The sequence below is a fragment of the Wolffia australiana genome, chromosome 15, assembly GCF_029677425.1.
Source record: "Wolffia australiana isolate 7733 chromosome 15, ASM2967742v1".
NCBI lineage: Eukaryota > Viridiplantae > Streptophyta > Magnoliopsida > Alismatales > Araceae > Wolffia > Wolffia australiana.
Genome location: NC_135849.1, coordinates 9010427 through 9082515, shown reverse-complemented (window position 1 = coordinate 9082515; position 72089 = coordinate 9010427). Strand labels below are relative to the sequence as shown.

The window sequence follows — 72089 nt, the reverse complement described above, 5'->3', positions numbered from 1 at the left end:
CATAAAAAATAGAAAAGTATCAAGATAATATTTATCTAATCAAATTTAAGAATTAATATTATCCAACTAAGTCAAGCACTTTAATATTAAGTTTAAAATTGAATATTTAAGGCCATTGACTTCAAGTAAATTTATGGATTTAGATGAATTTACCTTATGAAGTCTACATGAAATTTGGCCAACCCATGCTACTCAGTCAACCAATCAACATTATATTGTAAAAACCATTTTCAGCCCTTTTTTGGATGAGTTGAAAATTGGAAATGATCTCATATAAGGACACATCACCTATGCTTATACAATGTCATAAAAGAGTGAACTTAGCAAGTAAAATCAATGTATCAGACCAATAAATCCTGAATCCAAATTTGGATGGTGAACTATGTATTTTATGCATAAATGAAAGCCAAATTTCTAGATCAGTTGGAATTGTTTTGGTTAGTCAAAAACATTGACCAATATAGGACTTCTCTTTACAAGTAACCTCGATTGATTTAATACCATGATTTCTACAACAAAATATACATCGAATGAATGCTTTATTTCCAAAAACAAGTTTCTCTAATATAAATGAATAATATAAATATTTAATTACATAACTATAGGGATAGATATGTATAACGTTGAGGTGGATCAAATATCATCAAATTTATGCATCCTGTTTTTTAGTGAACCATACATGAATTAATTATCCTTTTTTTCGTGTTTTAGAAAGATTGGATCAATGGTGGTTGTCAAAGTACAATCTGTGACAATTTTAATAAGATTTTAAGAAATAATTTTTTTCTTAATTTAATGACAAGTAATTGAGAATGTAATTTATGCATGATGACATGCATCACGTACATGCATTTACATATCAAATTCATGCTTTTAAGGCTTAAGTTCAAGGATAATGATGCATGTTTTGATTGTTTTAAGTAATTTCGTCCATGGACATGTCAATCCATAAAATTCTTAATTTTCAAATAATAGTTATATGATTTCATGATAGTTGACTTTTCTTAAGGTCAACTTCTTCTGATACCAACTATTATATTAAGTTAATGATTCTAACAATTTGTTTTATATTTGACTCCAAAATTCTCTGTTTGCCCACCACATTTTCATGCAAATTACAAATTTTTAGAGTCAAATTACAGGAGCTTTTTCTCTACGTGTTTTGCTGCAATCAGCATGTTTTAGTTTTTAATAGAAGAATCTCTTAATTATCTTTCTATTGCGACCCCTTGGTTTATGTAAGAGTTTGACTATCAAATCACTGTTGACTAACACATTCTCATGTGACTTGCGATGATGTCTTGACTCTAAACGGTTATAACATTTTGGTCAAACTTTGGAACTCATTGATTTAAGTGTCATTGGATTCACCTCATTAATATCTTTCCATAAACAGTTAAGCACTGACTTTTCCCTTTTTTGAAGGTTAAAGTGAACATATTTGACTTGGACCATTCAAATCTAAGCAGTCAAACCTGGTTTAAGATGAAATTTTTGTCCGTTGACGAGGTCTTAACTATCTCCTTACATCTCCCTTGAATCAACTCCAAATTTAGAGTAGTTAACAATGTCAACCCTATAAAGTCAAGCATCAAAAGTCAACCCTAGTTCTTTGTGGATTCGACCCCTACTCATCACAATATTTATGTTTTGGATTTAAGTCAGAAATTCAAATTATTGTATCATTAATTGTGATTTTTGATGCATGCACTGGTATCGTGTGAAAAGGATTGCTCACCAACATCAGATAAACATCTACAAGTTGACGGTTGACAACGCTACCTTGTCATTATTTCATATTATTTTAAAATTTTTTTTACTTGGACCATATGATGCCATTTTATGGGGGTTAAAAGTTCTCTAGAAGTTTCAAAAGTATGATTCCATGAAGTTGTGCGGGTAAGATAAGGAAAAGGGCAAGAAAGCTAAGTCTTTTCACTTTAATTCAAAAGTTGTGTGCTTTTAATGCAGCTGTCTACTCTCTCTTAAAGGGGAAGAACATCCCCTTCTTTTTAGCATAATTTTAAAAGTTGAAGGGTCTATGTTCAAGCACTCTCTCTGCTAGAAGATCTCCCAAGGAAGAAAGAGAAGGATGTCAACCTTTTGCTCCCATATGATCATCTCTCATAAGGCAACCAAGGGAAGTTGGAGAAATAAGGATTCATTCTCCCTTCCTGGTATGTCTGTGTTTCTTTTCTCTTTATATACGTATTTCAGTTTGATCAAGAGGAAGCTGTTTGTGGAAACAATAAGATAAATAATGAACATTTAGGGGTAAATAGAATAGGCAAAAATCTGAGGTTTGAATCATCTAAAGGTACACATTTCCATTCTTATGTGTGATGGGTCTTAGAGGAAAGGAAATTTTCATGGACATATAAAGAAAGATAGGTACAATAAAATTTAGAAAAGATAGAACAGATTAAGAAACAAAAAGGTAAAAATAAATAAAAATAAAAATGAGAGGAAGTTAAAGATTGAAGAGATAATATAAAGAAAAGGTATTGAATAATAGAGAGATATATAAACCTGAAATCCTGGGAGCTATATTTCATATGGTCTTCAATAAATATCTTTTTGAGTTTCCTGAAAACTGTGAGATATATTTTATCTTGCATACATATTATCTGTCAAATCCTTGTGTGCAAATACTAAAAGCATTGGTATATATTTGTGAGTTTGGTTGATTACTACTTGAATTTGTAAGAAACTTAGGATTGTGGACATCATCTGAATTAGGTTAAGTGAGTCAAGAAAATAGTAAACTGTGTTGTTTGAGAAGGTGGAGGACTCACACATCTGACAAAGCTGAGGGGCCTAACAACATCCAAATCTTTGCCGAATTTGTTTTATTTTAGGATATCCATTTTACTCCCTTTTACCAAGTGTTTTTTCTTGGGGGGCATTAAACATGGGTCACAGATTTCGAAACCTCCTTTCGAATATGCCTAGTACAGGAGGTAAGGAAATAGCCCTAACCTGTAACAAATGTGTGTGTTGATCTCCTTCAACCATCCTACACTAGATAGTTATAAAGTCATTGAGTTATGAGTAACTTAAACAAGAAAATTGAGAAAGGCATAATTAAACCCCCTTATAACCTAGCCATTATTACTAACAAAAACTATTGTAGATTCATGTGAGTGCATTGACCAAGTCCAATCATTAATTCTGAAGGGATTTTTTACTTTCAGAAAGAAGATAATATATAATTGGTAAAATATTATTTTTAGATTCTATAACTTTTAAATAAGAAGCAAATCAATGGATAGTTCAATGCACTGATTTTGACAAACCAATTGACTTTAGGTGATTTTACTCACAATATATTTTCAGAAAATAAATGACTAATATCATATAATTTAGTAATGCTTTGACATGAGACTAAATTAATATTGATTTTCAAACTCAAGGCTTTGAAAAGGATCCAATGGGTCCATATAGTAAAATTTAAGAAATTGATCAAGCCATTGATGTCAGAATTAAATGAATGAGTTATAGATGGAAATATCATGAACATAGGATTCTGAATTTATAAAAATAATGCAATTTCAAGATTCAATATCCAAGACGGTGGGCAGGCATGGGCACGCGGAGTTAGCTCTACTAGATAAACTTTCAGATTAAAACTAGAAAACAGTTAGCTTCTGTCATTGTGAAGTGTTGGTAGCGCACCAAGAATGCACAACTTTGTGATGTCGAAAGTGAAAAGCATCATCATCACGCCATTGATCATATCAATAGCTTCTTTCATGCCATCATTTCGTGATTGGTGACGAAAGATGTAATAGATGATGTTTGACATTCCCCATCATAAACTTGTCAAACTCTTTTATAAGTCAAGGTAAGTTTTATTGAATTAGTAAAATATAAATGACAATTATTACGCAAAAACAGACTTTATCAGCTGTTTTGTTGGATGGAAAGCTTTTGACAAAGACACCAAGAAACAAACAAGAACATTATTTTAACATGCTAACCTTATTGTCACACAATTCAGGAAAACCTACATATTAGATGGTTAAATAAATAAAAGGGGGGTAACTTAGTTCATTTTTTCCCTCTATTTACATTATTTAATTCTTTTTATGTATTTGTTGTTTATTCACTCCATCCTCATGGTACTCATGCACCATAATTTTTTATACAAAACAAGATATGCATCACCCCCTCCTGGCCAGTTACAAGGGGTTACTTACTCCCTAGAGTCTCTCCTCACCTTGTTAAACCCCCAATAGCAGTTACTATCTACCTAGGTTGATCAAGTCAACGTTTAACATGAACTTCTGATCTGATGCACTCAAACTCTTTGCTAGAAACCTCCCTTTAATGGTATACATTTGTTCCACACAAATATTCCCACTTGACACGTCTGACATGAAATTACTCCTTGAGCTCTATTGGCCGCTCCCTCTCCCTTTGGGTTCACTTTCCTTCCTAAAGTCCTCGAGCTACATCTTTAAGGTTTACAATAAAATCCCCACGAGTTGACTATTCAATCCCCTAGACTTTCCCTATGAAGGGGGACCATCTAGCTTCGAAGATCATGTCCCGACCAGATCGTCGAGTGAGGGATTGAGCCCGCAATCCGGCCTTCATAGCACTTGGCCTAGTTAACGGGCACCGAAGGTTTGCTTTTATTTTTTCACTTATCTTTCTTATTTTGTAGGCCTTGTATGTATGGCCCGTACGTGTCGTGTGTGTTTCTTCGCACGTGTTTGGAGCCCTGTATGTGTCATGTGTGTTTCTTCGCACATGTTTGAAGCCCGGTATGGTCCTACACGTTTGTGCATGTGCGAGCTTGTGTGTGGGCATGTTTGTGGGACTCTCTCTTACTATGGGCACCTAGGACCCTTATTTCAGCCTTCTTCCCTTTATTTCTATGAGGGGGGGAGGGCACCCATCAGAGAAGAAGAATAATTTTGGAAACAATGTCAATTTTGATGGATTTCCCCCTTTCATTTTACGTTATTATTATTTTTAAAGGTTTTCCACATAAGCATGAAAATGCCACTGCAAATTTGAAATCAGAAACACTATCCTGTAGTTGCCGGAAACTGCCGCCACCTTTGCTGGGGCTCCAGCCACAGCTCCTATCAGCCCCCTCACTCGCGAATGCTTCGGCGCCCAGCCAACCATGCCATCGCTAGCTGTAGTTGCTAGCCACCAGCCACCAGCCGCAGACCGCTTGGATGCCAGCCGCGGCTGCAGCCACCAGCCGCTACCTTGGCCACTCCCCCTGCCTTGGAAGCCGCTTTTGCTGCGGCCGCCACCGCAAGTTACATCCAACCTTGCTTCTGCCTCACTACGCCTACCGCCGCGCCCTATGACCGTCGTGCTATGTCATTGCATCCATCGCTGCTTCTGCCATAGCTTCTGTTGTCGCACTTGCCGCTATCGCCCTACCACCATTGCTCCTGCTACTAGCCAGCCTGTTACCACCGCGCTGGTAGTAGCTGGCCTGCCCTCGCACTTGTTTTTGGCGCGATTGCCACTACCACTTGTCAACGCTTGCTGCCACCCGCCAGTGCATGCAGCGGTCGGTCTTCATCGCTTGGCCTTATGCTTGGTCACCCGCTGCTAGTTATTGCTGACACAGATGTCAAGTATGTGACGAGACTGTTACGCTTGCACTTATTCATTTCAGTACCTGTCGAGCGTGTCTCCACCGCCAGGGTTAGGTTAGTGATAGATAGGAATAGGTTTCTATCAGTACAACCTTGGTTGGCGCGTCGAGGGTGCCCGCACTTGCGACAATAGCTGTAATCATATCGTCAACTCTCAACTCGTCGTCTAGGTTATTAGGAGCCTAGTGGCATTCCTAGGTCATGCTTACCATAACCTAGTGGACATTAGTGTGTGTCGACACCAACTTTATACTTCTCATCGATTTAATTGTCACGTAATCATTTGCCTTTTTTCCCTGCATCATCGTCTATGTTGCTTGACATGACTGCCCCCACCCTCCATGTGGTGTAACATGAGCCATTCAATCCGATATCCGTCGGGTTACATCACCCTAGGTCTAGCACCGACTCACTAAGAGTCCAGTCGTAACACTCACTTGTAATACAAGTTGACATACAAAGTGATACAAGTTTTCCTAACTTTACCTCACTTTAAAGATGAACACTATCAATTACAAGGAAAAACTGCAACCTCAATGTTAAATAATACTGAAGGACATACAAATTCATGTCTATTAACTGAATCTTCCCTGTACAAAGTTTTTGACTTTATTGATTTGACTATGACTTTCTGAGGTCGATTTTGACTTTCTGCTTACAATTTGATACTCTAACTGATTTATTTCACTTCAAATGTTTCTGCCTTTGATTTTATAAAATAGTATCCGAAATATTGTAGATGCTGAACCTATTTGATTTTGTACGAAGGACAAATGACATAATTTCCACACTATTAATTTTCTGGTTGATGATATCAACAGAACATGGAAATGTTTTATTAATAATATCTACGATTGAGTTTAATGTATATGAATCATATTTAATATATAGACCAAGAAAAATCAAGATAATTAGTAACATTTACTTATATCTATATGTAGTCACGACAGAAATATATTTATTTGTGACCCAAATGCAAATTGAAAGACAGGATTTTTAAATTTCTAGTCATAATAAAAAATTCCAATAATCAAGAAAGGTCTATTGATTTATATTTATAATTCATGAATTTAAAATAAATAAGTGCTTGAGTGAAATTTCTAGGTATAGGTCTGAGAAACAATACTAAACAAACATACTTAGAAAATGGAATTAGAAATGAGATTCAAGATTTTTGGAGATTCTAATGTATGAAATTAGAAAATCAATATTTTAAAACCAACAAATCATTTAATAAGATTGATGCATACTTTGAAGATGAAATTCAAAATCAGATGCTGGAATAATAAAGAGACACAGAAATTTAATGTATAAAATAAGAAAATCAATATTTTAAAACTAATAAAAGATTTAGTAATAAAGAAACGTACCTAAAAGTTCGACTCAGAAACGGTATTCAATTATTTTATGGCACCAAATATAATGTATCAAATCCAAACATAATGTCGAAAAACTAAAAAAAGATTTAAGTCTAAACAGATGAGATTAGATGAAAAAAATAGCAATGAGATTCAAGGATTTTTGAGAAAGAAATTGAACAGAGATTTGAAATATTGAGAGGATTGAAAACCAGAAATAATGCTTTATAAAATAAAATGCGAGTTTTTGAGAAAGAACAGAGATTTAAAACAATGATATTTGAAATTGAAAATAATAGCAGAAATAACAATTCGCAAAACAATGAAACAGAACAGAGATTTTTCAAGTCACGGAAATCAAAGTTGGAAACAGAAACATAGAATGTTTTGGAAAGCCATTGATGTGATATTATAAAATATAACAGAGGTATAAAAATTGACAGATATAAAAATCAATATGATATAATAAAAAAAAGAAAAAAAAATCAATGATTTGGAAAATAAAAAAACAATATGTAGCAGCGACAGTATTTGAAATAAATAAGGATTTGAAAAAGCCTATAGGCTTAAAAATCAGAAAAAGCTATGTTTTATAAAATCAAAAGCACACTGAAGTTGGATTATTTTCTTTTGAGATGTTAGTTGGACCAATCAACACACAATAAAGGAACAATGAGGAATTCATGAAAGCTGATTGCCAAAAGACAATTTCTTCGCCTGAAATTGCAAAAACATTATTGATTCTGAATTTTCGAATGTGATCCATTGCTTTCTTTATTATGAAATTGCAAACATGAGCTTACACTTTCTTGATTCTGAGTCACCAAATGTGCACCAATGCTTTCTTGATTTTCAATTTTAAATTGTGAATAAATCTCCAAAAGAACATGTATATCTAATTTATTTAAATGACATATGTTTGTTATTAAGTCTTGCAATCCTGCAAGCAAAACTATAAATAAGAAAATTTCTGAAAATAATAAAACTATAAAGTGGAAGTGGATAGATATATTATTCAAGATCCTTTATCGCTGATGCTGTCATATGTCTACTCATACCGTTGGTATCTGCATTTAAAAAGACATACATTTCACAAGTGATTCTCTCTACAAACTATTAGTCATATTTTTAAAAAATGTGCATATGATATTTGATACACATCAATCACCAAACTTTTATATTTTCTCACTCCTAATGTACATTACGGCCCAACATGGTGTTATTTCTTCTTATTTGTCTTCACTAAATCAATGTGTTTATATTTTTTCTCTCCAAATCTGATGCCCTTTGAAATAGTATGATTAAAGAAACTGATAATCAAAGTCCGGGGACAAAATATTATGAGATCATTTAAACATGAGCTAGAAATATTGACCAAGAGTGTTTAAATAATGATTCTGATTTCTCAGACTGATAAACTGTGAATGAATAGACATGCATTGGTGGCCAGATATCATCCTCCCACCTCCTGAAGTTAGTTCGGAATTTTGAGGTGGCTCGCTTTAAGACCATACATTTTCCTTGAATGCAATTGTCCCTATCTTCATGAGCTTGAGGTGCATCCATAATTAATTATCTAATTAGCGTGGTCATGAAATTCCTGGAAAATAAAAAAATGTTTCTAATCTTCCCCTTGATTCTGAATAATCAAGTATTATTATTTTCCAAAAAAAAATCAATAATTAGGATTTAATGTTTATCTTTTCAAATGTCTAAATAATGAATAATATTTAAGGCAAATAAAATAAAAATGATACAAAACATAATAATAAATAATTATCAGCATCGAGTTGATCTCATCAAAGCCTATCAGAACGTTATTTATGACATTATAGAAATACAAAATCATCCAATTAAAGACGAGTTGGTTTATGTCATCATTTTAATTTAGAATTAAAAATATTTATAAGAACTTTTATATTGAATACTCTATAACTAATATAAAAACAGTAATGAGTCAATCCATAGGGAAGCAATAGTTCAATTTCAGACTTTTTTATGCATTGAAATAAATTGAATAGTTTAGAAGTCATAAATATATTTTTAAGACTTTTTGGGAATTCATATAATTTATATTATACAAGCCATGTTCAAAATTACAAAACTATTTCCTTATTCTTTTCCAGAATTCATATAATATTATAGAGGAGGAATACATGCATTTGGATTTTATAAAATGTTTTAGAATTTAATTCAATAAAAAATGATTAATAATATTTTGATATTTTTTGAATTTATTTTAAGCCTAAAAAATTAAATAATACATTTCATTATTTATTTATTTTATTTTATTTTTATTTAATTTTTGGATGGTAAAAAAGAGATTAAATACCTTTCTACTAGTCAGCATTGCAGCGGCAGTGGATGGAAGTTGATAGTGGCAGTTGGCGGGGGGAGGACCCTTAGGAGTGGGTCCCAGGGCACTAGGATTCTCACATCAAAAGGATTATGTGGAACTTAGAGTTGGATACATTTTGGTAAGTTTGGAAAATAGACTTGGATGGGGTACCTAAAAATGGGTTAAATTTGTACACATAACTGGATATAGAAGAAACTGGATGGAAAATGAAAAGTGTAAATAGATGCATTTTTAAAATGAATTTAATATGTAGAAAAAACATAGTTTTATGGCTTAGAAAAAGAACAGTTTGGATTCTAACAAGGTAAAGTGGTAGAAAATGGGCAGCCAAAGAGAGAAAATACCTCGGGCTCTAGTAGAATCAAGGAAAATAGGTGAAACTAATGGGGATGATAGTGACTCCTTACATATATATGTTCCTAAGAACCAATCCTCATTTCCTATGTCCAATATCTATTTATAAACATGGATCCTTATATTTCACTAGGATCATGTGTTTTTTCTCTACAATATGGGTAAAGGATGAAGACTTCCAAACACCAACTTCAATCATGTCAAATGACTAGGATCTTGGGGAGCCTTGTTTTTATAGCTAGACACTGTTAGACCATCTCCATCATAAATGATTCACTATTATTTTAAGATCATTAAAATCAATATTTATCAATTATTATTCTCATGTGATGTTTATAATGAGGTCCTTGGATATGTGTAGTGACTTATTGAATTAATTTGAGATCATAGTTTTAGTGACTACTTTTTTCTAAGCATGTATTTTAAGTACTATTATTTAAATACATTTGAGACGAACATAAAAGTATATTAATTATATTACTATATGATCCAATTATACGATCGTGTGGCCATCATTATGAATCCACCAACACACAACGGGCGCTCTTTTGTGAAAAAGTTCACTGGATTGAGGTGTATCAATTCCCCAATGGTATTTTACATAAAAATCAATCAGGTTGATTCATGCATAAAATCCCTGCCCAGGGTGCTGGAGCTATTGTAGAAGCTCTTCTCCAATTAGCCCTATTGCGCATTCAGTACAAATTGAATAAAGTATTAGATTTTGATGTTCTGAAATTCCCCACGTCCTTTGGGAGTCTTGTGTGGAGAAATGATTATAAATATATGGTATCGATGGTGGTAAAGGTTCCATGGGACAGTTTATTCATTACTTTGTATCTTCAAAATCATGAGGTATATTTTGGCAACCCACGAGCTGGGCTTAATTATTCCTTATTTAAGAAATATATATCTTATTATAGTTAACTAATCATATTATTCAATAAATAATATTAGTTCGTAAAATATATTAATCAGACTGATACAGGACCTAAAGGGTCACATACATACGATCTATGGATAATGGTGGTTGTATTTAAAATTTTAAGGAATTTTATGAAAACTCCTTGAATAAGTGAAAATAGGGAAGCAAACCCATTTTAGGTGCCCATGCTAGCTAAACCTGGGCCTCCTTTCTTCTTTCTCCCCATTCTACTCTCACCACTTTAAGGGCTTCATGTTAAGAACATCAACTAGGTTTGCAAGAAGAGATGAAGAACAACAATATGATATCCATCATTGCATTGATTGTGTGGCTGGACACGTGAATGACTTGAAGAGTCTCTCCCAAAGATTAAGTAGACGAACAGGTTCCAACATGGTGATAAGATCACCATTGAAATTTTTTATTATTCATAATTAAAATTCTTTGATTCCACGGAAAATACATGTTTGTTGTGTCCATCAAGCCAGAAGAAAACCCTAAAATTGCTTTGAGTTTTATCCTCTTTATCAACTATGCCTTTGAAAGCGAAAATTCAAATAGCTCCAATTTATCCCAAGGAAATACCCCTTCAATCACATGGAGTGCCACAACCTATTGATCACCATCCAACTTAATTGATATTCATTATTGATAAATCTACTCGAGATAATGGCCAGAAGTGTTAGTTAAAAATATCTAAATGTCCATAAAGTTGTGTTTAAATAAAATTCATAAAGTCATCCATGTGTCTAGCCAGAGAGAGTTGTGAAAAGCTTCGTGGTAAAGAGAAAAGTCTCTATTCTACCTATTTCCTCTGTTGATGCCATGTTGCTGTAGTTGGAGGAGCCTGATATGATCTGGGTTTGTCCCTCACAAAATTATACAACCATTAGTATACAATTAATGGTTTTGAATAATCACCTCATGCACACTTTGATAACCAATGAACTTGATGTCATGATGGACAAAAGATACAATTATTCTTGTGTCCAGTGATAAGATCAGGAGTCGTTTCATCAAAGTTTGTGCTTCATATAAGATTCACAGACTAATTTTTGATGAAAAATTCAAAATCAACTTTTCATAGAGTGAGAAGAGAGGGGGGGGGGAGAGAGAGAGAGAGAGAGAGAGAGAGAGAATGGCGAATGGAATCAACTAATGGGAGTTTCGCCCTCGATACGCTCCATTCGCAAGTGTTATTTATGCTGGATGGCACGAAGACCGCCTTTGGTGACAAGGTCATAGGTGACGATGGCTCCAAATGGCGCAGATACCCAACAACATGATGTCAAGCAGGGCTGTTGTATCCGCTTCACCCAAGCTAGCATTGGGGCCCTATTTATATTTGTAATTTTTTAATTACTATCATGTTACTTCTTGATAAGCTTCATGCATTATATTTACAACATTAAAACGAATCTTATGCTGGAGCTTTGAACTGTTGAAACTTCTTAAAGAGATGTTCTTCAGTAGAAGTAGGGAAGAGTGTAGAACAAAGAAGAGAGGAAAGATAGAGGCGTAGAAACACCAGGAACAATGATTCCGAACGACAGTTTTACTCTGGGAAGCTTAACTTATTTACACGAGTTTGGGTTCTATTTATATCACGGCTATAGTTCCGGATGGTCACGGACATGGACGAGATGGGACGAATTTCATCCTTTTTGATGTCCGTACTCAGTGCAGGGACGAAGGATGGGACAAATTTTTGTTCGACTGTTAGAAAATCATCCCGTCCAATCCTCCTAGGATGAATTTTGGTCCTGTCCCTCGTCCCGGACAAAAAATTATATTTTTAATAATATTAATATGGATTTTTCTAAGTATTTTAGGGAATTACGGAGGAGAGAGAATGCAGAGGGTCATATATACAATTATTTCTGAGGCCACGTGGCAACGTCCGAGAACTTTGGACGGACGGCTTTTTAGACCCATGGAAAGAAAACCGTCCTGTCCGGTGGTCCCCGAGACAGATTTTTGTCCCTAATTCATCCGTTCTTAGGACGGGATGATTTTTTCATCCGGGGACAAAAAAATCGTCCCGTCTGCGTCCCTGCATTATAAAATTCACAGCCCGATACCGTATTGAGAGGACTTCTAGCCGTTATAATTCAGCCGTTGAACCTGACTATAACGGCTAGATTGAATGAGCGCAGAGTCTTTGTCTTGCTTATCAGGCGTGGGGTACCTGGCCCGTTGTTACCCGTTTGTCTGTTATGTTGGCTGCGATTGATTGTCGTGGTGCTGACTGTACTTTGCTGGATGTGTATTCCTTAACATGAACGCCGTAGGTATGTTGATTTTAATGAAAATAAACCAAAACAAATTGATACCTCCTTCGTGCACGAGGAAGGTCTCGCCATCGTGCACAGTTTGCACCAATTGACCTCTCTCTGCCTACCGCAAGATGCCTTGCCAATTAAGACTTTGATGACGGCAACAGACTATGAAGTAGATTGTATTTTTTCCAACCATAATCTCCAGTAAGTCTATGAATAATCGAAGCCGACGTCCCCTTGCCGCTCTTTCATGATTAAAAAATGAGAAATCGATTGAAAGATTTGACGTGTCAACTTCATGGAAGTCAATTATTGGACGTCGTCTGTGTTGAAGTTTCTTGGCCGTTGCACAAGAAACTTTGATAGAAAGAAATTGATAGAAGAAAGAGAAAAGAGGACGAACACCAAGAGAGGAGAGAATTAAATCGTTGTATTTTCCTCAAAAAAATCTCTTTACATTGGTTGTCGATTTGTATCAGGTTTGTAGATAGTTATGTACGTATATTTCCGTTGGGATAGTTCCAACGGTATTTCAAATGATCTGGTTGTTTTCAATCTTGGCCGTTATAACTCCTTTGGGTGCACCAATCACGTCCGTTGATCGGTGTGTATACCCGGAATGGTTGTTTTCAATCTTGGCCGTTATAACTCCTTCGGGTGCACCGATCTCGTCCGTTTGATCGGTGCCGTGTACCCTATTAAATCACAGCCGTTATAACTCTCTGAGTGCACCGATCCTGTCCGTTGATCGGTGCTATGTATTTTCGATTCGATCTGCCTTTGTTCCTATCTACGTTGTTCCTATTCTATCTTTGATCCTGTTCTATGTTTAATCCTATTCTATATTTAATCCTACGCTATGTTTGAACCTATATTTGATCCTATTTCTAAGTCTCTAATGAGTATATAATATATGATTAATTTTACTATCTAATCTTAATTAAGTCCCTATCTTAATTTTACCAAACGTTGAGTCTTCATAGATTGTCTTGACCATTTGGCGAGTAGAACTCCTCTTCACACCCCCCGCAAGATCATCGCCGTCATAGACGACGTTGAGCTTGGACCTGAGAAATATAAAACGATTTCTTGTAAGAGGTTTTTTGGCTGCCACTTGCTCTCGAACAAAGTGATAATCAATTTCAATGTGTTGCATGCATGAAACACAGGATTAACAGCCAAATAAGTAGCACCAACATTATCACACCATAATGTTGGTGTGGATTCAGTCCTAACTTTGAGTTCATTAAGTAAAGACTGAATCCATATAATTTTAGCCGTTGCATTGGCAACTACTTTGTACTCTGCTTCGGTACTTGATCTAGCCACTATGGATTGTTTTTTTGAAATCCATGACACTAGATTTTTACCAACGTAGATCAAGTAACCTCCTGTAGATTGTCGATCTTCTTTATCACCTGCCCAGTGAGAGTCACTAAATGCATTTATGTTAGTATCAGAATTCCTGTAAACAAGTAATCCATGGAGAATGCTTCCTTTTAGATATCTAAGTAAATGCTTAAGAAATCCCCAATCACTGAATCTGGTGAATGCATCTTTTGACATGCTTTGTTTACAGTAAATGTGATATCTGGCCTAGTCAGTGTAAGATATTGTAGTGCCCCAACTATTTGTCTATATAATGTATCTCGTGATGGATCTCGTTGTTTATCTTCGACTTTTGAAGTTAGAGGTATAGGTGTTGTCATTAGTTTAGAATTCTCCATATTTGATTTTTTAAGTATAGACAAGAGATATCTAGACTGAGTAAGTAGAAAGCCAGCTTTGTGCTTAAGTAATTCTATTCCCAAAAAATATTTTTGCTGTACCCAAATGGCGAATAGCAAATTCTTTATGTAATTTATAGACTACATTAATTTTACCAATATCAGGAGACATACTCAAAATGTCATCAACATAAATCAAAACAAACATCGGATTTTCATCATTTTTGAAAAATAAAGATGTATCTGTTTCAGATCCGATAAATCCAAAGCTCTGAAAGGGATGAGGATAGCTTATGAAACCATGCTCTAGGTGATTGTTTCAGACCATATATTGACTTTTTAAGTAGACACACAGGGTCTGGTTGTGAGATATTCTTGAAACCTATAGGTTGTTCCATGTAAACCCTCTCTTCTAATTCTCCATGAAGAAATGCATTTGACACATCTAGTTGATGTACATTCCAATTCTTACTGATAGCTAATGACAAGAGTAGCCTTACTGTGGTATGTTTGAAGTCAAATCCCTCTTGTTGAGTAAAGCCTTTCGCCACCAACCTGGCTTTGTACCTATCGATACTTCCATCTGGTTTGTATTTCAGTTTGTAAACCCATTTGCATCCTATAACATGAAGATTTTTGTTTCTTGGAACTAAGGTCCACGTTTTGCTTTGAATAAGAGCATCATACTCAACTTTCATCGCTTGCATCCAGTTTATGTCCTTAGATGCGTCGGTGAAATTTGATGGTTCAGAGTATTCTAAACTAGACATTAAACACATTGGAATCGGATGTTTTATCGAGGAAAAGACTAAGTGATTTCTTTCAGTATTGTAAATATCACTTAGTTTCTTTATCTTTAAGGTTTCTCCTGGCACAGGCGTATGATCAAGTGTGCTTGATAATTCATGAATGTCAGAATCCATTGATTCCACATTTGTCATGTCAGATTTATTTGGAACTAATTCTCTTTCATTTAGTTCCAAATTTGTAGTAGATACTTGCTCTAACTTATTATCATTGACTGAATTATGTTCAGTGGTCAAAGATAAGTTATCAACTTGTTTGCTTAGAACAGGTACGATCGATGATATTTCTGAAGTTGTTACTGGAATTTCATTATGTGTTGTATAGTTAGACGAGAAAGGGAAAAACTTTTCTTCAAAAACAACATGTCTTGAAACAAAAAATTTACCTGTTAGGAGTGACAGACACCGGTACCCACTGTGCATAGAACTGTATCCCAGAAAAATGCACCTCTCTGATCGTTGATCAAACTTATTCTGTGCATAAAATTTCAAATATGGATAACAAAGACAGCCAAAAACTTTCAAATAGGAATAATCAGGTTTTTCCTTAAAGAGTAATTCAAAAGGCGATCCCTACTAACCCCCCTAACCTTAATAATGTGGCATCATAGAATGCGTTCTCATCTTTGTTAACCAATTTTAATGCGTAATTAGATTGAATAAGATTAACATTAAAATCCATTTCTGTTGTTTCTGCATTCATCCTATTCCTTCATTCATTCACCCATTTTGCATAAATTAGCAATATATGATCAATCTTGTGTGTTTGACCTTTTTGTAAAGTGAAACCATTGCAAACTAATCATATTTCTTGAGTTCATATTGTTTAAAGGACTGGAGTAAAGTAATTCATGAAAAGTGTTGCAACAGGGAAAGTCATATGCCACTAAATCTTAACCAAAGTGTCTATGGATATCAGGTTTTTATATATTTCTCTCTTATTCGCTACCTTTTTTTCTATTTTCTCTTCAATCTTCAAATTCCTCTCCTTTTTCTGTTAAATTTTTCTCACCTCTTTGCTTCCCAATCTCTTCCGTGTTCTCTAAATTTGATCCTACCCATCTCTCTATTTATACCCACAAAATTTCCCTTTCCTCTAGGACCTATCACATACAAGAATGGAAAGGTGCATCTTTTCATGATTCAAACCTCATAGATTTGCCGCTTCTTTTTCCCTTGAATGTTACCTCTTTATCTTCTACTTTAAACTAGAAGCTTCTGATCGATCAAACTGAAATCAGTACACAAAGAGAAAAGAAACCCAGACATACCAGTAATGGAGAATAGAAAGAAAAGGGACATTCTTCATCCTCCACTCTTGTTTTCTTAATTCTTCTTCATCCCTTGGTTGCCTTGTGAGAGATGATTGCAATGGGAGCAAAAGCTTGAAGGCCTTCTCTATATTTCTTGGGAGATCTTGCTTGCCGAGAGAGTGCTCAAGGAGAGACCTTTCAACTTCAAGAGCTATAGAAAGACGGAGTCTCTCTACCTCTTTAAGAGAGAGTAGGGGGCAGCATTAAATGCATACAGAATTTTAATTAAATTGAGAAGACTAATGTTTCTTGTCCATTTCTTTCTCTTACCAGCACAACTTCATGGAAGGGATATTTGGGATTTCTAGAGAACCTCTTACCTCCATAAAATGACATTACATGGCCCAGGTAAAGAAAGAAAAAATATTATAAAATAAGAACAAGGTACCATGGTCAACCGTCAACTGGTACATGTTCGTCTAATGTGCAAGACCTACATTCTACAATACTTACCAGAAAATTAAAAAATATTATTTATAGAATGATTATTTAAATTTTCACAAATTTTATTATGAAAACCTTGATTCATTTGATATTTTATCAAACAATAAAAATGATATTTGATTGACACAAACGAGATGCATAAACTAATTGATATTTGATTTACCTCAATCTGTGACATATCTAATTCATTGGTTTCTTAATGTCAATCAGTAAATAAAATAATTGGTTTCTTAGTTTATATTAGAGAAAATGCACTCAAAAATCAAAGATTGGTTTGATATATATTTTCATGTAGAAAATATTTAATTTAAATCACTCAAGGTTACATGTACACAAAAATGATATATTTGTTGATGTTTTTTACTAAGAAAATAAATCTCAAATGATCTAGAAATTTGGGATCTTTTCACAAATGAAGTATATAGTTCACATCCAAAATTGGATTCAATATTTGTTAGTCTGATGTATTGATCTTGCTCGCTAAGTTCACTATGCCAGTGCATCCCACAAGCATATGTGATGTGCGCATGTAGGTGATGGTTTTGCATTTATGACTCATCCAGTAACACTCTGGACATGGTTTGAACTGGTTTTGAAAGTAAATATTTCATTGGTTGATAGAGTTTCATGGGTTGATGAAATTCAATGTAGACTTCATAGGGTAATTTCATCAAAATCCATACATTGGCTCGAACTTGATTGTCTTCAATCTTCAGTTTGTATTTCACGGGGTGTTAGGGTGTTTCATCCTTGAGAAAATGTTTTGGTAGCTCAACATATGGTGATATGGATGAGTAACAATGATAAGTTAAATTTAAGAATATTTTTAGTCATGCTAGGTCTGAAATTAACAGATACTTGTATATCATCATATCTAAATTTGTTTATAAAAATATAGGGCATGAAAAAGTGACTTCATAGAGGGGGTAGGAGCTGGTATCTTTATGTCTCTAGGAAAGAATGAAATAGAGGGAGAACAAGATTTGAGTGTAATAAGACAGAGAGAGATGATGAAACATGATCACATCCACTAATAGGATAGAATTGGGAGGCTTTTTCTGCAATTACTAGTGCATTGAGATATAAGAACAGAATGGTTTGATGTAGGGACATACATTCTAAGATGATCCGAAAGTTATTAGAGTATATAAATAGATATTGGTATGAATACTTGTTCTCGTGACCCTCTAGTTGTCTCCTAACCCGTTTTTGAAAATTTCACCCAATCCAGAAAATTTGCAGGATAGACTGAAGGTATGACAAGCATAAAACACTAAAACAAACTTCATTTCAACAGACTGAGCAACCTGGATCCTGTAGAAGAAATAGAGAGATTTCATATGAGAGTATTAATGCATTCGATTAACACTACCTAGAAATTTGTTATCTCCTCTGTTAATTTATCACCAAGTCACTGATAATCGTACAAAAACATGTTGTTTTAATAGTAATTTCATGGATTTTAAATACTTATAGCCATTTAAAATTTTAGGACGCATTATTTTTTTATAAGTTATTTATTTTTTAGAAAGTAGTTTCTAATTTTTCTTGCTCTTATGGTATTTTAAAAGAATTTCTGACAGTAGTTTCGTGAGGAAATAATTATATAAATCATGAAATATAAATTTGGTTTTATAAATATTTTGAAGAGTTTATTATATTTTATAAAAATATGCTTAGAAGTGATCGATGACTTGATATTGGTAGAATGCTACTTCATATTCCCTGTATGTTCAATACAGCCAAATATTCCCCCACTAAGCGGAGTATACCGATTACCATCCTATTGTACAAAATAGTTACCACCTATCATACGTCTTTCAAACTCCACTTCTTTTTGTGGTCGTTCCGCTTTGTCGGATCCATGGTAGTATCAGAGTTTTTAATAATTGGCGCTATATGGAATTCTGAACATTAAATTCATAGAGAAAGTACTTCTATACGTAGACATGTGTAATTCTAAAATCAATTAAATAACATTAAGGATTTAAAATAAATTAAGTTGATAAAATTCACTCCTCCACCAGTCAGAATCTGGTTTATTAGGATTAGAAACAATGATTAGCACCAGAAAATCATTGTTTACAATGCATAACTCAAAAGTGTGTTCCCATATACTTTTTTATTAGTTTTAACCTGGCAAAGAGAATGATTTTTTTAATGTGAAAGGATACACATTACTATGTTATTTAAATATGGAAAAAATCACAATAATTGCACCATTATTCTCTTCTATTGTCTCTTTGTTGAAAACATATTCAGAATGAGATTAGGAGCAGCATTTCGGTACAGAAGTAGCTGCAAATGATTTTCATTTTTGCTGATTTGAAGGAAAAATGTCCAAACTTGATTACAGAATGAATTTTTCTGCCAATAATAGGTATAATTAAGCCAAAAAAGAAATGTTTCAGAAACTTATTAAAGATCATTTGAAGTGTGGACTATGATGCTGAGTTTTTGGGAAATCTGATGATTGTGCATCACACTGGTGACCTATGATAAGTACAGAAAAAATGATCTTTATTGTCCCAAATTTAAATGAAGATATTTGAGATTTCAGAAGAAGCTTAGGGATGAATATTTCAGGGTAGCCTAATTTCTATTTCCTATCTCCATTCACTATCTTGAATCTATAACGAATCCCCCATCCTTTAAAAAGGGCACACTTATATTCTGAATATTTATGATTAACAAAATGATTTAATAATTCAAAGATGTGCCATCATGACTTGTGAAGAGAAAGCACTGATCGGCCCATTGGCTACACCACAATGATATTAATGTGGTTTTCAAACTCACATCTTTATATTTTTTCTTAGATTGTTATTTTCAATATCTGAAAAATTAAAGACAGCAATATAGCCTAAGGGTTTTCTATCACCCATGCCTCCACCAAATCCACCACTTGTAGGCATGTGTCCGCCTCCACTCTACCACCACTGCTTATGGTATAAATCGGCATCACGTGCGCCACTCTACCACTGGCCGATGCATCCATGCAGCCATATTTACCGAAATCCATGACATTAAAACTTATCTCCCCACTTCATTCATGTCACCACAACCAACTGTCATCCAGCAGTCCCAAAGCATTGGTCGAGGTAATTAACTAGAATTAATGAGTATTTTTCATGATAAAATTCTATAAATTCCCAAATTTAAAGTAGATCTGGTAGGATAAGATTTATCTATTGTCTCCGAATTACTTTCAATTTATTCTCACTATTTTGATTTCATTGAAATATATTTAATTTATATAAATATCTTAAAATCCAAAAAAAAAATTAAACTTAAATCACTTTTTAAATAACTGCTCCCCGTGGATTCAACCCTTAGTTTGTACTGATGAAAACAATTATAATTATTGTTCTGTGCAGCTAAAACCTTGGATAACCTACTATAACACTATTTCATGTTTATTAGTCATGAAATACTTGCTTCCCATTAGCTGAAAACTCCTTGGTTGGGTTTCAAATTTGTGAAAATCTTGATTGTTGCTTCCTTAAGATCATTGGACTTCTAGTGAGGTTGCAAAGCGATGACTTACTGTTTGTTGGCCCATAAGAACAACATTTCTTTCCAGATCCATGATCAATTCCCAAGTTAGTTTAGTTTGTTTCCTACACATAGAGTGCTAGAAAATGAGCATTCGTATATGAAATGCTCAATATACGAAGGTTAGTAATGAATCCCTTGGAAATATGTTTGGACTTTGTGAAAGAAACATGGAATGTTTATTAATTAAAATCACATACTTATGAAAAGTATATAAACCTTCTATTTCATAAACTGCATGAATGGTCTAATATGCTGATGTTTTTATCATTTGATATGGAAACAATCATGCGCCACAAAAGTAAAATAAACACATAATTATTATTTCATCTCAAAACTTAACGAGCAGTGGCCCTTGGGGATGACTGTGTTTGGCCCCCTCAGATCTAGATGGATATGATGTGTTAAATTTGAGGTAATTTTAATATTCTTATGGATTATTTTTCATTTAATTTTTAGGAAAGGTTTCTTATAACATGAATCTTGGCATAAAATATGTGAATAAATCTATGTGAATGTAAAATGATGAAGAATTTTTCCCCGAGAGAGGAATGGTATGATTAAACACAAAATATTTATAATATATATGTATATATATAGTATTATCATAAACAATTGAAGAATATCAGAAATGTGGAGAAGATAAGTTTAGATGCTTACTGCACACAAGCATACCATAAACAAATGGATGCTTGAAGCTATATATTTTTGTTGGCTTAATCTTTAACAAGATGGGAATATGTGTTGTGAAGATTTCTGAGATTATATGGAAATTTTGGCTCCTTATTCCTAATATTAATTAAATGGAGAGATAAGTGATGACAAAACTGAAATTGAAGATCAATTTTTTGGGAGCATGAAATTGAGAGAGCATAAAAGAAGAGATATATCAGTGGTCTGGCATCCATATCTCAAAGAACTTTGAAACATGTTTTATTTTTTTCTGGCTAAAAAGGCTGCTTTAGGGACCATTTGCTCGGATGATAGGTTTTAGTCCATTCGCCATTAGTTTCATATATATGGATAAAAGTAGTATGGGAAAAAAATAAATCAAGAGTGGTTGAGGAATAAGTTTTAATGATCTTATTAGTTCATAATGGATTGATGATGAGTAAAGAGAGTAGAAAAATTTCATCAGATAAAAGTTTATCTCAGATTGATATCCATTCTTTGATAACCAATGACTTCGATGACATGTTTGATCAATGATGGAATAAATTTGATCTTAAATGACATGATTGCTGTTGAAAGAAATCCCATGGGACTCTATATTACTATCAGGAAAATGCCCATCCCAACAAGGTCAATGTAATAGGGTATATATAAATTTTACATACCTTTCTACATCACTGACATGATGTCCACATCCTCATTATGCAATGCTGGCTTAATCATGTCTTATGTGGCAAGAGAGAGAGACCCCTCTTTGAACTCCCAAGACAAGTGAGAAATCCCCAAGGAATAATCAAATAAAGAACTAAGGTGAAAGGGATAGAACAATGGGAGGGGGAGTAAAGAGAGAATAATGAAAAAAGAGAGTGAAAGAAACCAATTAGGGAGTTAGTGAACAGGGAATTTTATTTTAGTATGATATAAATAGAAAGATGTTAAAAAGGGGGATATGAGAATTCATAATAATAAGACAGATATTATTTTAATTTCTATGCATATTAATGTAGTAGACAAAGATTTTACGTTTGATAAGAATTTACGATTAAGAGAGATGAAATAATTTATTTATAGTTTTTTTAGGGGACGTTAAGAACTTACAGAGTAGAGAATACTGGATAATAGGGACTAATAGGAGTAAGTAGTGGATGATTAGTTATATTTTAATAAGGTTAGGGTTAGATTATGCTAATGGATTATGGCTTACATTGGTATATATGTTAACAATAATCTTTCATATTTTTTATAAGATAACATTGAGAGGAAAATAGGACAAAATCATGGAAAATACTCTATGCTTGATAAGTGTTTGTCCAAAGCATTGAAGAGGCCGAACATATAAAACTTTCAAGAAATCAGACTCTAAGAATGATTTAAATCAATCCATTAAACTGTGAATGATACAAATCTATAGATGATGGCGAGGACGCCGACACATCACCATCGGACGCGTCGCCACGGTCAACCAAAGTCATTGTCTCCACCACAGATATGCCACCACAGTCAACCGACGTCATCACTCCCGCTACGGACATGCCGCAACCGTCTCCGCCACGCACGTCTCCACGCACGCACGTTCCTTCACGCGTCATGACACGTCGCCAACGGCAGATCAACAACTGCCCCTTGGCGTGACATGAAGCACGACTCGTCTTTAATTTCTCGTCTTAAAGTTGTATTTTCTCTTTCCTCCAAGGCCTATATGTATAGGCCATTGTTTCAAGAAACAATTAGGCAGTCATAATTCAAAAATCAAGTTATTGTTTAAGTCTTCTTGGAGGACTGCCCAAGCCTCCCTATCTCTTCCTCAACCTACCTCTGCCGCCTCCGTCATCTTCGTCGCCACCGCCTCACATCGTCGGTCACCGTCTCCCTCCTCCTCTCCATTCCTCCCCTTCCCTCCTTTGCCCTATTCTCTCTCTTGCTCTTCCCCCCCCCCCCTTCTCGTCCTTCGCCCTTGGCAACCCTAGGTCACCACCCAGACCGCCCACCTCGGGCCACCAAGGACACCCCAGGCTGCCCCATCTAGGGCTCCCCAAGGCCGCCCAAGGTCGCCCCATCAAGGCTGCCCAGGACCCCGCCAGGCCACCCACACAGGGTCGCCCAAGGCTGCCCAAAGCCGCCCCAACAAGGCCCGCCTAGGGCTGCCCCAAGCCGCCCATACAGGGAAGCCCAAGTCTGCCCAAAGCTCCCCGTCAAAGGGTCGCCCAGGCCCGCCCCAGGCAGCCCATGCAAGGCCGCCCAAGGCCGCCCAAGACCGGCCCATCACGGGCCGCCCAGAGCCACCCAGGCAGCCCACGCAAGGCCACCCAAGGCCGCCCAAGGGCCGCCCAGGCTGCCCCTGCCAGGGCCGCCCAAGGCTGCCCCCAGGCTGCCCGCTTGGGGCTGCCCAAAGGCCACCCAGGCCGCCCCAACCAGGGCTGCCAAGGTTGCCCTAGGCCATCCCCCCAGGACTCCTGTCTAGGGCCGCTCAAGGGCCATCCCTAGCTGCCCGCCGAGGGTCACCCTTAGGCTGCCCCACCGCCTGGCCAGGCCTCCTGCCCCGCCTCGCCGTGTCTGCACTCGTTCGTCTCACTCTTCACCAGGGCTATTCAACGCCCGGAACGCCCAGATCCCATCGTCCAGTGGGCCGCCGCTCAACGCCCGAATTCACCCAGCCTCGTCACAATCAAAATTTTCCGCATCCTCTTCATGCACTACGGTGCCGAGGTACGCCTGAACTGTTTGGTGTCAAAAGTGTTCTCTGTCTAGTGTTTTCTCGAGAAGTTTCCACCGACGTCAGAATTAGATTTTGTTTGGATTTTCCACTTCTTCTTTCTCTTTCTCGAGTGTTTCTTCGCGACGCGAATTTGGGTATTGATTTCGGTGCTTAGGCATCGTCGCGGTGGGGGAAGACAGTACTCCCGCCCTCGATAAGGGTCGGAGCTGCACCATTAGATTTTCATCGGTTTTAAAGTCTGAATCCGATCGTGTGATTTCTGTGGCTGTTTTATCCCTCGAGTATCTGATCCATCCCTTGTCGTCCATCAACCCGTAGTCTGTCCCGTCAACTTAGTCGTCCATTCCTTCGTCGTCCATCCCTTCCGTAGCCGTCCTACCTCAATAGATCTACCTATTGGAGTGTAACAGCTCACCTGAATTGTCCTCATTCAGTCAGGTGAAAAATGTGGTTCCCAATTGCTGCCCCTTTCTTTGATATGTGTCTCTCCCCACCTTCCTCCATGTTTTCCTAAGCTACCCCGGCCTGATTGGTCCAAACTAGGGATTGAAGTTGATGATGAATATATCACTCACTAGGTCGTTTGTAACGTTAGTAAGGAATCAATCAACAATTTTATTACCTTACAAATAGTACTTAGTAAGGGTCGATCCCTAAGGGAGCAAGGTAGTTAATTAGGATGAATTTCAATACGAATTTTAAGTTTCAGATTTTATAAGTCTCTTTGATAATGTTTTTAGTTGTTAAGATGGTTTATTTTCAACAAAAAAAGATGAATACTATTTTTGCTAGGTGTAGAAAATTTTCTGTAAAAAGCCTAGACAAGGAATGATTTTTGAGATTTTTTCAGAATTTGTTATCGTCTCCGGAGAGAGATAAAAACTTCTGAAGTTAATTAGACTGTAATTCCCTTATCCGGTTCAGAGTCATTAAACCGGATGAGAGAGAGCTGTCTGAATCGTTACCAAATTGAGTTAACTCAGTTTGTGAACGATATCTGAAAATTTGAATGAAGAGAGAGAATGAGGGTGCAGTCGTGGGCGCTCCGCCGCTAAATGTACAGGCAGGAGTGCCACTTGTGCGCCGAGCTTTGGCGCTCCGCTGCTGGTTGCACCGACAGAGGTGCTCTCACGTGTGGTGGACCAAAACGATGATATTTGGAGTTCCCAAAATTGTTTTGGCACATGTTACGCGTTTGAAAGCTTACGACGTTGGCTATCTGCCTAAGCTTAGGAAAAGTTTCAGAGGAGGTAGAACGAGAAGAAGAAAGGAACCTTTTTTTGTCACACCCAAGGGGCCAAGGTGTTCTCTTCAGCTCCCTACCAACTGGCTTCAAGATCCAAGACACTCCCAGAACACTCCTTTCACCTTCAAGATGAAGGTGGACCCAGACCAAGCTCAACAAATGGAGAAAGTGAAACATAACAACACTCAATTTTTGGATGCCCTCAAGGAGGGTGAGGGGAGACCCTTTTATAGGGGTACATGTGCTTTTTTCAGCCATTGTTGGTGGTTGGATCATGGATGAACATCCAGGATTGAGTTCTTAAGGCCTCAATCCAGGTGATCAGACCCCAACCAATCACATTCTTTCCCTCTTGGTCAAATTTCTGAGGGAAAAGAACAAGTTGGTTTGAGTTAGTTACAAATCATCCCTAGCCCTTGGATTTGAGCAAGAATGGATGGATGGATGGGTTCCACCTCATGAATTCTAGACTGGATCTCGACCCTGGGCTCTCCTCCAAACAATAACTGCCAGCTGGAGTCCTCCTCAGGTGTCTTGATCATCCTGAAAGCCTCCAAGGATCTTCTAGAAGGTTTTCTTCATGCTCCTTCATAGCAAGCCTATCGGTTGAGTCAGCTCCACTTATTTGCATGCATATTTTTCCTCATAGCTCCTTTTGATGTAAAATTTTGTCCCAAGCCTCAAGACTTATGAATTGACTTCCTCATAAAATGTTGTAATTTTATGACCACCGAAAGTCAATCTTTGGCCTGAAAAGTAAACATACTAGGGAAATTGTTAGATTCATATCCCACTTGACTCATTGAGTCTAGTGGGATTTAGAAATATCCCTGAAATCCTCTTAAACATAAATCCCAAACTATGTAACTTGGTAAAATAGATGTCAGAGCATTGATGGATACCTCAATGGAGTAGAAAAAATTAGCTTTTTAATTATTGGAAAAAGTGGAAGGCATGTTCTCATTTATGTAAAATAATAGTTTTTGGTAGTGTTAAACTGAATTTCGGGGTAGTTAGGATGAAGAATGCATGCAAATGACTACCCTTATTTGACCTTAACAGAGCCTCTAGGGAGCTTTCACTGCCCTTAGATGGCCAATAAAACCCAAGGACGTGTTTCCCTCTACCGCTCAAAATTTTCATTTAAGGATGTTGAAATTGGGGTCGAAGAGCTCTTTTAAAGCTTGAGGAAGGACTTTCCTCTGCTATTGATGGCGTGAACCAGCCTTTGGGGTCCCCCCAAGATATTAGATTTGATTTCTTGTGGTGGTCCCCCTCAGCTGGAAACCGATATCTAGCCAAAGGAGGATGATGGCTAGGGGCATAGATGGATGTATATGCCCCTAACCATTGGATCTGTGGTTTGAAAAGTTAATAACTGTGATTAAATTTAAGCTTTAAACCAATTTACTCTTTGGTTTACCCATGCGCCACGATATCAGCCACAATAATGCGCATGCTAATTGGGGTGAGCTTTCTCTTTCTTGATTTGTTCATCAAATGGCTCTCTTCACAATGGTGTGGTTCATGCATTCCACAACACCATGCTGTTGAGAAGTCTTGTTAATCATAAAGAGATGACGAATGTCATGTTATGCGTGAACTGATAAAATTCAGAATTCTAAAACTGACATTGATGTTCCTCCTTGTTTGATTATTCACTCTTATGCACCAAGTCTTAAACTGCAAGAGAACCTCTAAACTTGTGCCTTGTGAAATAAACCCATCCCTTCATTTTAGAATCATCAACAAATATTAGAAAATACCGATCACCTCCTAGGCTATTCACATTGATCGGCCCCCCACCATCAACGTGAACATAATCTATGACAGTGCTAGTGTCACACTTAGCTACCTTGAATGCCACCCTACACTGTTTTTCCATGACATAAAACTTGCAAAATCTAATTTACAAGCTTTCACCTCAGGTACCAGACCACATGCATAGAGTGTCTACATACTCATCTCACTCATATGGCCCAAACGCAAGTGCCACATGAGTGTGTAAATCATCATCAGCTCATGTAGTGCCCCCTTCAAACATGTAAATATGTGATTGTATAAGTACCCCCTTCATCACGATAAGTGTTCCCTTACCAAATTTCACAGCTCTATTTGTAATAATAAAAGCGCACCCATTCACCACCAAATAGCCGAGGGAAAACAATTTTTATCTTAGCTCTAACATATGCCACACATTTCCCAAGACTCTTTTTACTCCATCAAAAATTTGGATCTTCACCATTCAAACAACAACAACCCTTGTAAGGAGTCATATTTCCTATAGAATTACTGTTGAAGCACTCAAATAAGAGTGAAACCAATTAGTGTTAGGTGATAGAACATAAGAGGAACCAAAATCAAGAATGCACGAGTCTACAATTCATCAGCCACAACCAAAGTAAAGTAGACTTTTCATTCACTATTCTGCTAAACCCTTGCAACATTAATTGGGCTTATTGCGCCAATCACCACCTTCACATTCTTCAGCTTTGAAAAATATTTCCTCAAGTGTCCTTTCTTTTGACACTTACGACACATCAAGTTCTTCAACCAACTAGTCTTAGACATTTACCAATGATTATTCTCTCCCAACTTTACCTTCTCCTTCTCCTTTTGCCTTCAATGTTTCTTCACGTTCTTCACCTAAAGTGCCTCACTGTAATAATCTTTAGCTCTACAAGAACAGGTTTTAACAAACTATTTGAGACCAGGTGCTTTGCTTTGAGTATCATCACGCAACAAGGCCATCATGAGGTGGTCGAACAATTCGAGAAGTGACATAAACATAAATATATAATTGTACTCATCAAAGAACATCTCCTCTATCTTCCATCCAATCTGCCATCAACTGATTAAATAAATCATTCAGACATACGTAGCCCAAACAACATTGTCTTTGACATCAACTTGTTATCCTTGTCTTCAACACAAAGTGCTTCCTTAACTTATCCCAAATTTCTATGGGGTCCTTGTCGCCAAGAATATGATAAACAACACGATTGGACAAACATCAAAGCAAAGCACCATGTGCTTTGCTTTGAGTATCCTCACGTAGCAAGGCCATCATGAGGTGGTCGTAAAATTCGAGAAGTGACATAAACATAAATATATAATTGTACTCATCAAGGAATATCTCCTCTATCTTCCATCCAATCTGTCATCAACTGATTAAATAAATCATTCAGACATACGTAGCCCAAACAACATTGTCTTTGACATCAACTTGTTATCCTTGTCTTCAACACAAAGTGCTTCGTTAACTTATCCCAAATTTCTATGGGGTCCTTGTCGCCAAGAATATGATAAACAACACGATTGGACAAACATCAAAGCAAAGCACCATAAGCTTTGCTTTGAGTATCATCACGCAACAAGGCCATCATGAGGTGGTCGAACAATTCGAGAAGTGACATAAACATAAATATATAATTGTACTCATCAAGGAACATCTCCTCTATCTTCCATCCAATCTGTCATCAACTGATTAAATAAATCATTCAGACATAATAGCCCAAAACACACATTGTTCTTTGACATCAACTTGTTATCCTTTGTCAACAACACAAAGTTCTTTAACTTTCTCCCCCCATTATGGGGGTCCTTGCCAAGAAACAGAATATAAACAACAAACATCAACAAAAAGCAAAGCAAAGCTTTGCTTTGCTTGCTTTATCATCAGTATCATCACATCAACAAGGCCACAATTTAAGCGAACAACAATTAAAATATAAATATAAATATATATATATACCTGCATCACTTTAAATAAATCATTCAGACATGCCCAAACAACATTGTCTTTGACATCAACTTGTTATCCTTGTCTTCAACACAAAGTGCTTCGTTAACTTATCCCAAATTTCTATGGGGTCCTTGTCGCCAAGAATATGATAAACAACACAATTGGACAAACATCAAAGCAAAGCACCATAAGCTTTGCTTTGAGTATCATCACGCAACAAGGCCATCATGAGGTGGTCGAACAATTCGAGAAGTGACATAAACATAAATATATAATTGTACTCATCAAGGAACATCTCCTCTATCTTCCTTCCAATCTGTCATCAACTGATTAAATAAATCATTCAGACATCGTAGCCCAAACAACATTGTCTTTGACATCAACTTGTTATCCTTGTCTTCAACACAAAGTGCTTCGTTAACTTATCCCAAATTTCTATGGGGTCCTTGTCGCCAAGAATATGATAAACAACACGATTGGACAAACATCAAAGCAAAGCACCATAAGCTTTGCTTTGAGTATCATCACGCAACAAGGCCATCATGAGGTGGTCGAACAATTCGAGAAGTGACATAAACATAAATATATAATTGTACTCATCAAGGAACATCTCCTCTATCTTCCTTCCAATCTGTCATCAACTGATTAAATAAATCATTCAGACATACGTAGCCCAAACAACATTGTCTTTGACATCAACTTGTTATCCTTGTCTTCAACACAAAGTGCTTCGTTAACTTATCCCAAATTTCTATGGGGTCCTTGTCGCCAAGAATATGATAAACAACACAATTGGACAAACATCAAAGCAAAGCACCATAAGCTTTGCTTTGAGTATCATCACGCAACAAGGCCATCATGAGGTGGTCGAACAATTCGAGAAGTGACATAAACATAAATATATAATTGTACTCATCAAGGAACATCTCCTCTATCTTCCTTCCAATCTGTCATCAACTGATTAAATAAATCATTCAGACATACGTAGCCCAAACAACATTGTCTTTGACATCAACTTGTTATCCTTGTCTTCAACACAAAGTGCTTCGTTAACTTATCCCAAATTTCTATGGGGTCCTTGTCGCCAAGAATATGATAAACAACACAATTGGACAAACATCAAAGCAAAGCACCATAAGCTTTGCTTTGAGTATCATCACGCAACAAGGCCATCATGAGGTGGTCGAACAATTCGAGAAGTGACATAAACATAAATATATAATTGTACTCATCAAGGAACATCTCCTCTATCTTCCTTCCAATCTGTCATCAACTGATTAAATAAATCATTCAGACATACGTAGCCCAAACAACATTGTCTTTGACATCAACTTGTTATCCTTGTCTTCAACACAAAGTGCTTCGTTAACTTATCCCAAATTTCTATGGGGTCCTTGTCGCCAAGAATATGATAAACAACACGATTGGACAAACATCAAAGCAAAGCACCATAAGCTTTGTTTTGAGTATCATCACGCAGCATAGCCATCATGAGGTGGTCGTAAAATTCGAGAAGTGACATAAACATAAATATATAATTGTACTCATCAAGGAACATCTCCTCTATCTTCCTTCCAATCTGTCATCAACTGATTAAATAAATCATTCAGACATACGTAGCCCAAACAACATTGTCTTTGACATCAACTTGTTATGCTTGTCTTCAACACAAAGTGCTTCGTTAACTTATCCCAAATTTCTATGGGGTCCTTGTCGCCAAGAATATGATAAACAACACGATTGGACAAACATCAAAGCAAAGCACCATAAGCTTTGCTTTGAGTATCATCACGTAACAAGGCCATCATGAGGTGGTCGAACAATTCGAGAAGTGACATAAACATAAATATATAATTGTACTCATCAAGGAACATCTCCTCTATCTTCCTTCCAATCTGTCATCAACTGATTAAATAAATCATTCAGACATACGTAGCCCAAACAACATTGTCTTTGACATCAACTTGTTATCCTTGTCTTCAACACAAAGTGCTTCGTTAACTTATCCCAAATTTCTATGGGGTCCTTGTCGCCAAGAATATGATAAACAACACAATTGGACAAACATCAAAGCAAAGCACCATAAGCTTTGCTTTGAGTATCATCACGCAACAAGGCCATCATGAGGTGGTCGAACAATTCGAGAAGTGACATAAACATAAATATATAATTGTACTCATCACGGAACATCTCCTCTATCTTCCATCCAATCTGTCATCAACTGATTAAATAAATCATTCAGACATACGTAGCCCAAACAACATTGTCTTTGACATCAACTTGTTATCCTTGTCTTCAACACAAAGTGCTTCGTTAACTTATCCCAAATTTCTATGGGGTCCTTGTCGCCAAGAATATGATAAACAACACTATTGGGGAAACATGCATGGATAGTGCTCGTGGCATTTTTCTGATAATTGTGCCAAACAGTTGGCGTAACATTATCAGGTCTTCTTCCTTTCAAGGTCAACGTAAAATCATACACTTGATGATGCAACAGGTTGAAGTTTGATGAGCTGTCTAGCGTCTCAACATCAACATGGGATGTTGATAATGCCACGTGAAGTCCAAATAAAGAACCAAAGTTCTAATTCTGACTTCTTGAAAGAAATCTCAGGGTGCTATAGTAATATGCAGAAAATCCAATCCCAACAAGGTCAATATTAAGACTTATAGATAGATACTACAGACATTTGTACGTTATTGGCATCACGCCAATGTTCTCACTCTGCATTGCCGGGGCTATGCTTGTCGTATGCTGCAAAAGAGAGTCCTCCTTGAACTCCCTAGACAAGGGAGTAATCCCCAAGGAATTACCAAATAAAGAACCAAGGAGAAAAGGATAGAAAAAAGGGGGGGAGGGTGCAGAGAAAATAAGGAAGAAATAGAGCGAAAAAATCCAATCTCGTCCTTTTTACCCTTAGGGTTTACATGGATAGAGTGGACCCCGCCTTAGACAAAAAGACAAGAGAGGGAGTGGCGTGCCCCCCTCTCTTAGTTTGACAAATGAAGCCGCCTTTTCTCACATTCGCGCAATTGGTGGGGGGGGAGACTGGTGGTGTGGCTGACACATAATAATCAGCAATTACTGGCAATGTCCTTGCTTCGTCAAAGATAAAATATGTTGTTCGAATTATTTCATTCGTAATTTTGTATTGGGCCCCGCCGTCGAATCGCTTCATCTCTTTCATAATGACGTGGCACCCTAGACCGTATGACTTATTTACTATCAATTGACTTCCATTACGTTGACGCACTAGATGGCTTAATATCATACTGCATGCGCGCATTCTACCTATTCTGATTGTTCGACACTCTCCATTTTCGCTATCAAGGTTGTCATGGTTCATTGCCTTCGATCATTCATTGACTTAGACGTCATGATGTTTGAAAGATCCTTATCGGAGGCCGATGCCGTAATGAAAATCTTATCGTAAACTAGGCCGGGTCGCTGTAGACAGAGGACAATTAGCACCATGAAGTATCGTTTTCCTTTGTTTTTTTTATGAAATCAGGAAATCTATGGCGCGCAAAGCTCCACATAATTTTTTAATGTATGTGATTCTGCGGCGATTGTTTGCGTTCCAGGAAAAGACATGAATATCGTTCATATGATTGGCTAAATTCTACAATGTTATTCGTATCGTAAAGTAATATCGTCGTCCTTCCAAAGGACAATTACCTCTACTTCGCAAGTCGCAACGGAGTACCTGCTCTCTGGGAAATAACGACTTATTATATAGAATTTTGCATCTTATCAACGAATTATTAACGAATATCATTAAAATAATAATCAATGAACGAAAAAAATAGTTTTCGTCCAACGAAACTTCTTAATCTTTGAGCGTGGAGGATAACATGCAATCCGCCTCCCGACTATACTTCTGAACTGTGGTCCTCTTATATGAGGTCTAAGTCTTTGGTCTTTTAGGCTACCGAAAGACTTCGCCTTCCCCGTTTGTATATGAAATTTCATTTCAAAATCGATTATGCACCTTTCAATATAAAATACATTCAATAAAACACCATTAATATCGACTAATGAACATGCGGATTGACTTCGTTTCACCGCCACAAGAATGTAAATTCTCTTCGGTGAGTTTAAGTCAGAAATTTCGATGTATTGTTTATCTAACAAATACGGCACGCAGATTGAATTAACTATGATTTGTCATCAGATTTTTGGGAGATCTGCACATCCAAACTCATTTTTGGATCCACTTTTAATTCTTTAATATAGTTCAGAGGAATTCCCCGGAAATAAGGTGCAATTTTGAACTAAGGTTTATAAACTTGAAATCTTACAAAAAACCTTGCCTAAAGTTTCAAGGCCATTGAAGAAATTTAAATAAAAGCAAAGCCGCTTTTCCATCTATTAATGTATAAACTCGGTTTTGTAAATAAATTACCATATATAAAAGAAACCAAAAATACCTGTTACTATATTTGATTGGATTCAGTAGTTTAAAACATATGTTTGAGCAGCAATTTTTTCTCTATTATTTAGTTAAAAGGATAATATCTCAATCTAAATTATAATTTTAAAAAATACATATCTAAACTGTGATTTATTTGTAAAATTTTCCATTATACAATTATAATAAATAAAAATTTATTTGATTCATAAGATTCAGGTACAGTTTTACACTAGAAATTTGAGTTGTTTGGCTACTGTTTTTCCTTTCCTTAATTTCAGTGCTAAGGCGTTTTCAAATATATATAAATATATACATATATATATTTAATTTCATTAAATTATTTTGCTGTGAGAAAAGTTAAATTACCATTTACCATTATTTCCTGTAATTTTCTCAGTAGATTGAAAACCAAAATTTTATATTTGAATTTCCATCGCATTGAATAACAAGGAGAATGTATTTAGCATTACCTTGTGAATTATATAGATATTATAACCAACTAGTATCTATTAATTGATATCTCAGAGATAAAAAAGAAATTAGGATAAATTAAGAGATTAATAAGAAATATAAAATCCTATACAATCCTTAATATTGACCTATGTAATTCTATTTTATTTCTGTTTTCACATCCATGTATAATTATCATTATCTTTTTATGTTTCTATCTACATCAATTTTATCACATATCTTCCATTCGTCTTATTTAAAATATCGACATATCAATAATGATATACGTAATACGAACTCTTTTTAGATTGAATATTACGATTCCAAAATATAATATTATAACTGTATTATGTATTATAATGTAATATTCATATAGCTTGTAAACTTCCTAATCTAACAATTCTTCAAGTAGCATAATTATAAGGAAAAATTGTTAATAATAAAGTTATTTTAACTAAAAACATATAAATATTCGAGTTTAAATTTAAATTCAAATAACATATTTATAGCATTAAAGTAATATTTTATTTTGATTTCCTTATCTTCATTGCTTAGTTGGTAACTTCCAATTTCATTTGGTTTTGGGAGGGGATACCTTCATTAACTTCTCAACTTAATTGAAGTTGGTTATATTTGTCTCAGATGTCAGATACAATTTAGATGTAGTGACTGATATACCTTTACTCACTTACCTAGTTAGGAGTTCAATGACTTAGTAAATACAGCTTTGAGAAATAGAAAATCAAACCTAGTGATTTGGGTTCATATATGAAGCCCGAGGACAAATAGGTTCTTACCTCCATATGCACCCATAGAGAAGCCATAATATCCCATTCCCGTCCGTCTTGAGGGACGGTGGCCGGAGCGTCGCAGGTGATACGGATCCGGACGGCGCTGGTCCAGTGCGAGACAAGGGGACATCGTCCGGTGGACGCCTCCTTCGCGTCACTGAGGCCCAGTGACAACGCACCCTATACTAAGTTCGAATTCTTTACTAAAAATGGACTTCCATTACGTTGACACATCAAATGGCTTCCTATGGTGCTACATGTGCATCAAGTCTATCCTGATCTTTTGATACACTCTATTTTCGCCATCACAAAGCGGCATGGGGTCGTCGCCTTCGGTCATTCATTGACTTAGATGAGGCGATGTTTAAGACTTTTGCATCAGAGGCTACTGCAGCCATGAAAATATTAATCTTAAAACTTGGTAGGTATCTGTCGACAGAGGTCAATCGGCGTGCACAATAGCAAGAACTTTTTTTGTAGGATGAAGGATTTTTTCCTTTTGCTTTTTATTAAAAAGAAATGCAAATCTATGGCCTCCACGGCTCCACAATATATATATATATATTTATACATATAGGCGGCTCCAAAATTACCACCTCTCTTTCTCGGCGATAACTGTTTGTTTCGCCGGGATATTCATGCGATGGGCTATACTAAAAAGTAATGAAGTAGGAATGAGATAAAAGTGAAATAAGGAAGCTAGGAAAGTTTTTGGCTTCGGTCGAGCGACCTTCTTGATCTTTGAGAGTGGAGGATAACATGATGTGGTCCTCCCGTATGTACTTCTCAAATGAGGTCCATGTTTTTGGTCTTAGGGTATCTAAAGACCTTGTCTCGCCCGTCTAAATATGATATTTAATTTAATCACACCCTTACTTGATTACGAGCCTTTAAATATAAAAAACACGAACAAATAGTTAAAACTTCACTACTCAGAATATGTGTAGATCGAAATACAAGTTTGTTCATTGATTTCGAGTCAGAAAATTTAGTGCATGGTTTATTTAACTGATAATGGTTTGTATTTTGATTTAAACTGGTTAAGTCTACACATGAAATCTTATTTTTCAATACAGTTCTCGTCCCAAGTTTTCCAGAGGGGTCCATTTTTTCCCTACCTTAAAATTTTACCTTAAAGACATTTTTAATTTTTATTTTTCATGAAATTAAATCTTTTGAGAACAGGAAAATTCCGATTTACCCGTATTCTCCTTGAATGCAGGTTTTAAATTTTTAAGTGCTATATGAGTACTATGATCTTTTGAGTGGAAAATTTTATTTCTCAAGTATCCTTTTAAACCAGTTATTTTTAATATTAAGGAAAATAAATGTATAATTACATTGCACGTATAACTATTTTAATCCATCAGAATATAAGAAAATATAATTCTCGATAAAAGTAATAAAAATATAATCCTACATGATTCTTAATCTTACTTTGTAAATCTCTTTTATAAGTACAATTATATCCAAATGTTTAGAGGGTGCTATACAGTATTTTTTAATTATATATTTATCATAGTTGTGTATTCATGTTAACAAATATAATATTTCATTCTGGATGTATATTATAAATTATCTTCTCGCTCCAGGCCCGGTGACGCTGCACCCTAAACCGTATGAGTTATTTACTAACAATTGACTTCCGCTAGTCGAGGTATCACATGGCTTCCTATCGGACTGCATGTGCCTCTTGTGTATACTGATTGTTCGACACTCTCTATTATCGCCATCAAACAAGGGCATGGAATCATTGCCTTTCGATCATTCATTGACTTAGATGAGGTAATGGCTGAAAGATCTGGATCAGAGGCTGTTGCCGTCAGGAAAATCTTAATGTAAGTAGGCAGGTCGCTGTAGACAGAAGTCAATCGGCGTGCACATTAGAGAGACCCTTCCTCTTGGAGGGATGAAATATCGTTTTCTTATGTTTTTTTTTTCCCATAAACATATGGAAGTCTATGAGGTTCACAGGTCTATCATAATATTTGATTTAAAGTTGTAAATATATCTGATTCCAAAATACCACCTCTTTTATTCTGCGACGACAGTTCGCATGGGGGAGGAAAACATGAATATCTTTCATTTGATGGGTTATGTTATAAAATGTTACATGTATCATGGGGTAAGATAATGCTCTTCGAAAGGATAAGTACCCCTACTTCGTAAAACAACCTACTCGACGGCAAAGAACGAAAAATTAAATAGATCTTCCCATGATATGATGCGTAAGATATATTACTGAGCTAGTAATCAAATAAGGGAAATATTAAATTTTCAGTTTTCGTCCAGGGACCTTCTTGATCTATGAGAGTAGATGATAACATGAAATGAACCTCCGTTATGTATCTCTGAATGAGGGATCTGACCCCGAAATATATAATCTTGGACGTAGATATCATTTTAGTGTGCTCCTCGTCTAACCAACGCCGCCTCTTGTCGATAATCGATAAATAACTTCAACTAACTGTCGGAGATATTTTTCTCATGGGAGTAATCCAAACGCACATATTTCCCGCTACGTCTGGATAAGCACTGAAACGTGTGCTGTTCTTGCCTATGGAGTTCCTCTGTCTCTCTTCATTTGACTTGTAAAATAAACCTTTTTCTCGTCAAATTGAATTAATCCCGTGGTTATGTTTCGGTCGCGTTATTTTCTTATCGAAAATCAAGAGTGGCCCTACAATAATGGAGTTCAGTATAGTATAACTTTCTGGTCAATGGAATGATACGTACTTCGAGAAAATTATGCTCGAGTTCTATTGAATATTCCACAACTTACATTATATTTATTATATATATTAAGTGCTGTCCCTCCATTTTCGTATTGTGGTCACGACCGAAATTAATTGAAGGTTGCTGGCAGCCGGTTGAATGTCGCATAGACATTGAACCATCCACTTTGTTTCTTCTAGTTCTACATTTAAATAGGCTAAAGTTCAAAACGTCATTTCAATCCGTTCAATATTGTACTACATCTCGCGTTGAAAACAAATTTTGGCAACGTTCATGCCACGGCTTCTGAAGCCTATAAAGCATCCTCGTCTAGGACACGAATCCCAACGTCAGACTTCTACCATGGCTTTTATTCTCGAAATTCTTTCTTTCTTATCCTTTGTTTTATTTTCCTCAAGCAGTAGAGCTCTCACGATAGAAAACAGTTTCTCCGTCTTACGCATGGAGGACCTCTCAACCCCTGCCAACTGTTCTCGCACAACGGGTAAATACCGCTCAACGATGCTGTCATAGTATTTCTCGATCAACGTCTCTTTATCTTCTCTTTCAAAGTGTGTCCGTGAATTCTTGGGTTGAAACATCTCAAGACAAAGACAACTGTCCCCGTAACATTAACGTTTAATGTAGTGCTTAATGTCATCTTCCTTGCGTACAGTTGACGGGGGACACTCGATGAAGATAGTACACCGTTACGGTCCGTGCTCTGCTTCCAACGAGGCGGAACCTAGCCCTTCAGAAGTTCTTGCTCAGGATGCCCTCAGAGTAGCTTCTCTACAGGCGAGAGCGTCCGGTAAAATTAACCGAAACCAGTCAATAGTAGACGAAAAGAGCGTGACGCTTCCCACCCAGAGCAGCCTCAATATCGGCTACAACAACTACGTCGTGACCATCGGACTGGGTACACCCAGCGGAACTCAAACCGTGGTGATCGACACGGGCAGCGACATTTGCTGGATCCAGTGCAGACCTTGCGTGTCTTGTTATCAACAGCAGGACCCGATCTTTGATCCCGCTGCATCTTCGTCCTATAGTATACTTCCCTGCAGCTCAACGGCGTGCGCGAATCTCTTTTCCCGAAGCTGTTCCGCTGACTCGTGTGTCTACACCGTCCGTTACCTCGACAACTCTTTCACTACGGGGTTTCTCTCTTCCGATAGGCTCGCGCTAAACCCGACCAACGTCATCAACAACTTCACTTTTGGATGCGGTAATAACAACGGAGGCCTCTTCAGAGGCGTTGCAGGATTGTTCGGCCTCGGCCGGGGCTCCTTATCCTTGAATTCACAGTTCGCACCGAGCCTGGGCAATGTTTTCTCCTACTGTCTCCCTTTCCAGGCGGGGTCAACGGGGTTCTTTACCTTAGGCGGAAGCGCGGCGAGTACAGCAGCTTACACTCCAATGCTGTCTAATCCGCGTGCGCCATCTTTCTACTTCATCGACTTGGTGGGGCTCAGTGTCGGTGGCGCGAGGCTACCTGTGACAGCCGCAGTTTTCAGAACGGCAGGAATAATCATAGACTCGGGGACTGTAATCACCCGGCTACCGCCCGCGGCATACTCGGAGCTACGATCGGCTTTCAGGAGCGCAATGACCCGGTACTCTCTATTTCAGGTTTCTAGCTTTCTCGACACCTGCTACGACTTCACCGGCGCGGGAACCGTAACATACCCGAAAATCACTCTTCACTACAACGGTGTCGACGTCACCATTGGCGCGAGCGGGATTTTCTATCCTCTTGGGGACAACAGTTACTGCCTCGCATTCTCTGGGAATTCCGGGCCTACCGATTTGGGCATCATCGGGAACGTTCAACAGAAGACGTTTGAAGTAATACACGATGTCGGGGGTAGAAGAATAGGTTTTGTCGCCGGCGCGTGTGCCTGAGAGAATCAATAATGATACCCGGTTTCCTCGTTGTGTTCAACTCTGGATGTAAGTTGACTTTTCGGAATTGCTGAATCAGTGTAATTTATTTCTGCATTATTGAAGGATCGTGGGCAAAAAATACTGAGATAATTATTCCACATTGGAGCCGGAACTGTATTGGCCAACAGGATATCCTTCTGACATCGCACCTGGTTTGTTTTGTACCCAGTGGTCCATCCTCTCCAATTCCAATGTCGGCACGTTAAGACAAACTTTGATTTTTAAACTTCAATTACCTACTTATCCTTCGCCATTTTTGCCCCGAAACACAGTGAGTATTGGTCTTCTCATCATATGTAATTCTTGTCAATAACCCTCAATTCATGTGTCAGTGTCCGCCAGCAGCAAGCAATGAAGTACACGATAAATTATGATTTCCGACTTCGTCCAAAGCATGATGCCTGAACATTCCTCTATATCAACATTCAAAAACAAATTAGTAGGAGCTGCTATGGTACGTGAACAGCCAAAACGGCGAAAAACCATTTCCGTATACCAGCGTACGAGATCCGTGTCCCTATTCTGATTTTCTTTTTAAACTTGTATACCTTCCGTGACGAAAACTACTTACCCACGCAACACTTCAACGACAAACTAGTTTTCATTTGGAAGCGCAAAATAGGAAAGGTTTGTAAATTTCTCGAGAACTATAGGACATGCATAAAGGCTGCGTTCATTGAACGAAATAAATGAAAACACGTTGTACTGGACCGGACTGTGAAGAGGAGTTCTACTCGCCAAACGGTCAAGACAATCTATGAAGACTCAACGTTTGGCGATCTTCTGATAGGGACTTAATTAAGATTAGATAGTAAAATTAATCATATATTATATACTCATTAGAGACTTAGAAATAGGATCAAATATAGGTTCAAACATAGCGTAGGATTAAATATAGAATAGGATTAAACATAGAACAGGATCAAAGATAGAATAGGAACAACGTAGATAGGAACAAAGGCAGATCGAATCGAAAATACATAGCACCGATCAACGGACAGGATCGGTGCACTCAGAGAGTTATAACGGCTGTGATTTAATAGGGTACACGGCACCGATCAAACGGACGAGATCGGTGCACCCGAAGGAGTTATAACGGCCAAGATTGAAAACAACCATTCCGGGTATACACACCGATCAACGGACGTGATCGGTGCACCCAAAGGAGTTATAACGGCCAAGATTGAAAACAACCAGATCATTTGAAATACCGTTGGAACTATCCCAACGGAAATATACGTACATAACTATCTACAAACATGATACAAATCGACAACCAATGTAAAGAGATTTTTTTGAGGAAAATACAACGATTTAATTCTCTCCTCTCTTGGTGTTCGTCTTTTCTCTTTCTTCTATCAATTTCTTTCTGTCAAAGTTTCTTGTGCAACGGCCAAGAAACTTCAACATGGTATCAGAGCCATTTGGGGCCAAGCAAGAAGAAGCTCCGGCTGCTGTCATCGCCATGAGGAATGCTGTCACCGCAGGACAAGTCCCGGTGAACATTCCCCCAGGAGCCACCGTTCTCGTGAGGCTCAATGATGACAACTACCAGATCTGGAAAAGCTCAATCCTTCCAGTTCTCAACGGGTACGAGTTGATGTTTTTCATTCATAATGATCCACCACTGGTTTCTGTTCAAGATCCACAGGGAAATCTGGTCGAGAATCCAGAATATTGGCAATGGTGGAAGAATGACCAGAAGGTTCTAGGCTTCCTTCACACCACACTTTCAGAATCTGTCATTCCATGCATCAGTGGCGCTAAAACTGCAAAGGAGGCATGGAAACTACTTGAAGATACTTTTTCCATCAGAAACAGAGCAAGAATCATGGACCTACATTGTGAGTTTCACACCATAACGGAAGGTACCATGACCATTGAGGAATATGTTAAAAAATTTCAATCAATTGTTGAATCTCTAGAAGCTGCTGGATCGAATATTGATTTAGATACAAGAAATTATACTTCTTTACGGGGATTAGGAACAGAATATAGCCAGTTTGTGATGGTCATGAATGCCAATCTTCATAATATGAAATTTGAGGATATTGAGACAAACCTCAAATCCCAAGAAATTTATCTCTCATATCAGCAAAAGATGAATGCTATTGTTTTTTATCCTGCGGCTAACAACAGTTAGGTTCCAAGCACTTCTAATCAGTCTTCCCGACGGAACTATTATTCTCCACGAGGGTATAATCAAAACCGTGGGAGAGGAAGAGGAAGACCAAATCGGTTTCTTCCAAGATGTCAGATCTGCTCCAACTTTGGTCATCGAGCAAGGGTGATGCCGGACGTCGTCAAGACATCGTCCGGTCGACACCAAGGGTAATGGCTCGATATCGAAACTGGATCTCAATCGGACGTCGATGACTAGCGTCGTCCGATGATGCTAATGGACAGGTATATATATATGATGATGAAGAATGCAAGAGGTCCTACGTGTCGTACGTGCGTGCACCGAAGAGCGGTGTTTGCCGTTCTAGAGATTGACGGGGTCGTGTCTAGTGAGGTCAAACGGACCTCCCGAACCTTGCCCAAGAGTGTCGAGGGCGAGTGCGTCGCCGAACGGGGACACCCCGCTGATATGCTCACACGCGTCGGGAGAACCCGACTCGTACCGGGCAGGTAAGACTCTTGTAAAATGCGTCATTTTCTCAACCTGTCTCATTCTCACCTATCTAACCCGAGCGCGGAGGAGGCGAATCAAAGATGCACTGAAGAAAGTAAGAGACAAAGAAAGCAGGATAGGGGTACCTTCGTCGCGCTGGCGACTGATATTTTGTGTAAGGAGCTCTGGAGGATCGACTAAATCAGAGGATGGCGTCCTGGGCGCGGACTGGGGTCCCGGCGCAATGCAGGGCAGCGGGGCACGCTAGTGGATACTGTGTGAGGCAGTCGCGGTGCACGAGTGGGCTCAGCGTGCAGGTGGGCGCAGCTCGCTGGCGAGAGCTGCGGGCAGGAAGCTCGATGGGCGACTGACGGTGAGGTGCGGTGACTTGGCGCGTTGGAGGCGCTAGGCGCAGTCGAGCGCGTCACGCGGATGGGACAGCGTGCTGCCGCGCGTTGCAGGCTTGGCGCACGGGCGAACGAGGAGCGCCGGCGGACGCGTCACGCAGGTGGGCGCGGCGTGCGGTCGCGCAGGCGGGTGTGGCGTGCGGCCGCGCGGTGGGAAGCGGCGCTACGGACGGTGAAGTGTCGGTGGGCCGGACCGAGACCTGCTGGCGGCAGCCGAACGGCTTGGCGTCTGCGGGCGGGCGTAGAAGTTGCAGCGGACGCGCGGCCGCGATCACGCGGCGACAGATGAGTGAGCGGTGGCTGAGATCCGGCGGCGTCGGAGGAACAGGCGGTGGTGGAGGAACCGGCAGCGTCATGGGCACGGGAATGACGGTGGGGTGAGCGGCGGCGGAGGGTCCAGCGGCGTCAGGGAACCGGCGGCGGTGGAGGAACGGCGGCGGTGGAGGTACCGGCGGCGTCGGGGATGGCGGCGTTCTCTTCTCTCCTCTCCCTTTCTCTTCTCCTTCTTCTTCTTCTTCTTCTTCTTCTTCATCATCTTCTTCTTCTTCTTCTTCTTCTCCTCCTCCTCCTCTCACGATCTGACTCTTCAACTCCCACGTTATAATTCACTGAAATTTCAAGAGTAGTCTTTGCCCCCCCCCTTATATAGGGAGGATGACATAGGCCCCCCTTTAAGCAAAACAAAACAAAAATAAAAGGCCTGTCAAGGCCCACTAGGGTGCTTGGAGGGGGGGAATCCTCATATGGGTTCCCCCCCTCCTTACAAAGACAAAATGAAGAGATGAAAGACGAAAACGATGGCGAGAAAGAAAGCAATCCGAAGGTGCCGGCGGCGCGTCGTCATGCCGAATATCTGAATTCGGGGTCGCGCGTCGCTGCTGCGGCTCGTCGTGTCGGCTGGACACGTGTCGGTGGTGGGCTCGCTGACGATACTAGCTCCTCTCATGTTGGTGCTGCGGCGTCGGATGGTGCTACGGTGTCGAACGGTGCTGCGCCATCAAAGGGAGTGTCAAGAGTTCACAAGAAATCAGCAGAATACAGGACAAAATAATCAGACATGGCATACTGCACCCCTGGCATTCTTCCTCAACAATTCAGAAAATGGGGCCTGGTTTCCAGACACTGGAGCGACACATCATGTCACGACAGACCCAAACCTGATTTCGAACTCTACAAACTTCCAAGGAAACGAGCAACTACAGATAGGTAACGGGGCAGGTTTGAAAATTCTATCAATAGGTTCTTCAAAAATTTCTACTTTTGAGAAAAAATTATTTCTTAAGAATATACTTCATGTTCCAGAAATAAAGAAAAATTTACTATCTAAACATAAGCTTACCGTAGATAATAATGTTTTTGTGGAGTTTCATTCTTCTTATTGTCTCGTTAAGGACAAGGAAACCAACAAAATCCTGCTCCAGGGAGAACAATTAAAGACTGACTCTACTGCTTGGACACACCACTTCACAAGCCAGTTGCACTTGTTGGAGAGAAAACAACAGCAGAAACGTGGCATTCAAGATTGGGGCATCCACAATTTCGAGTTTTACAGAATATTATACATAAATTTGGACTTTCTTTTTCAAATCTCTCTAAAGAATTCATATGTGATGCATGTAGAATATCAAAATCTCATAAACTCCCGTTTGTCAACAGCCTTCATCACTCGAATAAAACACTTGAAATAATTCATTCTGATTTGTGGGGACCTTCACCTATTATGTCAAATTTTGGTTTTTCATATTATGTTGTTTTTATTGATGATTACAGCAAGTATGCATGGTTATATTTGCTAAAGAAGAAAAGTGAAGTTTTACCCACATTTATTGAATTCCAGAAACGAGTAGAAAAACAATTTTCTACTCAGATCAAATATTTTCAATCAGATTGGGGAGGAGAGTATCAGTCTCTCAACTCAATTTTTAAATCGTAGGGCATTGTTCACAGGGTATCTTGTCCTCATGCCCCTGAACAAAATGGCACTACAGAAAGAAAACATAGACATATCATTGAAACTGCTTAAGCATTGCTTAATCATGCATTAGTACCAAAGAAATTCTGGGATCAGGCAGTAGTTACAGCTACTTATCTTATTAATAGAATGCCAGCTGCTGTTATCAAAATGGAAGGGCATCCCATAGCCACATACCTACACACCAAGAATTATAAAATGATACATCAATGCATTGCATGCTGGTGCACCTCCACTCTACTACACGTGCTAGACATTTCATGCCTTCACTCCCATGCACCAATGTGTGAAGTGTTGCATTCCCAGACACCCCTAGAGTTTGTCTCTTGGAACACAAGATTGGGCCCATGCATGAAAATGAGACTAATGGGCCCAGGAACCTTTTTTATTGGTCCAAGAATATGAGAAACTACCTTGGAAGATGACAAGAATCCAAACTTTAACGACAACATGAAGTGAAGACCCAATGGTCAAAGGATGTTTTCTGCTGTTGACTCTGCAAGAAAATTACATTCTTATGAGTGCATGCAAAAAGAGGAGAAAGGGCATGCTAAGATTTTTCAAATGTTTAACCAACTGGTCCATTTTCTTTCTGATATATTTAAGAGATAAAGGGGGGAACTTTGGGCCTATGTAAGCCTTATGGTGGCCCAATCCTCATTTTGTTTCTCAGTGCTAAAATTTGAAGCATGACTCCATCAGTGGTTGGATAAAGAGAAGATGTTACTCTCAAGTCATTTTGAAGTTGATTTTGATGAATTCCTTTTTTTTTTTTGCTTTCTCTAGTAAGATGTGCAGTTTGGGTGGAATATAAAAATACTAGCAATAAAATTTAATCTATAAGCACCTCCAACTCTATTTCTTCCCAGCTATCAAATATCAAAACTCAAGATTAAACCTCAAGGGAATTTCAATTAAATGCCTTAATATGTGTTTTGATGAATTTTTAAAGTAATGAATTCCTTATCAGGGTTTGTGATCCAGCACAATAGGTTCTCATCAAACTAGTTTACTGGTTGTAGGTGAAGATAAAATAACATCCTTCGTTAATATTAAAAGGTTAATAAGTTTGACTATATGGTGAAAAAGTCAAATCAGTGATTTAGGACTCGAACTTTATATGACATGAAGTTGAACTTATGCTCTAACACAGCTCAATTAGTTGTGTGTGTTTGACTTCATTTGGTTGGTTTAATGACTTCATGGAATGCTCAATTACTACCTTCAGGTTATTTATGGATGAAACTATTGATGAGGTAATGATGATCTAATACGGGAAGATATTAATATCCAATGGAAATATCTTTAGTAAAAATGGTGTAGTAAACATTACCAAAATTGCCAGGTTTTTGTAAATCCAAGGTTGGCGGCACTACGGTTAGTTTTTACCTTTAACAATTGAAAGGTGTTTTGCACAGGTAGTTTTTACTTATTTTCATGCCAAAATAATAAATAAATAAAATAAAATTAAGAGGATTACTCTTTAATATTGTATAACAATAATCAATAAATATGAATTTTGGACTTCTGATAAACTACCTGTGTGCCCTTTCTGATTTGTAACACTATTTTGGGACCTAAATTTCAGATCTCCCTTCCCCTTGTTTTTTGAAAATCATAAATAATTTTCAACCCCTAAAGATCGTCTACACCCCTGTTGTAATTTTCAACAATGCATCAAGAGGATATTTGTTTCTAACATCAATCATAGTTTAGAGGATTGGAATCATGTTATTTAGTGTACGGTGATTCAAGATTCAAAGGAAACAAAGCTGGCCTTCCAATGTCACATGTCCTCAACCCTTGTTATCTTTTATGTTGATTTTAAGATTTTTTGAACGTTTAACTAGTTATTAAAATTCATGCAAATCCATAGATCTTGGGTTGAGTATTGAAAAGTTAATAGGGGTTTGAACTTGCACCCGAAGGAATTGGGTGATTGAGGATTTGGGAATTGGGTTAAATCCTTTGAAGGTGGAAATATTTATTAGAGTTTGATTAAATTTCATGTTGAATATTTAGTTACATATAGCATCTGTTGTTATTAATTGTGTTAAAAATCCATATGAACTAGATTCATATCATTTCATGGAAGAACTACAATGATATTTTAGTTTTAAGCACCAGAGATCAAATGCAAAGTGATAAATGTCATCCAAAGACAAACATGGAAGAGAAGAGGACTAGAGGAATGAACGACCACAAACAGAGAGGTATTGCTGCAGAAAAGTTTTAAGCACATTTATTATTTGTTATCTCTTCATTAAAAAGTTTATGATCTGAAAGGATATTCCTGTTGAAATACATGAAACTACACATTATCTTCGATACTACTTAATGCAACAGATTATATATTAGGTGTTGCTGACGAGAAATCCATGTTGTTCAAAAGTATATTATTCGTGTGAGATCTTTGAGGTCATTCAGGTTAAGAATTTAGGGGTCATAAGAAGAAGATTTTGGGGCCCAAAGTAGAGAAATCTTCAGAGGCCAAGTTGAAGTAGGTCTAGTAACTTTGCTATGTGGAAGACTTTTGGGGTTCGAAGTGCTTTCCTTGTTCAGCCCTATTTCCAAGTGCTTAGTTTGGGGGAGTTGACACAAATACAATTAGGGAAAATCAACACCTTGGTATGGATACCACCGAACAACATTAAGGATTAGCCTAAGTTGTCTAAAAAAATATTTTTGTCTCACATTTCCTTTACCTCATTTCCTAGTTAAACAAATCCTTGGTTACTTATCAAAGAAAAATGTGATATTGTTGTAAAACCTAATTCATCCCCCTTCTTAGGTTATTCCTTGGCCACTTAAACTAAAAAGACTCTTACCTCTCTATATTTTATGTTTTCTCATCTCTGTTTTTATCCCTATGTTGTATTCATAAAAAGTATTATGTTAACACGCATCCACTCTCTCTTATCCTGATTCTCTCCTCTCCATTTCTACCTCCTAATCAATTTTACCCTCTACCCATGCCAAATGAGGTCAGTATTCAACCATCCTAGTATCCATGTTTTTACCACTTACTTGACCAGTATCACATACAGAGTTACTAAGGTTGAAACATATCAATTTTTGTATCTGTATTTTCCACATAGTAACCATAATTTTAACCAAAATGTAGACTTATCCAGAAGCAATAAACTCAATGATTCTTGGGGTAAAGATGGAGGCATGAGTCAATTAATCCTCATAGGAGTTTTGGCTTGTAATTTCTACAACTGCTAATATCTTCAAGTATTTGTAGCCAACATGAGAGAAAATACCTGAGGAGAAATATTAGACGTAGTAGCATGGGTGAATTCTGCATGTTCTTCAAACTTCTATGTTCTGGATTTACTTGAGTGATCATGTCTACCACATAATCCTCACACAAAGGGAATCCATGCCCGTTAATACCAATACAAATGTCAAGATCGCTGATAAGGCAAAAAATAGGTGTAAATTTTATGCAATTTTAAACCCTTGTCGTCGTCAATTTTAGCTTATACAATAAAATTTATAAAAACTCTACTTAAGATGTGTAGTGATAAGTACGAGTGTCGTCCCAGGGAAGCTAGTAAGGAATCCAATTGATATTCTTCTTGAATAATTTGAACCTAATTGGGGTTAGTTTAATCTTCAACAGAGATTAAATCACCCTAATTAGATGAGAAATTTGGAAAGGGGGGTGGAATAGATGAGAGAAGTAGAAGAAATAAGGGGCTCTAATTTGAATTAATTGATCCAACGGAAAGGATCAAAGAAGTCAATTAGAGAGATTAAGAAGAATATTTAGAGGTGTTTTGGTTGATTCTGTAGATTTGATAATTCAGGAACAACTACTCTATTGAATAATGGAATGGGAAATTCAATCTCCTAGAAAGTTAACCCTTTTTATGTTTTTTTGTAGTTTTCTTGAAATACACTTGAATAGCCAGGTAAACCTCTCAATCCTAGCTTTTGTACTTAGGTTACATTGTAAAAATTACCATTTTACCCCCGTTTAGTAATTAATTTTTATCTATCAATTTAAGCTGGATCTGAATAATCCAACATACGGATAGAAAGAGGGGATCAAGACGAACAGATCCATAAAAAAATCATCTCAATCGGACTTCAGGATCAAAAGTTATTAATAAATCAATTTTAAACCAATTTAATCCATTGGATTTAACTTGATGTATTTATTCATTTCTTTTTTTAACACGCCATGACGTGTCGCTCCCTCATTGGCTAGCGCATTTTGAATTCTCCTTTTTGCAGAAAAGTCCTTAAAAAGCCTAGAATTGCTGCTGGACGCCGCCCAAAAATAATTATGTATATGCCCCTTGCGCACTCTCTCTCCTTTGGTTTCTCCTAAAAACATTAAAAAATATTTTAAATAATTGCAATAAAACCCCATAACATTTTAAATCATATATTTACGCCTGCAACCACGACCGAGAGCTGTTTTGAGGGTATCATTGCAACAAAAATTTACATAAAGGCCCTTCAAAGTTTGAAAATAATGTTAATACTCTTTTCTTATAAATATATCTTTTTTTCCTTAAAAATGTATTTCTTCTTCAAATAAATCTCAGAAAAATCCTAAAAAATCCTAAAAATCCTATAAAATTCCATAAAATTCTAGAAAATTCAGTATTTCATCCCCATAATAATTAAGCTCAAAATTAAATCTTAAACCTGCCATTCTAATTTAAAAATAATTATTTCAAGCTCAAATAAATCTCAGAAATTCATAAAATTAACAGAAAATTAGGGAAAAATCAGAAATCACTTAGAAACATTAAATTTATGTAAATATATGATAAACAACCCCATTTTAAGCTCTGTAAATGCATAAAATTGTGCTAATAGCATGAAATAAAGACCGAAATTAGGGTGTTATCAATCGCCCATGCATTTGTGGTTGTGTTTGCAATTGCAAGTACTTTATGTGTTGTGAGTCTCAAAAATTTTCACCAAGGCTAAATAATCCAAAGACACAGGAGTGATTATATGTGTTACCACTCTTGTGGAAACACTACAGAAAATGAAAATTATAACGAAATTTGGGCGAGATATCTTAGTCAAAAAATGTCAACGTCACGTTTTTCCTTACATGGAAAGATCAAGACAATATGGTTGATAGAGATCCAAATATGTGAAATTTTAAGAAAAAATGTGCATCATACTCATCAAGACATGAGTTTCCCTACCAAAGATGAAATATTATGTTACAAAACTAAATAGTGTCATGATGAACTCTAAATGCATCATGATATTATACATATTCTAATGCCAATTTTGTGATCACTTGTCTACATTATCCGCATCTTTATATGAATTTAAATCTCATGCAGTAATTGGTTAAAATAATCATTGTTTATGTAAATTTTGCAAAAATTACATGCCACTAGAGTCATTACCTAGACTCATACATTGGCCTAGAGGGTCACACGCAAAAGGTATTTTGGACGTCAGAAGATATGCTCAAGCTTTGGGATTTTTTATGAAAAATACCCACTTAGTATAAATAGGGGAAGGCCTAGAACGAAATTCACCCATCCAGAAATTTTTAGGGGCATTCTCCCTACACCTCCTCTCCACTCCCGATGCGATCAGGACGACGTAACGACGACGATGGAGATTGAACGTTTCTTGTCAAAAAGGAGGAGATCTGATGTGCCGAGGACCGCGTGGATGCATCTAGAGGTATCACACTTGAGCAACTCAACAACTCTTCCTCAAGGATCCAAGAAATCATGGATGTGATCCATCTTCTGATCCAAGAAATCATCGACTTCCAAGTCATCTTCTGGTGGTGATTCTAACAGATTTCCATTAGTGTCCATATGCAAGAGTGATAGACAGTTAGTACGTCGATGTCCCAACCCCTTGCATTTAAAACATTGCATGGGCTCACACCTAGTGCTGGGCGCCCGTGCAGTAGACACAATCGATCAAGCGGGTTGTGTTGTGGTCACGGTTGTGGCTGGTGGCGGAGTGGTCCTAGCTGTGGTGGTGGTTCCTCTTGTCAACCCGGAGCTAGTCAAAGTTCTAGCCATCATTGTAGTGGGAGTAGAGGCGGCTGCAGTCCGTGGTGAAACGGAGAGGTTTGCAGAGTAACTCTCGACCAATCTATAAATTTGGTCCACCATTGCTGGATTTTTTTCCAACACTCTAACTTCAAAGTCGTTCCGTAGACCATGAATAAAGAATGTGATTTGAACTTGCAGACTTTCCACAAGTTTACACCGCATTCGAAATTTCTTGAATTCCTATACATAATCACTAACTTTTTGTTTCCTCGCTTAAGATCCATCCATTTAAGCAGAAGTCTGGTCCTATAAAGTTTGGGGACATATTTATCCTTAAGTTTTTGAGACATCTTATCCCAAGTAGAAGGAGGTTCTCCATGGCGTCAGGCCGCTTCCTTTTCATTCTTCCAGAAAATTTTGGCTTGTCCTCTAAATTGAGCTTCAGCATATGACACGCAGAGATTATTGTCCATGTCATACCATTAGAAATAGCTTTCAAAATCAAACTCCCAATCCGTGTAATCCTTAGGGTTTCATGACCTTTCATAGATGGGGACTTCCATTCGTACGCTCATTTGTATCATTGCTCGATGTGCCTCTCTTCGGCTGTCTCTCTTGTCATTTTCATAGTGACGATGTGTCGGCATTTGTCGCCGGACATCTTGTGTCACATAGTAATCCCTGTATCTGGAAACTAGAGCAACGAGTTGGACTTGTTTGTTGAGCTTATTCTCCGTATCTCTGTTGTGCTTGGTGCATGTACGGAGGTGGAGCTACCTAGGTCGCCGTGGGGCGATTGACCCATAAGTCGGCGGCAACACATACGGGTGCTGGTGTGCATGTCGTATGGTGGGCTCTATATGGTGCGCCATGGGCGGTACCGGATGAGGGTCAGGAGCATAGTAATGCTCTCGTGGTGCTTCACGTTGACGCCGGTGCGTATGGTATTGGAGCAGTCGGGGTTATCAAGGGTGCCCCATATGGGTGAGGCGCAGTGGTAACATATGGCCCTTGGTTAGGGGCTTGGCTAGTAGCTGGACCATATGGTCTGGGTGCGGTGATAGGTCCGGTGGCATGATATGGCCTGGCCAGGCCCATAGGATAACATTGCGCAAGGGGCGCCATTTGTGGGATTGGTCCAAGGTGAGTTGTGGTTGATGGTTTGTTCATATATCCTTGGGTATCATACCGAGGATCTGTCATGTGATATCTCACCAGAAAGGGACCATCTCCCTGTGAAGAATATCGAGATTCTGGTTGAAGGAAGATCCTATCCAGTGGATAGGGGCGTTTCTCTTGGTATCGCAAGTGGCGATACCAATCTAGAGGTGGTGATCTGTGTCAGTGATTCTCCCACTACTGATGACGTTGATAGCATTGTTGGTGTGCCGGTTGTCCGTTGGGTCGTCCAGTTGGTGGAGGTGCAGCTTCGCAGGCTAGAGGCGGGGTTGGGCTACTCCTCATTAGAGCCTTACCCGGTCATCGGGGAGCTTCGTCCATCGTCGGTGCTAATGGATGACCATTTGATGATGACATAGGTAGAGGCATCGAAACGAAAGAAATACGATCCTCGGACTGAGTGGGGGCAACGAGCATAGAGGACCCACTAGCTGGGGTAGGGACCTGTGGTACGATGTCCCTTGCAGTTTGAGGAGGTGATTCAGCCTTGACATCATCAAGGTGTTTTTTTTAGAAATGATCAGTTTGCGGATGTTCAGGTAGAAGATCCACAACGTGCCAGCGCCCAAGCACGGGCGAGAATTATCTTCTGCTTTGTTGCGGACATCGGGCCTAGCCCTCACAGGTTCTATCGTTCCCTTTCGATCGCACTTAACGTTACTTCTTTGAGTATTGTTGATGTGCGTTCCCATCGCCTTCGAATTCATCATTCGGTGATAGGACTAGCCACCTAAAATTGAGAGAGTTAGGTAAATTCCTTGTGGTACAACTATACCTTATCGATACAGGTTTGGAAGTCACCAGGTAATAAAAATACCTCTCATTACTTAACTGTCTATTTGGTCCAAAGGGACATTGAGAAGTCTGATTTTGATTAATCAACTTCACCACTTTAATTGGTCATCTGGATCTGTCAGTGCTGCTAAGTATTAATTCAATGATTTCATGTTATCATCTAATTGACATTCTTGCATCTTTGGACCAAATCCTCATTTCCCTTATGTTGTAACACATGTCGTTCGATGCCAGCTGTACTGTTTTACATCATACTAGGGCTAGGCCCGACGTCCGTGACAGAGCAGAAGAGAATTCACGCCCGTGCTTGAGCGCTGGCATGTGCACACGCGGGCACAAGCGGGCGGTGTGCTCACTCGCGTGCTCGAGCGGCTGCATGTGCACGCATGGGCGCGGGTGGGCAGTGTGCGCACGGGCGTGGGTAAGCAGCGCGTGCGCGGTGAAGATTTGTTCGACTCACATAAATGAGCATGGTAATGTGCATGGGATGCATAGGTGCAGCTAAGTCCACGGTGAGGCGACGCTTGCGAGCGCCTCGCTGGGTACGATGGTACGAGATAGCGAAGCGTGGACGGGCAGGAGCGCGTGCTTTAGCACGGTGCCTTGATGGTGGAAGGACGCAGCTCAGCAAGGCTGGTGGTAGTCGTTGGCATGCATGGCACCCCAGAAGTAGAGTGATGATGTCGGCATCGATGTTGGCGGTGAGGCGGCGGCAGTAACGTCAAGGATGGCAACACCAAGCACAGTCCATGGGTTCTTGGCACTTCTTGAACAAGATCCAATTCAAGAAACTACCCTCCTTGATGCAGACCTTCAAGAAACAGGTACGATGGAAAGCGGTGACGAAAGTTCCTCCACGTGAAATCTTAAACATTGCAGAACGATGTGGTGTGCGATCCCACGATTTATTCTAAACTAGAAATGATAAAACTCTAGAGGACGAGGGTGGGAGCCAATTGAAGAAAAAAACTCAACTTTCAAATTAACATCAAGGCTTTCCTTGGGCATGCCCCCGTTTATATAGTGTAAGGGGGTCTGCCCAATTGGGCCAAACGAGAAGAAATCGTCTCATGACGAGCAGTTTTCCCTTAACAAACGTTAAGGAAAACACACATAAGTGACGAGGCCCAAACACGAAGGCCCATCCACAATTTGAAATAAAAAATATAGGACATGAAAATACAATCAAAATAAAATGGTCACGACCCATCGTTAAGCCTTATACTTGAACATTAGGTCACGGATGTCAGCTCAGGCTGCTCGAGGTGGTTTCTAGCATTCGTTGATGTCATTAGTGAGATGGTCCCCCATCAATACATGGGGTTCCTTTACAAGAAAAAACAAAGAAGCTAATGAACATAAAGAAAGGCCACACGGCACAAGAATCGACTTAACCCAATCGATAGGTTAAGTTTCCAGCCCATGGGGTGCCAAGCTCCACCTCGTGCTCTAGAAGATACCAAGTAGTCTCAAACTCTCTCATAGTACCTTTAGCGTCATCGGTTACCGTATATGTATAATACATCATCCGAGCGAGAATCTCGAACAACAAAGGGTATGGTTTATCGTCAAACCCTAATCCATCATTCGATTAGTACTGATGCATAATGGGGATCAATGGACAATGCCTTCTCCAATTTCCTCACTACCTTGGCCAGGGATTTTTCTGCATCGTCTTCCTTGATTCTATCTCATCTTATACCGAGGGCAGATGATCCCTTCTTGACCAATCCATCATCTCCATAAGCTTCTTACTCTATCTGATCTATAACTTATTTGAATCCCATGATTAGAGGCTTGTAAGTCATTGTCAAAATGTAGTCGTCCACTCATAAGATGTCCTTGGTGTCTCAGGTTGGTGGATCACTTATACAACCGTGACTTGAATCAACCTGATTGACGTTTAAGTATAATGCCATTCAGGGATTCATACAAATCAATTCACTGAACTTTTTCTCCAAAGAGCACCCACTATATCTCCTTAGAGTCGCCACACTAATAGCTACAAGATCAGCTATATTTATCGTATAAGAAGGATTAGCTAGTGCTATTCTATCCGGATAAATTGATGTTTGTCTCAACTATCCATCGAATAGGAATATTTAGAATACAAGTTTTAAGACTAGTGATCATTGTATTGTGATCTCATTATAATTCACTAAGTCATTGCATGTATTTATGGACTTCATTATAAACATCACACGAAATAATAATGAACGCAAATTTCATTCAATGAACTTAAATAAACATGGTAATGTGATTGGCTTGACGGCCACATAATATCAATCAAAATCGATATGAAAAAAATGAAAACACCAGCATGGTAAAAATGAGAAATAAAATGAGCACGCGCCGGAGAGAAATTCAAATCAGTCGATAGTGTGATCTCCTGCCTTTCACCCGGTGGCTTAAACCTGGATGTTTTCAGCATCACCTTGGCGTACCAGTCGGCGGGACACGAGTCAGCAGGGGTCGATAATGACAATGTTGATGACTTCGAAGACATATTCGATGGAGCAGGTTGGCACACTCCATCAATAATCTATTAGAATGTTTCAAAGTGGGCCAACTTAAAACTTGACAATGAGGAAAAGAAGTAAACCACTGTATTTGAAGTCTCCATAGGAGAAAGAGTGATTCAAAATGTTCATCACTAACTTTGGAGTCATATTTGATCATAAACCCTTTCCATTGATGTGTGACACCAATGGTGAAATTGCACAAGTGAAATAGTCTAGGTCTCATCTAAAGTTAAAGACCTTCGTAAGACACTTTACTTCATTTGGAAGATCATCTTTAAAGGGATATTAAATAATAGATGTGTTCCATAAACCAACAATATATCAGATCCATAGACGGAGCCATTAGCTCAATGCATTTTGAGCACCAATCAAAAACAACTAAGAGTGATTGGCTTTCGTCAAAAGAGGGAGATTGATGGAAATATATGTGCCCAGCAAGCCAACCACATATTCCATGTCTGGTTCCATGTTCATTGATAGAACATAGTCATTATAGTACACGTGTGACACTTATTGTGATGTCCATGAATACATGATCAAACTTAGTGAATTACGATGAGATCATAATCCGGAGATCACTAGTATAGTTCCAGATCTTACCGGACGTGGACGATGGACAGGACGGGACAAATTTCATCCTGTCTGACGTCTAGAATAAGTTAAGGGACAAAGGACGGGACAGTTTTTGTTCAATGATAAAGAAATTGGGACGGTTTTTTGTCTCGTCCAGTCCTCTATGGACAAATTTTTGTCCCAAAATTTGTCCCAAATGATCAAAGCCCATTTATAATTTTTAATATATTAATATAGATTTTTGTAAGTTTTTTAAGAGAAATATAGAGGAATGAGAATGCAAATGGACATATGTACAATTAATTTTGAGAGGCGTCAGTTTGCATGTGCTCAAATATACAGGGACCTTGATGCAAATTGTCATAGCAAGGCCACGCGGCGAGATCTCAATCGTCGGGTGTGAATTTGGTGGTTTTTCATCCACATCCGTCCATCCATCATCTGAGACCTCCGGACGGACAGTTTTTTCATCTCATGAGGCAAAAAACATCCTATCTGGTGGTCCCAAGATGAATTTTTGTCCCAAAATTTGTCCCTATCCTTGGAAAAGATGATTTTTTTATCCCCCGACAAAAAAATTGTCCTGTCCGCGTCCCTAAACTATAATCACTGGTCTTTATGCAAGTTTTCTAAATACTCCTATTTGAAGGATACACAAGAAGGACATCGATGTATCCGGATAGAATAACACTATCTAGCCTCACTCATATGATGAGTATGGCCATTCTCATAGCCATTAGTGTCGAAACACTAAGGACAGATGGTAGGTGCTCTTTAGTATAAAGAGTTCATTGATTTGATCCGTACAAATTCCAGAATGGTATTATACCAAACTGTCAATCAGGTTGATTCATGTCACGCTTGTGTAAGTAGACGGACGGTTGTACTTTGACAATGGCCAACGAGTCTCTAATCTTGGGATTCTAAATGGTCTTAGTTCAGGCGCATCAAGAAGTTCACGAAGACGATTGAGTGGTCAAGATGGGATCGTCCACTCTCCTTATAAGAGGTGAAAGATCAAGGAAGACGATGTGGTGAAGTCTGTGGCCAAGACAGTGAAATATCGGGAGAAGGGTTCTCCAATGATTTCCAAATGCATTAGTAATAACTCAGATGATCGATTAGGGTTTGACAATTGACCATAATCTAAGTCATCCTAGGAGTGTCAAGGGGATGAGAGACTGTACATACACGATAATGAATGAAGAAAAGGTTCCATGAGTGAGTCAACACACACTCCTTTGTATCTTCTAGAGCACGAGGTGTAGCATAGCACCCCATGTGTTGGAGACTCAACCTATCGATTGGGTTAAATAAATGTGACATTAATTAATTTATATGATAATATAGTTAATTAATTTGGAAGGCCAATAAAGGTTACTGGGCTGCTTGATTTATAAACTAAATTGATACATGGGGCTAGAGGGTCGCACGCAAAAGGTCTTTTGGATGTCGAAAGACATACTTAAGTTTTGAAGGTTTTATGAAAAATACCCACTTAGTATAAATAAAGGGAAGGCCTTGAACAAAATTCACCTACGCCAGAATTTTCCAGGGGCATTTTTCTTTTTCTACATTCTCCCCACACCTCCTCCCACTCCCGATGTGATTGGGATGGTGTAATGACGACAACGCGGATTGAATGGAGCTCGTCAATGAGAACGAGGATATCTGACATGTCGAAGACCACGTGGATATGCCTAGAGGCTGCACTCATGAGCAGCTTGACTCATCTCACTCTGGGATCGATGAAATCACACGTGGGCCATGCACAGGTTCTTCGTTCAACAATCTTATCCATGTCGTACGATTACGTTAAGTCTAGTGCTGCATGGAATCATCATCTTCATCCAGACCTAGGCCTACAGAACCCAACAGGAGGCTCACGATTGCCATCACATTGATAGCCTCACCTTGCCTACTCTCCTCATGTGTCACATCATATTGAATGCAAGTCCTCTCAAGTGGCGTATTGCATGGAGAACTAGAGGTGAGAGTGTGCGACCTCTCGCCTAACTATTGTACCATCGGTGCCTCTCCACGATGATATCTTATGATGGTGCAAGGACTGCTTGAACTCCATGCATCACAATCTCCGAGGGAAACGAGCACACTATGGGCATGCGCAACCTTCTCCTAGAGCTGGACCTGTACCACCTTTGTATCTTTTTCTCCTTCGCATCTTTGGCATAGAGGAGTAGGGTCAGGGTGTAATTGGGACATTTACGTTCACTCATCGCCTATAAATGCTTATAAACACTTCACTTAACATACAAAACCCCTTGGGTGGCGTCGAGTGCATGGCTGGATTGGTCTACAAGCACAACCCTTGGGCTGGCTAACAAAGCAAAAATGGGTGTTAAATTTTATCTTTGTATTGTTTTGCTTCAATCAAATAACATTTTTATGTGTAATCTTACTCATATATGTATAGGGTAGAGTAAGGTCGTCTCCACATGGACTGGCCTTTAGGAATAATTCAATGAGTGAGTTGGTTATTAAGATATCATAATAGATGTAAAAATAAGATATGATAATAATAATACAGAGAGTAAGTTTAAGAAGGGATATCTATTAGTAAGTAGAGGGAATATTAGTTTAATAAGAGATCTAGTGAAAGGAAAATATCCTATATTATACCTACTTAGTTAGTCATAGATACTAAGTATAATTAAGAAGTAAGATATTAGAAAATATATCTGAGGATGATATTATTATAGTTAGTGAAGAGATGGATAAGTATTTAATAAGAGTAAGTAGTTTAATAAGAGAACAGAAGAAAGAAGAAGCAGAGAAGGTAGATACATATAGATGTATTAGGAGAGGAGAAAGGGGATAGTTATAGTAATTAAGAAATACAATATCGCATATAATAGCAGAGTATGGCTCATACAGAAATAATATTCGTTCTATAGTCAATAGACCTATCTTAATATGTTTTATTTCTTTAGATATTTTTATAGTTTCATAAGGGTTGATTTAAGGAAATAAAAGGGTGATTAAGTCGAACACCTGAGAGGTGTTCTACCAAATCCTGTAAGAGGGTCAAATAAGAGGGATATGGATATTATGTAAATGTTATAAACTTTTTATGTATTTTTATATAATTTTTTATAGAAAAAAACATAGATAAGATTGGTCTTCTATCGAGCGGCCCTCAAGTGTTCGACAGAATGACCAATAGAATTAGATAGTGTATTTTTAGATTTTTTTTGGCCGAAAAGCAAGATAAAAGGGGTGTTTCTATCAAATGCCCCTTTGGTGTTCAACAGAATGCCCAGGTAAAATTGGATTAAGAAGAAAAAGTATTTTTTTAATTTTTATAAAGTTGATAAAATGAAACTTATGTAAATCAAAATATATTTATCGAACACATGATATGTTCGATTAAATGCTGAAAAGAAATCATGGTGATAGAATTCTATGAATACCCAAGATCTATCCACATTGCTCAAGATATGTATAAAAAAGTAAATGAATGAGCGGAGACTTACAGGAGTTCTACAGCTGCGCGTGGTCGCTGAGGGCTCTTGACCTTGCTCTGGCCGTGTCGTCCTTCGGGTAAGTTTCTCCATCTCCCTCTTCTTCCTTTAATCTTGTTGCGTTCTCCCTTCAGATCTCGGCACTGTCACTATCGCCGACCAAGAGAATCAAAGGACATTGAGGAGGAGAAGGAGGATCTTCCCCTCCTATTTTATTTGAAATACCAGATTAGGGTGAAGAAGAGCCTCAAATTGGGGGCCTTCGAGGCCCCTTTAACAGCTTGTGAGGGACCTCCCAGGCCGTCCGATGGAGAGGAACAGCCCTAGGGGTCCTCTCAGTCCATTGGATCCCTCAATGTTTCCCTTCGTCGGCCAAAAGCAGCCTCCATTCGGCGTTGTCGACAGCCAGGGGTTGAGGGTGGACCAAAATACCCCTGGGCCGTTAGATATCCTTCATCTGAATCCGGCGGCTGCAATTAAATTGCAGCCATGGACACATATTAAAACAATGTACTACGTTTTTCACGTCAGCTAGCCCTGTCAGCTAGCCCCGTCAGCCGCCCCATCAATCGCCTTGTTAGTGATCTATCTTCTCTTTCATTCAGCTAAGGGTCCCCCGTCCACGTCATCCGCAACAACCAATAAGAAAGCCTAAAAAAAAGAAATACAAATAGTTAAACAAGATGGCCAGATCTCACCGTCCAATCTTCTAAAGATTGTGCCTAATGGGCGCTGCCCCTTGCTGGCTGTGGGCTGGCTTGAGCCCTACGCTTGCCAGCCTGCGGCTGGCTTGGGCTCCATACGCCTGGTTGGTTCCTTAGCCGGCCCAAAATAAAAACAATTTTCTTACTTGTGTATATATATTTCTTTCTTTCTTCTCCATTTCATTAATTTCTCTATTTTTGTCTTCTATTTATTTTCTCCAACTTTGTTTCCTTCCCTGCAATAGCATAGATACATATTAAATAGAGTGTTAGAAAATGTTTTAAACATGTTTTTCCTTACAAATTCTTAAGTATTTAGAACATGCGTAAAAAATGACATTAAAAATGCAATTTTAATCACTTGCTTTATTTAGTGCATGAAATGCAAAATTCTTATAAAATTGGAGAAAATATACATGAGATGATCCCACAATGACTTTAAAATATGTATGATTACATGACACATTTTAGGTCTATCATTGGCCATACCCTGCACCGTGTTTTTTGTCAACAGAAAAAAAATGTGCCCCCTAATCTAAGTGAAAGGAATCAATTGGTTATGGTTTAATCAAGGACGTAGACAGTTGAAAACCAAAACCTGGTTTTAACTCATGCATCAGGTTGATCTCTAGCTCCTCTAGTTTGTTAGAAAGAAACAAATGCTATGGGATCCACACCGTATGTGTCGTGGCCACTCTTGGTGCATTATGTCGCACCATTTTGATTATCCAATTTCACATACTGAACATATGATATCGATATTGATTTTGTATGAACCCATTGAACACACACTCTCTCTTCACAATGAAGTTACCTATGGGAAACTCAATATGTATAATATCAAGTCATTTTTCTTTGATCAAAATTTGTAAGATTTACATTAATGACTAGATGACACTCATAATAGTGGAAAAATCTGATCAATTCATCAAAATAGGTGTAAGAATCATCTTCACAAGGATGCAAATCTTTCAAGGTGAATGATACAATTAATAAGATGCTCTGAACTTGATATAAGGCCTAATATTTTCGAATTCTGAGTTGTAAAGGTGTACTAGTTGTGGATTTTAGAAAATTTCACACTTAAACATGAAAATTATAGTAAATTTGTCTCCATCATTATTATTTTCTCCCAATTATGTATGACTATTTGCGTCATATTTCTTCATGGATCCCAACTCATTCCCTGACCATCAAATGATTCACTCAATAAATTATATCTCCATTGACATGAAATTCATCATTTTCTGCATAGGTTTTACTCTGAATTCATCAATTGACAACTATTTCATCATAAAAATCACAATTTCTTTCCAATGACTTTTGTAAGAAATATCTCAATAACTTAAGCTCCAGTTTACATGATTTATTATCTTTTAGAAACATCTATGCCCTAGGCTTATGCACATGACTTATTCGGTTAAATATGATATCAATTAGCTTTTCAATTCCTTATCTTTAACCTCATATCATACATTGGGGCATTTTCTAGGCATTGATATTAAAAGTTGATATTACAATTAAATGACAAAATATGATAGTTATTTTTTCTTTGTCTAGTTTTAAAAACCCAGATTTTTGTAAAAATTATATTACCATATGTCCTTAAATTAACAAAAAGTAAAGGGGAAGGTTAACATCAACAATTGAATTGTCTGTTCTTTTTTCACATCTTATATATTATTAAATAAGAAATCTTCTTACAATTGTGTCATCATCTCTATACAAATATAAAATTATAGTCTTCTTTCAAAAAATATTGTGAGTGAGTTGCGGTCCTTGCAGTCCTTGTGATCTGCTTCTTTGAATTGATCTCTTCTTATGCGGAGGGTTGGTTATCTCATACCACATAGTCACCTTTTAAAAAAAATTCTCCATGGTGTCGTTGGTGTCTCAACCTACACACCCATTGTCTATTTGTCCCATCAGACCTGGATGTGTCTCAAGATTAAGTAGCACTTAGAAAGCTGTGAAATAAATTAAACAGATTATTTTACTCATTATAACAATGGGATTCATATGGATAAACTTTGTGTATCCTTCCCTAAAGAGCACCCATTTTCTATCCATTGTGTCTCCACACTAATAACTATGAAGTCAGCCATTCTCATCATATGAGTAGGACTAGATTGGGACTAGATAGTGATATTCGTTTTTTTATTTCAATCTCCTTCTCAAATCCCATTGAATATGAATGTTTGGGCATTCAATATAAGCATCAAAGGTGAATTATAATAAATTTACTATATAAAAAAAATTAAATGTGATGATGAATTTGTGATTGACTTCCACGCCACAAATATATCCAACAGTTATAAGAAGAGGGATACCCAAGGAAGACGAGGCAATGAAATTATTTTTTACAGTAGGGACAATATTCTAAAAATTATTTTTGAGATGACTAGAGAGATTTTAAGGAGTCATAATGTGAATTTAAGTAAAAAAATATTAAGGGCTAAAGCGAGACTGAACATTGGTAGTTTTTTAGGTTTAAGATGTTATTTTATATTTTTTATATAAATTTAAATAAAAAATACACAAATGTGTCACCACACGTTTGATTAAATGCCTCATAGAAGCTATATAAAAAAATTTATCTATTGGGTGTTAGATAAAATGTCTCAAAGAGGGCTCAAAATTTTTATTTTATCTTTAAAATATATCTATTTCAACTAATTTTAAATAAATCTAATCCAAAAAAGTTTAGGAAAAAGTCATTTCACCTTGATTCTAACAAGCAAGGGGGAGATGCACCAACCATGACTCTTTGACTTTGACTTTCATCCTTGCTGATTGATGTCTGTTTTGGCACAATCTGCACAATCAATAATATTTATAAACCTATACTTACAAAATAATTTAGGTAACTAATGAAGAGTAAGGATTGTGTCCGCAGTGAATGGATATTAGGAAAGGAACTCTCTTGATCGAGTGGATTGAAGAATATGAGAAGAGTTATGTATAGCTTGCATGATAGTGAATGGGTAAAGATACTGATAACAATAGAGGAAAGATGAATTTAATAAAATGGAAAAGTGATAGTACAAGTGAGTAGGATGAGAGGGTTAAGGGAGATGTGAATGGTGGCTTGAAATGAGGATGTGAGATGAGATTGACTAAATGTTAAGTGGTATCTAATTTAGGGTTTATGAATTATGGTTTATAATGCAGGAGACTTGGAAGACAAAATGGGATCGGAATGGCACGCTGGTAGTGACAGGGAATGTAGTTAAAATAAGGTAGAATGATGGTAGAAACGGAGAGATAGTGATATATGTTTTCTAAAAGGGAAGGAGGGAGATCGGTGACAAGATCATGTTGGTGTAGGAGGGGATGTGAACAGGATTATAGTGGATATTGGATATGGATGATAATGGATGATGACGGATGTGGATGAGTGATGGCAATAGATAGAGGAGATGGACGATGATAATAAACGCATTACCTAAGTGTGCTGGAGAAGGCTTAATGTAAAGCAAGAGACTAACCTTAGATCCATATATTCTGCCAAGATCACACCATCTTCTTGGTGCAGATGAACCTCCCCACTTCTCTATTGAACCTCTCCAAGCACTAGGGACACCAAGGCATCCTTGATGGACCCTCAAAAGGTCACTTTCTTTCAATCTGCCTCTCTACGAGGAAGTGAGCTTAAAGATGCTTTTTAAAAAGATCGTTAGATCATAAATGCTTTTTACAGAACCCACTGTATAGATGGAGAAAGGACATAAAGATGATGCTACCCTTAAACTTTCAGCTTAATCTGAATTCTACATCATCAGATATCAAGCATGGAAGTTAGATGATTCCTAGTCGTTGATTTAATCAAAAGATTTCTCTCTCCTCATCCTAGTTAATGCCACCACGTCGTTCGATTATGGTTTTGTATCATCCTAGCATTTAATGTGATGATTGGTTGAGATTCTTCCTTGTCATCCACGCTCGATGGCTCTTGTCGCACCATATGTAACCCTAGTAAAAAGACACAATAAAGGAATAACAACATATATTTTAAATATATTATCAAATATCTATGGATCCAGTTGTGCAAAGTGTCATCCTAGGGAAAAGATAAATAGAACACTAGCAACATATTATTATAAATATGCTTTTAAATATCTAGCTTGCAATTGACGTGGTGGCGCTTCACGTCAACCTTTTTTGTAGTCTAATAAGAATAGGACACGTGTGCGCCATGTGTACATGTGCCCGCCACGTGTACATGTGGCGCCATGTGTTGCTGACATGTCACGTTACTACCATTAATGGCTGGTCAATAGAAGAAAGAAAACCATCTTTTGACGCTCGCTCCTTGGTCTCCGTGCGTCATTTATTAAAGAAAAAAGAGTCTTTTTTTCTTGGCCCACATCATCCTGTGCCATACAAAGGGAAAAACAAAATTGTTACTCTTTAATGCCATAATGGCTTAGTTCAATGATTTGATGATGACAATTATTGACTGGCTTAATGATCGGTTGTTGCCAATCATTATCTCTAACTCTACTTGGTCTCGTACCACAAATTGAGCCACAAAACGTGGCGTCGCAAAAATAAAGGACATAAAATATGTTCTAAAATTCATATTCAATCAAATCAAAGCAAAAAAGTATAAATAATTATATGCATTTCAACTTAGAAAATTCATATCTGTAAAATTTTAATGTCACATAATTCCATAAAAATTATATTCTGACTCAAAAAATTATAATTTTTAGAATTTGATCTCAGACAAATCCCCCAAAATATGTAAAAACAGAAAATTCAGAATATTTTTCTAAAACAAAATAATCATTTGAAACTTGATAACATGCATATATAACTAGTTTAATGAAAATAAACATGTAAATATTGTCAGATTAAGCTACTAAAAAAGCATATTATCAATGTTTCCCACTATCTATTGGATATCTCAAATAAATGGACCAATCATATTGGTGGAATCACATATGTGTACCCTTTAGAACTTTTAATCAATTCTGGTCGTACAACTGTGTGCCACGTGTACTTTAAAATTTTTTGACTCTTCAACATAAGCTTTCATCATTTTTTCCTTGGTCCCCAAATCACATTGATTATAATTTAAATTGCATCTTTTCTACATTGGTCCACAATACCCCACAAAATGAAACAAATAAAAAATATCAGTCAATTATTTGGTCACTGTGAATTTGAAGCCTTTAATTGATTGAAATTTGATCAAATCAACCGGCCACATGTGTCCAAGGCCTCTAATTAATAACTAATAATGAAATGAATCGTTAGTCAAAAAAACATCAATATATATTTTGTCGAATAAATTAAATATCTCCATGAATATAATGTCAAACAATACATAAATACATATTTCAAGTAAGAAAATTAATTTCTTTATAATATGATGTCCGGAAATTCCTTTAAAATTCCATTAGAAATGGATTGAATCATTAATAACTTTATTACACATTTATAATTCTTTTAATGCATAAAAATTCAAACTACCTAAAGCGAACCAAACAATTTGTGTGTTATCAAACGCCCGCAATTTATTTTTCCTTGGATTGTTCACTCTCCGTCTGATACTGAAAACACGGTTATGAAGCATTATAGATATCAAGTTTGGCTCTAAGTATGAACATCGCCATGTAATTCTAGAACACAAGTGATGAACTCCCTCTTGATATCAGGAAGATCTGGTTCTCATGAGGAGGAAAGTGTACTTCTTGCCAGGTATGATACTATAAGGTGATGCTCTCTCTCTCCTTCCAGTCGAGTTCAATCCTTCACACTTATTGGATACTTAGCCTTTGGAATTCCCAACTAACCTTCATCCTACCTTAAAGTAAAAGATGAGCATTCTTCTCCTATTTTCTAAGCGGAGAAGATCAACTGTGTGTCATTGAAACATGGATTGTCAAGATTGTATCTTACTAAGGGTAAAGAAAGAAGAGAATAATGGACGTCTCAAAACAATGGGTAAGGGTAGTAAGAAATGAAATATGGATAGGCACTACTTTCATAGCTTACTAGGAATAATAGACAAAAGAGCAGAATACTCCAGAAGGATACAAAGAGAGTGAGGATATAAGATATGTCTCAAAATGGTGGATCAGAAAATGATAAATTCATGTATATTTCCATACATTTTAGATGTTTTTGGTATTACTAATTTATAATTTAGCATGTTATTATTTACATTAACCAAATATTTATGCATTACCTAAAAATTCTAATTTTTGCACATTATGATTATATTCACTAACTTCCTTGACTACTGATGTGTATTTTATAGTTCAAAATGTGCAGAATTTTACAGGAAATAGAAGATGCAATTCTTAGGGAATTAAAGAATTTTTGGGAGCTTAGTGATTCCACAAAGAGGCTTGAAAAAATTAATTGGAGTTTTGGACCTTCAAAAGAGAAATATAAGGATGATGGGCCACTACCTGACCTGCTCATTGGGCTCTCAAAAGCCTTCCAAAGAAAGAAGTTAAAGATTATAAGGGAAAGCTCTCAACCAATGGAAAAAAGGCAAAAATGTTGAGAAAAGAAAATACAAAATACCCAAAGTGCTATTTTAGTAATTCTTATAACGTATAAATACTATTCTCTCCCTCATTCTCGATGTGCCCCACCAAGTGGCTGGCCAGCAAGACAAGGCATATTTCAGAATCCAGATTGCTCAACCTGCTTGATGAAAGTTTATTAAAGTTTTCACTCAATCTCAAATCTTGTTCGCATTGAAAAATGTCTGATTTAGGCAAAATATAAGGATACAGACTTGAGAAGAAGCATTGAGGACTCAATAGATTTTCAGTGAGGTTTCACGAACCTAGATTTTCATTTTTTCATCATTATCTATCCATTTTCCCTTTCAAACCATCACTTTCTCACTCTAAACATATGTTTCTCCCTACTTTCTCTCTCTAGAATCAAATATTTCTCTCTAATCATTCATCCATATCCCTAGTTCATCACCTAAAAATTTCATAAAAAATCTCCTTCGTTTGCACCTTCAAAATCCCTGTCAAACACCTTCTACACCCCTTCTATATTTTCTCTCTCTATCTCCTCATATTGAGATTTCTCTCTCAAGATTAGTTTATTTCCCTCTCTAAAAACCATTTCTGTCTATCTCTAGATACCCTAACATTCCCCACTTTATCCACAAAAATTGCATGCAAAAATCAATTTTTATCAATTCAAAACCCCGATTTTCCCCCTCATAGCCGACGTTGTGCACTGTTATGTGGTGTTTTGCAACATGTGTGCGGCGCTTGTGTGGCAGGGACACCCCTCTGTCCGCGTGAGGGCAGCATGCACAAGTGCAGGGTATAGGAGTTCCCTGTGCAAGACTTAGCCAAACCGACTAAGTCTTGACCCTTTTGGGCCATACCCGGTTGGATTGACCCAATAGGTCACCTATACGGCCCAAACCAGGCCTGACAACCCAAAAGCCCAAACCGCACACTACCATAACACTTCCAACACCACCGGCTATCAGAGGACCAAGTAATTTTTGTGTTTTTGGCATTTAAAAATTATACATAAATCAGGAAAAAAACAGAAAAAATAGGAAAATTGTGAAATTTTATTTTCTGGAATTAAGAATTCCTAAAAAATATAACAAATTCTTAAAATTAATTTAATTAATTTCTAGTGGTTTTAACGTCTAAAAAAAATCTCAAAAAAATCTCTAACTCTCGTTTTCAATATTTCTAATGGTTTTTATTGTAAATTAAATTCCAGAAAATTCTAAAATATTTATTTTTTATTTCTGATGTTAATTAAAATTAGGAAAACTAGTGTAAAATATTTTTACTATTTTTCTTTGTATTTCTGCTTCAATTTAAATCATAGGAAATTATATAAATTTACTAAAAATCCATAAAAATGCCAGAAATTATTTTTCTCAGTTTTAAACTCATTTCCTTTAATCCAAGCTTGAGAAACATTATGAAATTAAATTTCTTCCTCTTTGTGGATCAAGCCCTTACTGGCCCTATATTATCTATACAGTATTTAAATGGAAATTATTTAAAATATTTTTGGTTAAGGGTGAATTATAAAAACGATATAAAACCCCCTTGTAATAATTTTAAACTTTAAAAACAAACAAGGGTTGATCAAGTAACTATTTTTTCAAGAAAAATTAACATCTCATACTACTAAAAATGATGACATGGAATGAGAAGATGTTGACTAAAACAAAGAGATGGATACCAATGAAGATATATCAAGAAAGAATGATATCACAAAGGGAAAGATGAGAAACATATGGTAATAAAGTGTATAATAATTCATTAGGGATAATGGTATAGATATCTTCTTACAGGTATAGGCAATAATGGGTGATCCTCACCCATTATTGAAAATATACCAATGGAGTAAGGTAGGCTGGGAGGAATTGAAGCTAATTCTTTTTGTATTTTTAAAGATAGCTTGAGGCAGCCCAAGAAAAAGTGACCTAGTGCTTTTGGACTTGAAGAGATGATAACTTCAAACTTAAGTAAGATTCCAATTAACGGAGATCTGTACCATCTAAAAAATGGGTAGTTCACTCAGAACTTAAAACCTTTGATGTACTTGTATGTTCCTCACCCTATCAGATATCCTAGCCACTCAGGAGGAAATCATAGGTCTAGAGGCATGTTACATCTGTTACATGAGCCTAACTTCTATGGACATACTTCTAGGACTTGAAAAGCTGTACTTTCAAGGTGGGATTACATTAAATCAAAAAATAAATTTACCCCACAACTTGAATGGAATCATGGTAAAAGAATCAGAAATCATTTAAAAATATTCATAACCGAACTTAAAATATGCATTCTCTCTAATTCTAGAAAAAAATGGATGAGAAGAAATGGCAAACAGTGATTTCTCATATCCCTTTAGTTATGTAATTTATCCTGCCTTGGATTATTGTTTTCATTAGGTGTACATTTTTATTAATATCCTGGTAAAAACAAAAATATCTAAAAAGATAGTTGATGAGATGAAATGGGCTAATTAATAGCCATTTATTGGGTTGAAAATAGAAAGTTTAAAATGTGAACAAAACATTTAGAGAGGCAAATCAAATAATTATAATTAATTTAGGAATGCAAGATTAAATATCTGGTTTATTATGAAGGTTTATTGCTGCTTTATATGGTTGAGGTTCTAGTTCCGGGTGCTGGTTCAATATTTGTCCATTTATTTTTAAAATGTGTGCCTTTCTTTGGATATGAAATCAAAACACTCCATAATCTAACATTTTAATGATAATAAATGGTCCATCCCATCTGCTCCAAAGTCTCCATGCAAAAAATTAAAATGAGAATTATAAAGCCAAATGTTTTGATTTTCGTAAAAATTTCTTCTATTTAGCTTAATATCGTGAAAGGCCTTCATTTTTGTTCTAAGGATCACTGAATTTGCATCTGCTTCATTTTTCAACTCATCAAGCTCATGAAGCTACACCACGTGAATTCTCACGTATCTTCCAATGTGAGATATAACCTAGTATATGCAATCTCAACAGGAAGATGGCATGATTTTCTAAAGATCAGCCTATTAGGGGACATCCCGATGAGTCCTATATAGGTTTTATTATATGCCCACAAAGCATCATATAATATTTCACTCATATCTTTACCATCATACCATATTATCTCTATGAAAATATTTTTTTCTCCCTATTTCTTACTTCAATTTGACCATTGGCTTGAGGATGGTAAGGAGTTATTTTTTAATAAAGATCTGAAACAAGAATTGTTAAAGTGGAATCCACCATCACTGTTTTATTCTTTGTGGACCTCCAAATCTAGAGAATATATACTAGTTCAAAATTTTCAGTAGTTCTTTATAATCTGTCAAGAGAGGAAGGAAGAAGATAATGACATTCCTCAATAGAGTACATGGCTGGGTATACATATACCCTAGGAGGGAGAGAATGATAAGAGGGCTAATGGGCTTATAGAATAGGGCCCATTAACCCATAAGGCTGACTATCTCACTAACACCCCCCCGCAAGCGAAGTATGGATGTCATCCATGCCGAGCTTGGACACTGCACGTTGCAGGAGAGGTCGAGATAGTCATTTGGTAAGGACATCAGCAGCTTGATCAGTGGATGGAACAAATTCCAAGTCAAAGATGCCCTCGTCCACGCGCTCCTTGAAGAAGTAGCGGTAGAGTTCCATATGCTTGATCCGTCCCTGTTGGCCAGGGTTCTTTGCCAAGGCGATTGCCGACTTGTTGTCGCAGTAGAAGTGGATCGGGCCAGAATACTCCACACGAAGGTCATGGAGAATTCCGTATATCCACTGGCCTTCAGAGGCCCCATCGGCAAGTGCCCGGTATTCGGCTTCAGCACTAGAGCGGGACACTTTGTCCTGCTTGCTGCTCTTCCAACTAACAAGACTGCCGAAGACAAAAGTGCAGTACCCCGTGGTGGAACGACAGTCCACAACTGAGCCGGCAAAGTCCGCATCAGTACACCTTCACGGTCCGCTCCATACTCCGAGGAAAGAACAAGCCCTTCCCGGGGCAGCTCTTTAGGTACGCAAGTACCCGGTTGGCCGCCTGACGATGGATCTCCCGCAGAGAGTGCATGAACTAACTGAGGAGGTTGACGGCGAAATTGATGTCGGGGCGGGTGTGGGTCAAGTACAGGAGTTTCCCCATCACCTGCTGGTACTGATATGCGTTCACCGGTGCTGAGTCCTCCCCCTTACCCAACTTGACGTTAGGGTCGATGGGAGTAGTAACCGGTGCACACTCAGTCATTCCGGTCAAGGCCAGTAGGTCAACGGCATACTTCTGTTGCGACACAAAGATCCCCCGGGGGGAGTAGGCCACCGCAAGGCCGAGGAAGTAGCGAAGAGGCCCGAGGGCCTTGATTTCGAACTCCTTGGCCAACGCAGAGCTGAGGCGGCCGGCCTCTGCAGAATCAGACCCCGTGATGAGGATGTCGTCGACGTACATGGCCAAGATGGAGACACATGCGGAACTGTGACGGAAGAATAGGGAGGCATCCCCATTGCTCTGAGTGTAGCCCTCGGTCTTCATGACCGAAGAGAACCAACCGAACCACATCCGCGGTGACTGTTTCAATCCATAGAGAGACTTCGGCAGCCGGCAAACGGTGCCCGGGGGGCCAAGGGTATACCCGGGAGGTGGCTGCATGTACACCTCCTCCGTCAAGTCACCGTGGAGAAAAGCATTCTTCACATCGAACTGGCGTATCGGCCAGTCAGAATGAGCCGCAAGCGCCAAGAGGAGACGGACTGTTTCCATCTTCGCCACAGGAGAGAAGGTCTCGAAGTAGTCCACGCCATACGACTGAGTAAACCCCCGAGCCACAAGTCGAGACTTGAGGCGCTCGAGAGTACCATCAGCATGATGCTTCTTGGCATGAATCCACTTGCAATCCACCGCCGTCTTGCCAGGAGGAAGTGGGACGACTTCCCAAGTGTGGTTCTTGAGCAAGGACTGCATCTCCTCATCCATCGCCGCTTTCCAATGAGGAGAAGCAAGAGCATCGGATAGGCGACGAGGGAGGGGATGCGACTCGATGTGAGAAAGAAAGGACCGGTAGGAAGGGCTTAGCCGATCAAAAGAGAGATAGTGAGATCAGGGGTAGAGGGGTGTGCGAGTGCACTGACGAACCCCTTTCTGAAGGGCGATAGGCCATCCCAACTGAGCATCATCATCAGTAGACGAGGGTGACGCATCATCCGACGGAGGAGCGGAAGCAAAGGAGGGAGAAGAAGATAGCTCCCCGGGGGTAGGGGGAGGCTCCCCGGGGGAAGATGGTGCACTAGGAGAAGGATACAGTGCACCAAGAGTAGGAGGTAGCTCCCCGGGGTGAGAGATGGACTTCCCGGGGTTAGGAGGTGCACTAGGGGGAGGATACAGTGCACCGGGAGGTGAGACGGTAGGAGGCAAGGGAGAGAAGGTGGCTGGGGACGGCGACGGTGGAGGAATGGGTCACACAAACGGAAATGGTTCCAAGGAGTCGAAGACGCCTCAACCAGCGGAAGGCGTGGCGAGGTAGAATCACCGAAGTAAGACTCATGCTCGGCAAAGGTGACGTCTGCCGAGATGAAAAATCTCCGAGACGGAGGGTGGTAGCAACGGTAACCTTTCTGGAGAGAAGCGTACCCGACAAAGACGCACCGGAGAGCTCGAGCATCGAGCTTCGTGTGAGACGGAGCCGTATCGTGGACGTACGCCGTGCACCCGAAGATGCGAGGGAGGAGTCAAGTCCACAGTGAGAGATGGGGGAATGCCGTGGAGAGACGATCCAGTGGGCTGACAAACCCGAGGGGCTGGGAGGGGAGACGATTTACGAGATGGGTACTCGTTAAGACCGCCTCACCCCAATACGCCCACGGAACAGAATAGTTCAGCAGAAGGGTACGGGCGGTC

The 72089-nt window shown here is 38.1% G+C and overlaps 1 protein-coding gene across 1 annotated transcript; it reads left to right on the top strand.

The window, feature by feature from the left end:
• The first annotated feature begins 37859 nt into the window (after nucleotides 1-37859).
• LOC144713321 (aspartyl protease family protein At5g10770-like) lies at nucleotides 37860-39537 on the top strand. Its single transcript, XM_078587906.1, has 2 exons — nucleotides 37860-38005; nucleotides 38177-39537. The coding sequence occupies exons 1-2, from the start codon at nucleotides 37864-37866 to the stop codon at nucleotides 39403-39405; spliced, it is 1371 nt and encodes a 456-aa protein (XP_078444032.1). The 5' UTR covers nucleotides 37860-37863; the 3' UTR covers nucleotides 39406-39537.
• Nucleotides 39538-72089: the final 32552 nt, after the last annotated feature.

Excerpts from the sequence above, each read along its gene's own strand:
- LOC144713321 (XM_078587906.1), top strand. The coding sequence starts at position 37,864 with ATGGCTTTTATTCTCGAAATTCTTTCTTTCTTATCCTTTGTTTTATTT. Across the intron at positions 38,006-38,176 it reads CAACTGTTCTCGCACAACGG|TTGACGGGGGACACTCGATG; the intron begins GTAAATACCGCT and ends CCTTGCGTACAG.